The sequence below is a fragment of the Abramis brama genome, assembly GCF_963993115.1.
Source record: "Abramis brama genome assembly, chromosome: 8".
Taxonomy (NCBI): Eukaryota; Metazoa; Chordata; class Actinopteri; order Cypriniformes; family Leuciscidae; genus Abramis; species Abramis brama.
This window is the reverse complement of record NC_139970.1, coordinates 11998478-12070566: the sequence shown is the minus strand read 5'-3', so window position 1 is coordinate 12070566 and position 72089 is coordinate 11998478. Positions and strand designations below refer to the sequence as shown.

The 72089-nt window shown below is 37.7% G+C and overlaps 2 protein-coding genes across 2 annotated transcripts in view; both read right to left on the bottom strand.

Annotated features, from left to right (window-relative positions):
- dlx1a (distal-less homeobox 1a) overlaps positions 1-3395 on the bottom strand; it is an 8083-nt gene extending 4688 nt beyond the window's left edge. The window contains exon 1 of the mRNA XM_084122450.1: positions 1-3395. This exon is cut by the window's left edge and continues 85 nt beyond it. Coding sequence (XP_083978576.1) covers positions 1-228 — 228 coding nt within the window. The 5' untranslated portion in view covers positions 229-3395.
- A 45146-nt stretch (positions 3396-48541) lies between these two features.
- On the bottom strand, positions 48542-71585 carry hat1 (histone acetyltransferase 1). Its single transcript, XM_084123052.1, has 11 exons — positions 71499-71585; positions 70528-70599; positions 70116-70191; positions 69854-69974; positions 63288-63467; positions 61998-62119; positions 60589-60693; positions 58241-58347; positions 55550-55701; positions 53420-53536; positions 48542-49081 (listed from the first exon to the last, which is right to left on the bottom strand). Exons 1-11 carry the CDS (start codon positions 71503-71505, stop codon positions 48914-48916), a joined length of 1227 nt encoding a protein of 408 aa, XP_083979178.1. The 5' UTR covers positions 71506-71585; the 3' UTR covers positions 48542-48913.
- Positions 71586-72089: the final 504 nt, after the last annotated feature.

Below are 72089 nucleotides of genomic sequence, written 5' to 3'. Positions count from 1 at the left end.
ACCGACCGAGTTGACGTATGGATAAGGCAGGGATCTGGGGAAAGACGGAGCCGGGCTGTATGCGCTGTCGTGCTGCGGGTGTCCGGACGAGTGTAAACAGTGCATTGAATAATGTCCGTGGGTCATGGATGAAGGCGACATTTGCTGACTTGGTGGCCCAAATTCCATGAACACGCTCTTTCCTGAGACTGGGCTGTTTAGACTCTCTGGTATTGTAGACATGGTCATGTCTCTCGCTCTCTCTCTCTCTCTCCCTGCTTTTTTGTTTTCTTCTATGATGTGAGTGAAGGATGGATCCCAATTTAAGCTCAACGGATTTTTTCACTTTCCATTCATAAGAAAATGTAGTTTGTCTCTGTGAAAAGTCTAGGTACGATGCTGTGGATCCACACAAACTCGCTCAAAGGTTTGAATCAGGGAATCATGAATATTTATCCAAGGTGCTCTCTGATTGGTCCACTCCCTCCAAGAGCGATGCGGATTGGTAATCTGAGGGTCGGGTCCGACGGACCTGATAAACTCAAGAAATAAGACCAACCTGTGACTCTATTGTGTAATGCTAATGTAGAAATTTAGGGAATGGACCAAGACACATAGGCCGTGTGTGTCGAAGGCTCAAACCACCAAACTGAACACATGCAATGTAAAATATCATCATTTTGATATTTGGTCTTGATAACAGTTTTAGGCCTATTAGTTAACAAACAAAACAACACTACACCTTAAAACCAACCATTAACATATCTGAACAAACGTTTTCGTGTCAATAATGGAATTATTATTAGCCTATATTATTATTATCATCATCATCATCAATGCATTGACTTCATATAAACAAGTGTAAACAACAAACAAAGCGAAATGACATATAAAAAAATAATATAATAAAAAACAAATTTAACATGGCCCTAAATTTAATGCTGGTTACGGCATCGTGAACAAACCAAAAAAAATGAACACCTAACAAATATGATTAAGTACAGGTATAAATATGTGTCTCCAAAGATGAGCAAAGATGAATTACTTTGATGATTCATTTGGTTAAAATGCTATAGTCTCGAGTGCTTGAAGACACAGTTGAAACCAGCTAAATTAGCATAACACTGTTGTTTAATTTTCATACGCATAATTAGCTGTGTATTTAACACTTGCGGATTCGCATCACTCGCATGCGCGCGTGGGTTGAATTATTGCGCGCGAGGATCAGAGAAACAGGTCGATGTTGATAACAGCTCCTGTTATTTGGTGAATTCCTTTCACATCCAAATTTGGTTGATATTGCAGTGCGTTGGTTATTGTAAAAAAAAAAAAAAAAAAAAAAGAAGAAGAAGAAGAAGAAGAAGAAAAAAGAAAAAAAAAAACAGTTGAGAGATTTTTGTTTTTAGAACTGGTTGAGCCTTAACTGCGATTAATTAATCCACGTGACAGACCAAATAATGCTTAAAACAGTAAATAAATATTCAAAGCATGAAAACAAAGCAACAAATAGCACATCTACGCCAAGAAAATTACGTTTAGTAATTTATTATTATCCCCACGTTTAGTAGCCTACTATTTAAAGTTTATACTATTCTATGACGACATACAATATCACACCAACAACAACACACAATGACAGTTTAGATTAAGATAAACTCAAAATGATATCTAATTAACCGCTACAAACCCATCAAAATGGCTATTTCTAAATACAAAAAGAGCCTAAATACATTTCTTACGGTTGTGGGTATCAACTCTTTACCTGGGACTAAGGAAGCAAAAATTAAAAACCACTAACCACTAAAAATCGAATACTCATATCAATGTTAATTATTTTTGATAATTCATTATTTTACCACCTGACTAGGAAATCGGTGCGACAGTTATGCAGACCATTGCTTGAAATTGAACATGGGCCATACTCTCTTGTAACAACTTTAATTGTTAGTAAAATAATATACATTTATCCGTCAAACCTTTTCAAAGAACACGCAGCATTCTAAAGACTCACTCGAGGCACGGGTTGGATAACTGTGACATTAAAAAATTGGTGGATGCATGTAGAGAATGGAGTGACACGAACTGATTGAAACATTTCCCCACATGTGAAGCTTTTTCAGACACATTTTCTTCACGAGATCTTCATAAGCAAAAGGACACCCTTCAATAAAACAATTTAGATATTGGATAATATGGCAAGCTGAAAATATATCCGTCTTCAAGACAATGAATAAAATAGGTAACACTTTATTTTACAGTGTCATTGTTACATGCAGTTACTAATAATTATAAATTGTGCATAATTACATGCAACTATATCCCTAAATCAAGCCAGACAAAACCAAATAGTATTGTAATACCTGATATTACTTAGCCTACATGTATAATAACAGTGTAATAAAGACACGTTCAAATAAAGTGTAACTATAAAATGCAAGTAGAAAAGTGGAGAGAAAAAGCAATAGCTTATTTCCAATGAAGCAGAAGAGAACGAGACGTGCTCGTACCGTTTGTGTGCGACTCCCCGTTGAACACGGATCACACCTCCACATCCTCCTTTCATTTCTATCCCTCTTTCTCAGTCTCTGCGGTTGTCTTTCCCCCAGTCTTCATACAAATGGTCATAATCTCCACACGTATTCACTTACATTCCTGTAATGATGAACTACATTAAAAACAGAAAAGCCTCGAGCAAAAGTCCAGAACATTGGACAAAAATGTCACTGGCACCAACACGATGCCCAGATGATATGGACTGACGAGCACACTTTAACAATACCTGTTAGATATCCACCGTCCTCAAAATGGTCCAATTTAAAGCAATTTGTATTTCAAATGACATTTGCAATCTACCACGGGGATTCTTCAACAATAGCGAAAATAATGACGGTATTACAACCGATAATTATCATCATTCAGATCACGCCGGACAAGTTACACGTGTTTATTGTCTTCGATTAATCTGAATTTATGAGGGGGAAAAAAAGAAAGAAAACGTTATGGCATAAGGACAGCAAATTTCACGTAGGCTATGGGACAAACAAGACTCGCTTCAAAATTGATAATTACATAGGCTAAATTCCCAATCGTGTAGAATTACTTAATTAGAAAACTGATTTGTTCTTGTATTTGCAATGATTTATAATTATGCAATGTCACTTGCTGTTGTTTTTGTTGTTATTAATATTTTATTGAGCATGATCTTTAACATTTTTAGGATGAGCAACAGTAACACAATTCATGAGCACTAGAGATCTAAAGTAGAGACAGAATGAATCGTCGTGGGTAATCAGCAAAATGGTATATTAATAAAACTATAGAAAGAATGTTCTCTTATACAGATTATGTAATGATATTAAAAGTTCACTTAAGAAAACATTATACCTAAATGATTATTTTACACTTGATTGCCTTTAGAATATAAAATATATAAATAAATAAATACATAAATAAAGTAAAAAAACCCGATTTATTACCAAAAGGTTCTGCTATTCTAAATACTATTTAGGACCATTGTCAAGAGTGGGTTTAGTTAAATGAAAATGGCAAAGCGTCGGTCTCTTATTTATAATACATTATTGACATCACATAACAGTATCTTCCTATCCATGTGGTCAGTGCCATAATAATTACACAACACATTCCAGCTGCCCACCATGTCAGGATGAAACTACAGCAGTTTTCTGTTTAGAGCGACTCAAATAAAGCAGCGTGTGAGATGCCGAGTTATAGAGCACTTTCCAGAGAAGAGGATCATCAAGAATGAGAGTCAAACACCTGCTATGCTGCCCTGATTTAGTGCACCAGGCCAGTTCAGGCCCACTCAGTGTGTGTGTGTGTGTGTGTGTGTTTCAGATACAGACATGAGCTGACAAACTGCTTCAAAAAGAGACAATTGTGTATATGGCCTCATCCGTCCATTCAGGAGATCTGATTCTGAACTGTAAAGGGACTTGCAAGTGTGCGTCCGGAGTAAATTTAAAGCAAAGTCTCTGATTAGTTTCTGTTTTTAGTGGCATGGGATTCTTTTTTAATTGTTTCAATATGAAGCTTTCTGGTTAGTGTGACCCATTAGATGTCCTGTTGATAAAGCGTTCCTGAGAACCAAAGCCCAAATCCGGACAGATGTCTAATTATTTTAAAAATGGTTAACAGATTGTAAGACATCATCACAATGAAACCAGGAATTAATAACAATGAAATTCCTGGGTCTAATGTAATATGAAAGTTGAAAATTGATATTACTGAATATGTAACTGCACATTAATATGCATTTTAGTGTGAGAAAAGCACAGTGCTTTTTGTGCTAGTGTCTGTTAATAACATGTTCTGGTTTCCAGTGTTTTTAAACAGGGTCAATTACATTTTCAGTCAATTCAGATCCGCATATCTGAATCAAAATGTGAATTATATTTAAACTTGACACAAGGTATAGACATAAATAAGTTGTAGTGCACCACAAAAGCTGTAATTCAGCCTAGACTTCATGTGTTTGCCTCATGTGAAAGTGCTTCCTACTGACAGACCCTACATTATGATGGAGGGGTATTTCAAATGAAAGAGACAGAGCACTTATGAAATGGAATATGATCCCATTATCATATTAGTAAAACACACACATATTCACACTGAAAACTGCAGTGTAAAAAAGCCCTAGACTCAATTTAGTTTTTCTCCATCACATATTTGGACTGAACGAATCAGGTTTAAGTGGAGCGGTTTAAAGCGTTATTAAGACAGCATTAATGTTGACATCTCAACTGGATGCATCTGTGTTTGAGGATGTACATCGGTCCAGTTTTCATCCAGGGACTTACAATTACACCTTATTTACAAAGCGACACACACCCGCTAATAGGAATTCACCGCTGTTCTTTCCCACCAGCAGCAAAGACACACAGCGGCAAATTCGATCACACGTAATGATCCAATTTCAGAGTATCTGATCAATCCTGATGTTAAAACGGCTGTGGGTTTTTCTTGGTTTCTCCTGGAGGGTTTTAAGCAGCCGGCACCTTCAATTTGCTGCTCCACTGAATTCCAATGGACAAAGAGACACTGTGAGAGTATTTGTTGAGACTGAGAGCAACATGTGAGAGAGAGGACACTCTGAGGTGTAACCACAGATTACTGTGTCAATCAGCATGGAACGGTTAAGTGTGATGTTAAAATAATGCAGCTGGTGGGTTTGTAATGTTTTGTTTCCATTAGAATGTCAAAGACTGAAGACTAGAAACTTTTTGAGAGAATTAGACACAGTTTAATCACTCACACTCTTAAAAATAAAGGTTCCAAAGGGGAAGTGAAGAACATTTTGAAATTCTAAAGAACCTTTTCCACTATAAAGAACCTTCTTTCTAATGGAAAGGTTCCATTGATGTTAAAGGTTCTTTATGGAACCATCGATGCCAGTAAACCTTTCTTTTAAGAGTGCATGTCCCATTTTTTTCTTGAATTGTGATTTAATAAAATAAATAATAAATGCGCAATTCTTATATTTGTAGAATTTTACATTGCTTTAGATAGACATTCAGGTATTTTTTTTTTATCATGCGTTTTCTGTTTCATCCGAATTGTTACATTTTTGTAATGCATAATCGTTTGTGTTTTTGTGCTCGTAACAGTCAATGAACCCTCTTTGGAGATCAATTCAGAACAGAATCAGTTTTTAAAACTTAGTTTAAATATTTAGTTCAGTCATGAAACTCTAGAGGGCGCAGGCTGATCAGTTCTTTACATGCAATCTGCAAGCAATCACATCATTACCACATGGCCAACTCTCACGACCAATTTGTATGATTGAGAACGAGGTGGCTAATTCTTACAAATTCGTATGACCTCACTCGTACGAATTCGTACGATTTGTCTAAACCCCAGTGATGGGTATGTTTAGTGGCGGGGTCAGGATGAGGTCATTTGTACGAATTCATACGAATTGTGCAACTCGTAAAATATGTACGATTTAGCAAAAAAACGTACGAATTCGTACGAGTGAGGTCGTATGAATTCGTACAAATTAGCCATCTCGTAAAATACGTACGAATTGCCGTGAGATCAGGTTGACATTGCTCAAGCTGTCTGGCCTGACAATGAGCCAATGAGATTGTTTGCTCAGCATTTAAATATTTTGCTGTGAGCCAGTCTTGCAGTTCCTCTGAACCCCTCCACCTCCCCCAGCTCCACCTGCCTAGATCTGTTATGGGATTTATGTATCTATATTGTGTATTTAGTAGCGGTAGCAAGTCCATACTTGCTATAGATTATAGATTGTTCATGCATACCATATGTTTTGAGATCATGGTTTCATATTATTTTCCATCCTTTAATTTGCTGATTTTTTTTTTTTTTCAGCTTCAGCTGATAGGTCTCTTCGCCTCTTGCTCTGCATTAGGAAAACATACAAACAAAAATGTCTGCAGAGCTGGCCAGTGGTTCACACCTGTAGATGAAACACGCATATGTTCTCTCCAGCCATAAGCTCTTTCTGCAGGCCACTGCTGTTTCGGATTCCCTGTAATGTATTATTTTATTGACAGTGCAGAATTATAACACTGGATTATAATTATCAGAACAAATAATACTATGCTAAATGATATCATGTCATGTTTACTGAAAAATAAATAAATTGCAAGTGTTAAATCTGCCCACTAGTCTGGATTTCTGAGCATGCTTCATTTAATGAAAGATCAGAGCCTCCATTCATTCCCTAAAATATGAAATCTAGCCGCAAATGACAGGTGTGCGTGTCACACGATTGCCAAAACACACGGTTGTGATTCAGCAGCGGTTTTGTGGGCGATTGGATGGAATCTTCTGCTACCTGCTAATCTACACCCATCACTCACCTGGGCCGCAGGTGAGGGTGAGCGGAGACCGTACACACAGCTGCTCTGAGCACGCGAGAGAGACCAGCCAGCAACCTCCATCATTACTCCAGCAGCAGGGGTCAGAACAGTCTGCCCAGCATCCCCCCACATGCCCCAAAATTGCCCTCCAAAAATGACCAATTACCTGAGTTAGGTGCTACTGGGAGAAATAGAAAAATCCGCCCCAATAGATGGTTACTTAATGCATCAAGAGCAGAAATGGCCGTGGAATTGTCACTCGTGTTATGTGGTATGCTTTGCTTGTTGTGTCTCTCCAAGACCGAGACAGGCAGTCATCAAATCTTCAAGCTAAGCAGCAAATTAAAATCAATAAAAGTCACAGCCTGGCAAAACAGGGCCCTTCGGAGCAGCCGAGGCCTGCGGATGATCTTAAACAGCTGGATCTGCACATGCCCGTCTCTATGGCACGGCTTTATTTAGGTCGCTCTCTTATGCATATTGAAGCAAGGTTTGATTACACCATGGCAAACGCACTTCCCCATTGTCCAATTAATGTCCCCATAAAGAGGGGAAACATGCAAATTCTCTAATGAAATAATGAGGCACAGCGGAGGGGGCAGCGGACGGCTGGAGAGCCACGTTCTCCTTCTCTTTAGGGTTTTGTTCGGAGTTAAGTCCCAAACAAAGACAGGGGAGAGGTCAGTACTCCAGCACACCTGAACACGTTTCCCTCTCCCCTTGATCTACTGAGGCAGCCCGCCATTAGTCTTAATAATGGAAAATTGTCATGTTGATACAAGTCTCTCTCTCTTTGTGAATAAGTTGTAGGTAGAAGCTCCATTTATTTCAAAGTTCTTTGTGCCGAAAGGCCAGGAACAGGGGCTTTTGTGGTGGGGAAGAGAAAAAGGTGCTGGATGCTCTTTCCATAGTCAAGATAATTATCCCCACTGTGACCTTAATGATCCACCCTTCTCCCCCAGCGACTTCTCCGCCCGACCCCTCCTCCGTGCCCTGTGTCAGGGAATATGAAAACCCCTATAATGAAACCATTTTGGCTGATGGAAAAAGGGCTCCTCGAGCTGCACTTGCCACAAAGACGGCTCAATTATGTGAGTAATTGTGATAATTTTCCATCCATTCATGGCTCTTTCTGAAAGGGAAGGAAAGAGAGGAGAAAACAGAGAGAGACACTGAAAGGGAAATTACACAGACAATGTCGAGTGTGAAAATTGTTACACAAAAAAATGACTGTAAGAAAAGTGCAAGTCTATAAATAAATATGTTAATGCGGGGAGGCCGTACACGCGCGCGCGGCCCCACGTCACAAACAAAAGGCGCGCGCTCGGATAAGATGACCGCTATAGGCGAATAATGCCGAGATGAAAGTACATGTGCAGCTGTCTGAAAATTAAAGCTCTTTCGACTTCCTATTGACAAAGCTGAGCCCCTAAAAAAGCTCCCCAGTGGTTAGAGATCATTTTGAGCCCTGTGACAGGAAAAAGGATAATTACCTCTCTGAGAGAGGCAGGCGGACTGACGCGCCCTTCAGACGCGCCGCTGAATGCGCGAGCTTGATAGAAGGCAGGGGAAATAATTTTGTGCTTTGCTTTTTCTTTTATTCCACGGAACACGTTTGTTGGGTGGAAGACAAGGCGGCGAGCGGCGCTGAGTGCATTAAACCCTGGGTGTTCGCAAATATAAGGTTCCTCTGTCCATCATCTCGTACCTATAAGAGAAGAACTCTGAAATGCATTAAAATGTCTCCGCCATTCTGCCGGCAGACAGCAGAGGCACTGAGATACTGCATTAGGCTTCGGTTTCCCAGCGGGAGTCAGATTAAACATTTCCTCACAATGCTAAAGGATATTCAGGACTCTTCTCGGAGAAAAGAGCTCAGCCTGTAATTTCTCTCTATGAAGAAAAATCATTCTGCGTCACTTCACAAATGATACATGTAAATGTCGAGTTATTCATATTCATAACCTGCGATTCCAGTTTAATAGTTCTGCAATGAAATTTGCCTTTTATGGGGGGCAAAGTGGAAAGGGAGATGGTGAAAGTATTCAAATATTTACTCTTGTAAAGCGGAAGTGTACACAGACTGAGACTGAGATCTGTTGAACCCTGATATTTCAACAAATAAAGCTGTTAGGGGACCGTCGTATGTGACTAGTCCTCAAGATTTCCATCCTGGATGGTTTCCAAGCAAATCACACAATGGCATCCTCAGGTTTCTTCTTACTTCTCCCTTCATCATTTCTGTATGTACTGTTAATAATAAAAACGTGCTGATTGTGTAGGTATTCAGTCCCTGTGCTCCAGACGCTCTGTGTTTACACTGATTTATGATTTCCTTACAAATGACTTGTGAATAATTACAATAAACCAGTGCAGTTCATTGGGATCAAAGAGCATTCAAGTTAGAAATCAACTTTGATCATAAAAGGTACAAACAATACAGTATTTGATTAGACTGCAGATCTTACTGAATGCAGTATTATATGAGTTTTCACATTTGCTCAACATAATGGTGTTTACTGTAATGCCTCACTTCACGTCTTTATTACATCCAATAAGACTGAGGGTTCTGCAGGGGGTTTGTGAGTTTATGAAAAGGTAATAATGAATTCAATCATTAAAATGTAAAATTGAAACGAATAAATAATTATAAAATAAAAAACAAAATAAAACGCTACTAAATAAAAGATTAAATATTTCATTTTTTAATCTGAATGTCATGTGACCATTAACCAGCATCAGATAAACAGCATGCCAATGTGATGCAAATTGATTGAAATATTAACTTAAAATCTCAGGGGGTGCTGCAAGTAATAATGTAATTAATCCTTAATTATGTAAGACAGACATCAATGTCACTTTAATGAACAAACTATCTCCCTAAAGTGATAAATACACTGTTTTACAGTGTACCATATTAAAATAATTTGTACTGTATTCTTTAAATAAATATCACGGTAATGCCAATAAAAATGTAGTGCCGTGTCAAACAAAAACCATGCTAATGGTATGGAACGTTTTGTTAGCTAATACTTTTTAGGTTTTAGACAGCAAGGGTGGTGGTTGAAATAAGCCTGCAAAATGTAAATGTTGGTGGGGAGAGAAAAAAAAAATCAATAGGTGTGTTTTAGTTCATCTGTGTTTTGAAAAACACAGAGCTGTCAGTGTGCTGGTAAAACCCTCAGACCCCTGGAGCCCAAGTGAGGGGTTCAAGATCCAGTGGTCTGGATGCACGTGTGTGTGTGTGTGGTTATAAATGTAGAGTAAGTGTGAGGGATGAGTCGAGCTGTCTGTGTAGAGTGATGCTGACTCCACTGTAATGACAGAGAGGGTAATGACAGAGCCCCAAACAGCAGGAAGAGGAAGATCAATCTACAGCCCGAGAGAGAGAGAGATGGAAGCGAGGGGAGGGAGATTTCTATTACATTGGCTCTCTGTGTGTTAGCTTGCCCGCCTCGCTGTGGCAGTCGGCCCACGCCACACATTAAAAACACAGTGGATCAATAACTATTAACACTCCTCGGCAGAGTCACACCGCTCACATGTCCCTCTCCCTCTCACTCTCCACTCCTGCTTCTTTCTCCATTTCTCTCGGTCCACGACACTGGCCCGGCTCGCAGGCTGATGGGGGAGCGCGCATGGGGTCAGTGGGAATTGAGAAACAGAGGGAAGGAAGGACAGAATAACGAGAGGGGTGAAATGAAACGAGACGGGAGTTAGTAACCAGCTGCCTGAGCAAACAACACACATTCCTCTTTCTCAGTCTGCTGTTTTTCCTGGCACTACCGCTCATGCATAAAAACACAACATAAAACCAGGCCCATCAAAGGATATCAAAAGTCTGCATGCATGGAGGAGGGGGGGGTCTGAGACCACATTGAAAATCTGGGATTTTCCCAAAATTGTTATTATTATTATTTTTTACTGGAGTTGTGATACTGATAATTTGTAATGAAAAATTATCTTAATTTATAAATGATAATGGTGACTAAATCTAAATGAACTGGTTTGGTAACACTTTACAATAAGGTTCATTAGTTAACATTAGTTAATGTATTACATTAACAATGAGCAATACATTTGTTACTGAGTTAATACATTGAGTTAATCTTTGGTAATGTTAGTTAATAAAAATCCAGCTGTTCATTGTTTGTTCAAATACAACCTTTGATTTTAATAATGTATTAGTAAATGTTTAAATTAATATTAACTAAGATTAATAAATGCTGTAGGAGTATTGTTCATTCTTAGTTCATGTTAACTAAGATAGTTAACTAATGTTAACTAATGAACCTTATTGTAAAGTGTTAGGTTTTATCCAAATCAAAAATGTTATTTAATATTGCTAAATATATTAACTTATACAAGCAAAAGACATTTGTATGGGTTAAATTAGGTAGAAATAGAAATAACAATTGCAGGCTCCCACTTTTTTCAGTGCACTCACTCTGGCCATTGAGAACATCTCACTCACGAAGAGGAAAACTGCAGCTGGAGGCATACAACAACAACAACAACAACAACATTGTGAGTGATTGAAAAGGAAGGAGTTTCTGAGAAAGAGAGCGAAGGATAAACAGACTGAAAAAAAAGTAGAAAAACATAAAATTAGCTGCAATTTGGGAACATTTCTGGTTAATTGTCCTTTGGGACATGATTTGATCTACAGATCTAAACATTTAGCTGCATAATAAAGCCTCAGTCAGCAACAGGAAAACCAAAAACTCAATTATTTCCAGCACAAGCAGCGGATTATTTCCAGTAGCAATGATATCATATACTAAAGTGTCACCTGATCAGGAATAAAATGGTCACCTAGTGTGAGATCAGCAGGATGCCGAAAAGAAGACTTTTTAGATTTTTATCCTAATGGTCACACGGAAGCAGTTTACGCCTAAATATATCACAAAGTTTATTTTCATCATTTCATTTGAAAAGGTTATTGCTGACATTTAAACATATTGTCCTACCAAAGCACCAAAGTACTGAGAAGTCAACTTGTGCAAAACTAAGGTTTCATTCACCAGTACCAATAGTTTTTTTTTTTTTGTCTTACTTCTAACCCTATTTTATCTATCATGGCAAGTATAGAATTCACTTACATTTAATTTGAATAGATAACCGAATCCTGGTAGTATCACTTAATGCTTTAATCACACATTAGTTGGAAAAAACAATAATAACTCATGTTATTTTTATATTAAAGGTACACTACGTAACTTTTGGCCCTCTAGAGGTTAAAAGACAAAACTGCATGCATTTTGTGGAAGAACATTGTTTTGGCTCTGCTTCGGCTCTGTGTGACTGTTGAGTGATAAAAACACCATCTCTGTGTCGCTTTTACAACATTTCAAATCTCTCAATTCTCCCTGTCTCCGAAAAGCCAAGCCAGTGTTGATTCTTGTTTTATTACGAGCTCTGTCACGTTCTCTTTTTGCCAGCAGACTCTCCTCTTTTCAGTTTTTTTTTAAACGTGTGATTCCCCGGAGGTTGGAGACTGAACCTTTCTCGCTCGCGCCGCTTCAAGTCGAACACACCTACCTTTTCTCTATTTACGGATATGACGAGACATGTAAGCAATTTCCTGCCAAAACCATCCCGTCAAGTTTAAAATAGAAACGCTTATAATAGGCTTGCCATAGTGAATCGGGGTAAAAAAAAAAAAAAAAAAAAAAAACACATTTTGGGAAAAAGTATTGGTGGATGCATTGACTCATTATTTAAATTATGTTAATTTCGAACCAAAAAAGTTATATAGTGTGCATTTAAAAAAGAAAAGAAGAGAAAAATATGTCGCGTCTATAATGTATATTCAGGATTCCCTGTATTAACTAGGAAGAGAAACAAAGTGTGACTCTATTCCAGGTGGCTTCAAAGCAACTGTCTCCACAATTGGTTCACTGTAAATCACTGTGTTTGTTAAGTAATGAGGCGGCCAATTAACTGTGACCGCAGATTAATGAAGTCGTGGCCTCTATGGACAAATTTCAGAGCAACAGTTTGTGAAAATGCATCCAGCATCCAGCTGTCAAACATCTCCAGAGTGAATCAACACAAAGGACCATGTGACTTTTGGCGCTTTGAACAACAATACCTTTAATCGTCCCAGTAATATAAAACCACACTTTCCCATCTCAGACCAGTCATTACACCAGTCTGTGTGTAATTTGTCTCTTTCATTAGTGAGACGGGGCATCAATGAAGTTTTTCAGTGTTGTACAGTCTCTATACAAGACCTCCCTATCTCATGTCAACTGAGGTCTCGTAATGGCTCTGTATGTGTGTATCAGCCAAACACAGACGTCCAGTGTGTTCCCTAAACTGCGCTTCATCTGAGCCCAAACCTGGAGGATCGTAACCGTTTGGGCTGCTTGAGCTCTGGGCTTTGACTGCTCTGAATGGGTGGGTAATGGGATGGAGGGGGAGGGGGGTCCCAGCGTGATACAGGACATGAGCTGAATACCTCAATACCTGTCAGGTGTACGGTGACATTGCAACATTGTTTGGGGAGGTTCAGATTGATTTCGGATAGCCTGGCTGGAGAAGAGGCTGATGGGAACTGTGTGATTCGCCAAATAAAGCCATTGGTTTCATCTGTTGTCATGCCAACCTAGATGGGAGAGAAAAGAGGAAAATAAAGTGAAAAGTGACACACAGAACTGAAAACTGAAAAATAGGGGGGAAGTCACTACGAATGACTGATGATTGCTGATAGTGTTGTGTATTTGCTGTCTGTGTTGATGTAGAATTTTGCAAATCAGTTAATACTGCGAACACAACCCAAAAATGTGTTCTGAAGGCAATTTACTTGCAGTCTTTGTTCTGAGTGCTGGGTTACAGCAGATATCCTCAATCTGCCATACTTTACTGTGACTGGCACTGGACTGCACTGGTTATATGTTCTTCTCCATCTCTGTCTTTCAAACAAAGTATTGGTAACACTTTATTTTGATGGTTCCCTTTACACATTCTGTTTGCTATAAGTAACGTTGCACATGTCAACTAACTCTCATTAGAGTATTAGTAGACTGTCTGCTTAAAGGGGAACTTGGCAACTACTTCAACTTAATAAAAGCGTTTAGAAATCATTTGGATGGTTAAATAACCTGTTCTGGTGAGAATGGTGACTTCCCCGTTCCCCCTAGCGTTCCCCGGCGGAAAACCAACCTTGCAACATGGGGACTAACGTCCCGGTAAGTTGGAAATAGGAAGTCTTGTGAGAAGCGAGAACGAGCGAGAAACACGAACTGCTTTACGGCAATTCGGCATAAACACAATGTTTATATAATGTTTATACAATATTACCCACCTCGGTAGACATAGCTCCACATGATAAAATTGTCCGGCTCCGATAATAACAACATAACATGAGCAGCAGTAGAAAGGGTGAGGAGGGTGCCGCAAGTGATTTTTTTTTTTGCAACAGTGTTGTGAAATATACGCCCCACTGCTGTAGGGGGAGCTCAGTGAAGAAATGGCTAGAGTTGCCATGTTCCCCTTTAATATCTGCTAACACTTTATTTTGACGGCCCTAACTTGATAACCCTAACCCTAACCCTAACAGCCTACTAATACACAACTAATACTCTAAGAGTTAGTTGACATGTAGGTGAAACATTATTTATAGTGAACAGGATGTCTAAAGGTGACCATCAAATCAAAGTGTAACCGAATTCTCTAATATATAATAAATTATACATACAGCAGACTTCAATTAAACTGGTAGTTAAGAGTTTGTGTTGAACCAACTGTTTAGGGAATTTATCCCAAAATGTTTAATAGGTTCCTTATCACTAATAGGTCGCTTTTGTCTTGTACACTAGGGGACAAAATATATCATGTGTTATTTAAGTATTATGCTTAAACTTACATCCTTAAGCTGCTTTGTTATGGGTGATATGATTGATGAAATTTTAAGTCTGTCATCTATATGCATAATTTACCTGCGTGTCAGTGATACACATCAACAAATTATGCTTGTCTCTATATCAAATTGTTATAAATGGAACAAAACCTTACAGATCACACAAATTAATAACTCCAACCTACAACTACTGTAAGCCTATATCCAACATTACTCGTATATAAGCACAGTACACTCACGTAATGCGATACTATATAGTAAATCCATCTGTGTACATCATTGCAAAATGTCAACTTTATTTTGCCCTGCTCTAATCTGCTAAAGTGACATACTATTTTCACTATTAGCATACATATTACTTGGATATTGGCTGTTTATTAGTACTTATACAGCACATATTAATGCCTTATTCTGCATGACCATATTCTACATCCATTAATCTTATTCAATACCTAAACTTAACAACAACCTTACTAAAAGTCCCCCTGTGGTGAAAATCCAGTTTTTAATGTTGTTTATATGTCTATGTGGTGTTTTTAATATGCTTTAAGACAAACCATGTGTAAATTCATAAGTCGACACCATTGCTGAGTATTTTCTCCTTAAAACTGCAGTGAACCAAAGACAGTCTCAAAAACACACTTTGAAATCGCTGGTGTTTCTGACGTCACAAACTACCTTGTAAGCAATCAGGCCAACGTGTGACTTTAATAAGCAATAATTAGTAGTTTACTGAGGCAAAAGTATTGGTTAATTGTTAGTAATGAGAATTGGACCCTAATCTAAAGTGTGACCTAAGAGGCTGTAAACATTTGTATTGTGAAAAGTGCTATGCAAATAAATTGAATTAGTCTTTTCTAAGATTTTCAAAATTAGGTGTGGATTAAATAATATATGAATTTAATTAATAAACATAAATAACTTCTTTTAACTAATCTATAAAGAGAGGCAAATCTTGGCAGAGAAGTGGCAGAATCACAAGTTGAGTGTGTGTAGAACGAGGTCCATTAAACAGCCTCCATTAAGGGCCGTGGCCGTGTGTAGGACACACACACTCCCTCGCTCTAGACGTGAGGAGTGTGCTACTGATATTGAGATGCTAATGGCTTCAGTACAATTATCTCACCATTTGAGCAAATGGACTCGGCCAAGCGTGTGTGTGATCGTCTCAGAGAATGTGCTCTCCTGTACGTGTCGGAGCGAACGGCTTCCATGAATATGGAACTACATCAGAGTCTGTCTTTGTCACAGTGGGTCATTATGGAAGCAAAAGCTCCACAATTAGACTTTTTTTTATTGGGCAGCCAAAGAACAATATAGAGATGGGTCTGGTATTAACCATTCATTTTTATGAATTGTGGGTATGTGTAATGTGCATGAAAGCAGCAATCAAACATTTGGTTAAGGACAGTTCTGTTGATCTTTTGGATTCCGGATTAAAATTGCTCCTACAAAGGGAAGGGATTTGAACAAATCCATATAAAATAAGGAATCCCATGCAATGATAGCTCAAATGTGTGTGTGTGTGTGTGTGTGTGTGTGTGTGTGTGTGTGTGTGTGTGTACTTATACAACTATCTTTGTGAGGACCAGTTTGAGTTTTAGACCATTGGAGTGAGGACAAAGAGAGTAAAGTGAGGACATTTTGGCCGGTCCTCACTTTCTGAGCCCTTTAAAGGCCTGTTTGAGGGTCAAGACTTGGTTTTAGGGATAAGGTTATAATTAGGTTAGGCACTTAGTTGTGATGGGTAGGTTAGGGTAAGCGGCTAGAGATTACATTGTGTCAATGAATGTCTTCATAAAGATAGATGTACAAGAATGTGTGTGTGTGTGTGTGTGTGTGTGTGTGTGTGTGTGTGTGTGATGTGTGTGTGTGTGTGTGTGTGTGTGTGTGTGTGTGTGTGTGTGTGTGTGTGTGTGTGTGTGTGTGTGTGTGTGTGTGTGTGTGTATGCGGCAGGGGATTCCCAGGTTTTTGGACTCTGAAATCTCACTGCAGCCTCTATACTCAACATGCGTGTGTGTGTGTGTGTGTGTCGGCACGGACACAATGGTTGTCGTCACATAGTCTGGGCTAGTAATGTGCTGAGAGAGAAGGGAAAAAAAGAGATTGTACATGAAGATGAGAGCAGGTTGACTCTTACAATACTCTCATTTATTGCGCTGAGCCTCCCAGGCTCCCAGGCCGTCAGCCCCTCTGTCTGCAAGCCTCGGCCCAGGACCGGATCTCCACCCTGGGGACACACAGACCGCTGACGCCCCCTCTCCACACATCAATCACACGCTGCAATCCTCCAAAGACATGCTCAGGGCAAAGACAGTCAGATAAGAGTCGGCCTAAAATAAGAAACCCAACATACAGCATTTAATGGTCTAGTTGGTGATCTTCATCAACAACAACAACAACAAAAAAAACATTTCAAATTACTGTGGTGAATAAACTACCCAGTACTTTTCAGGTATTTTGCTTTGGACATATACTGTTTTGTTTGGACATATACTGTATAAAGAGAGACACAGGGAGTCTGCGTTTCATACAGTGCACCCATTGACCACCCATCTGAAACATACTGCACAGTCAAAATGTTTTTTCTTGGTCCAGCAAGCTCTTATCTCATTTGGGAGACTTTACACAACTCTTTTTACCAGTGTTGGATTTACAAGGTGACTGGATTTGCCAAAGTTTTCCAGATTAGACTTTTGTTAATTGGATTAAAAGTAACTAAACTACAATGCCCGATCCAAAAAGTTGCTGTTTGGATTTAAATAGGCAGATGCTTAAAAGGTCTATGATTGGATCATTATTGCAGTGATTATTATGTTTCTAGTATTTTATATGTTTGGCAACAGTTCCAGACCTTAAATTCATTGAAAGTCTTTGGGATGTGCTGGAGGAGACTTTACAGAGTGCTGGACTCTTGCATTGTCAATACAAGATCTTGACCAAAAACGTATGCACCTCTTGATGGAAATAAATGTTGTGATATTTTTCCATCCCAAAGACTTTCAATGAATTTAAGGTCTGGACTCAGAGGTGCCAATTCATGTGTGAAAATGATTCTTCATGCTCCTCCCAACCATTCTTTCACAGTTTGAGCCTGATGAATCCATGATGTGTCTTCCTACATGATTGTTTAAGAAATGAAAAGCTACATACTCCATCAATTAGGGCTAGAATAACTGTTGCCAAACATATAACATGCTAGAAACATAATACAGTTTTTCATTGATGTCATTTTTCACAACTCTAGACACAAAACTCACAACCAATGATCAAAATGCACATTTTTCAAAACTCTAACCCTTTTCTCAATTGCTTGGATACAATACACATAAAACTTAGATAATTTGTTCATTCAACAAAAATCACCTGTTCAATATGACACAACTTAACATCAAAGTACTACTATTTCAAAAGGCAATTCACACATTACATTTCAAATGAGTGTCTATTCATTTCCTTACAATGATCTAACTATCAATTGATACAACTGCTCAAAATGATAAGTAACTGTTGCATTACTCTTAATGCATAGTTGTATGGAAACAGACAAACAATCTTCCATGTTTAAATCATGAAAGTTTCAAGATAACGAGATTCATTGTCACCAATCAGCGTGGACCATGAACCATTTAGACTACAATATCCATGGATGTAGCCTAATATTTTATTAATAATAATATTTTTAATATTTTATTTTTGCTTTGATTCAAATAAACCTATGTTGTGATTGTACTGTAGTCCCTCAAGGCTCAATTCTTGCGCCACTCCTGTTCAACCTGTATATGCTCCCAATGAGCCAAATAATGAGAAAGAACCAAATTGCTTACCACAGCTATGCAGACGACACACAGATTTACTTAGCCCTATCGCCTAACGATTACAGCCCCATTGACTCCCTGTGCCAATGCATTGATGGAGTCAACAGTTGGATGTGTCAAAACTTTCTTCAGTTAAACAAAGACAAAACTGAAGTCATTGCGTTTGGAAACAAAGATGAAGTTCTCAAGGTGAACGCATACCTTCACTCTAGGGGTCAAACAACTAAAAATCAAGTTAGGAATCTTGGTGTGACACTAGAGTCAGACCTTAGTTTCAGTATCATGTCAAAGCAATAACTAAATCAGCATACTATCATCTGAAAAATTTTGCAATAATTAGATGCTTTGTTTCCAGACAAGACTTAGAGAAGCTTGTGCATGCTTTCATCACCAGCGGGGTGGATTATTGTAATGGACTCCTCACTGGCCTTCCCAAAAAGACCATAAGACAGTTGCAGCTCATACAGAACGATGCTGCCAGAAAATATGAACACATCACACCAGTCCTCAGGTCTTTACACTGGCTCCCAGTTACATTTAGGATTGATTTTAAAGTATTATTACTGGTATATAAATCATTCAGTGGCCTAGGACCTCAATACATTGCAGATTTGCTCACTGAATATAAACCCAACAGATCACTCAGATCATTAGGATCACATCATCTAGAAATACCAAGGGTTCACTCTAAGCATGGTGAGTCCGCTTTTAGCTATTATGCTGAAACCAGCTTCCAGAAGAGATCAGATGTGCTCCTACAGTAGTCACATTCAAATCCAGACTCAAAACACTTCTGTTTAGCTGTGCATTTACTGAATGAGCACTGTGCCACTGTACATCCGACTGTTTGTACTGTACTGTATTTTATTTTATTTTTCTAAACTGTTTTAATTATTCTTATTTCTTTTTATTATTTTAATTTCTTCTATGTAAAGCACTTTGAATTGCCATTGTGTATGACATGTGCTATATAAATAAACTTGCCTTGCCTTGCCCTGTAGTGTTTTGCATCAATATATTACAAACTTTGTGCAATGATTCCACTGTGTCTGTATTCTCTCTACTACTGCAGTACTTTTACAGAGATGTATTTACTGTACATGTAGTACCATAATGAAACCTGTATCACCTATTTTGTTCTACATTATTTAATAATTGTACGAACAATGACACAGTGAAACTATCGGTTGCTTGTGTGTGGGTGATCTATAGTTATGTTTCAATGGTATTTTACCGTAAATTTGTTTTTTGAACCAATGATTGTGCAAGTGCAAGATTTCTTTAAAGATGTGAATGCACAATGCAATGTTTTGAACATTAGACAGCCTGTGTTACAAGTGATAACCGTTTTGAGTTTTGTGTCTAGAGTTTTGAAAAATGACATCAAGGTTCTGAAAATAGTAGCAAAGTGATTGTAAAAAAACTGTAATAACTGCAGTAATGATCCAATCATAGACTCTTAAGCATTTGCAACGCATTCTCATCCTAGGGCGTCATATACTGACGCTTTTGACATTTCGTCTACATCGAACGCACATGGCACCCTTTAGAGTCAATATGACACGCACAGAGCTTTGTGCGGTTATGGGTAGGTTTAGGTCTGGTGTAGGGTTAGGGTTAGACTGCTAGGAGGCGCCTTCTGGCCCATATCAATCTGCTTCTCATATTGACGCTAAAGGGTGCCATGTGCGTTCGATGTAGACGAAATGTCAAAAGCGTCAGCAACTTTTTTAGGCCGGGCAGAGTAGATATTTTGCTCTTTTGAAATAATTCACTTTAATTGGTTTTGAAATAATATTTATTTTCTAAAGAAATCTAAATTTCTTATTCCAATACTTTTTTCTTTTTTACTGGTTTTTGTGGAATACTACAGCATTGATTGAATACCATGTTCTATTACGATGAACTATCTCAGATAAAATCACCCATAAACAGCACTGTATTAGATCATATTGTGACCTGTCAATTTTCATTCCAGTTAGATGGCCTTTTCCTGCCGAAGTGGGATCTTTTCGGCCTAAATAATCTACAAACCAGACCAGACCAGATAATCAAATGCCTGGTTACACGAGGCTAGCCGGACTTCAGCATGCATTGCCTTCAAGAGCTCCAAGAGCATGGCCACTGTGTCTTTAACTAAACACAACTTTAAATATCTTTTAAATTCAGAGTTTGAGTCCAGAGTCTGCTCTGATATTAGTGTGATTTCTGTGGTCAGGCATTTTGAGATTCTGTTTAATATGCTCTGTGTATGTGCGTTGATCAATGTTTACATATGAATAAAACACTAAATTAAATCTGTGGTTACACTTCATTTTAAGGTGTCTGAGTTACAGTCAAATTATATATTTAAGTACTGAGTAATAATAATTAACTACATGCACTTACTATGGGGTTAGGGTTAGAAATAGGGTTGGTTTAGGGTTAGTTGTGTGTAATTATGCACAGTTTATAGTAATTAGGCTACTATAGTAAACAAATGCAACATGTTAGATTAGGGTCCCATTCTCACTATTAACTGACTATTAACTATGACTTTTGCCTCAATAAACTCCTAATAACTGCTTATTAATAGCTAGTAAGGTAGTTGTTTAGTTTATGTATTGAATTATGGGATGTAGAATATGATCATGCAGAATAAGGCATTAATATGTGCTTTATAAGTACTAATAAACAGCCAATATGCATGCTAATAAGCAACTAGTTTTTAGTGAGAATTGGACCCTAAACTAAAGTGTTACCCAAAAATGTATATGTCATGAAGTCACCTCTGAATGCAAACTTTAAGTCTGCAAGATTGCAGTAAAGTGGGGTAAATTGCATATTTTTACATTTTGGATGTTAGATAAAAAAGACATGTGTGCTCAGAGTCTAGTGTGACCGAAGCTTAGGACTCGGACTTCAGATTCGTATTCATTACTTATTGGTGGTATTTGTGGAGCTCAGAAACAATCTGGAAACTCTACAATAAAAACATCTTCTTAAGAAAAAACATGCAGGTTTGAAACAACATGGGGGTGAGTAAATGATGACCTGCAAATTTGGGTGAGCGTTCCCTTTCAGATTTAGCAAACTTTTAAATCGTCACAATACTTAAAAATCAGACTTCTGCACGATCTGTCACGGGTGATTCATTAGACTTGAAATTGAATGGTGCATTTCTAGACGCTGAGATGGCAGTGTGGTCAACGCAATCAGGCCACCTCAAATGAAGATGCTCAGTCATGATGAGGTGGTTACATGTGTTTGACTGAAAATACTGCCTGTTTAAAATCACACGCACACGCACACACACGCACACGCACGCACACACACACACACACACACACACACACACACACACACACACACATACACACACACACACACACAGCTGGACTGGCTGGAGACCTGTTACACAGCTCCAGTAATCAACAGGGGTCTGTGGCTCCAGATTCTCTGGTGTGTGTGTGTGTGTGTGTGTGTGTGTGTGTGTGTGTGTGTGTGTGTGTGTGTGTGTGTGTGTGTGTGTGTGTGTGTGCGTGTGCGTGTGTGTGTGTGTGTGTGCGTGTGCGTGTGTGTGTGTGCAAGAGTCCCGTGATCTCATGGGCCAATCAGAGAGCCCATAAGGGTCCCGTGGAGCAGCACTGTGGGGTTCAACATTGTCCTTGTCCTCATCATCTTCATCACCCACCAATCAGAGAACAGCACTACAGCCACTCTCAACACACTGCACCCAGTGGGGAGGACACACACATACACACGCTCTTCTACACAGACATCTCCTGGCGGAGAACAGCATGTGTCCGAAAACACACTCACATGCATTTCAAAAGCCATCAGTGGGCCACTGAATATACAATCTCTCTCTCTCTCTCACACACACACACACACACACACACACACACACACACACACACACACACACACACACACACACACACACACACACACACACAGGCATACTCTTCCATGAGCCTCAGCAGGGTTTCCAATAGAGAGCCCTCTTTCTCACACACACTCACAAATTCACACAGTTCTCTGCATTCACAGTCAGATACCTGAACACACACTTTCTCTCGCACAATCTTCTGTCTTTTTTTTTCTCTTTCACAGACAAATCCTACAGTCATCATTGATCTCTCATACACAAATGCACACACACACACACACACACACACACACACACACACACAACTGCAATAACTACATCCTAAAGAAATTATGTGTGATGCTTGGCCATGCAAAACTCACCAGCACAATGTTTAAAGCTTGAATCTTTTGACTTGGAAATATGATTTAAAGAAATACTTCACCCGAAAACGAAACTTCTGTCATCATTTACTCAACATCCTGCATTCCAAACCAGAATGAGTTTCTTTCTTCTGTGGGACATAAAAGAAGATATTCTGAAGGATGTTGGCAACCAAACAACAAGTGCACTTGATTGTATTGAATGTGCACTTAAAGTGTACTTCAAATCTTTGTATTAGATTGTGAAATTATTTAACAGTGTGACTACAGAAATATACTGTATTTCTGGTTCACAGACTACTACTGTAAAGTCATTTTACAGTATGGATACCGTAAAATTACGGTATATTGCTGGTGTCTTTGCTATCAGCACTTTACTGTCAATTATAGAAATACAGAAATATACAGTTTTTCTGGTTTACAGACTACCACCGTAAAGTCATTTTACAGTATGAATACTGTAAAAATAATGGTATGCTGCTGGCGTCCGTGCTGCTAGCTCTTTACTGTTATTTTACAGGAAAATTATTTAATATATATATATTTAAAAAAACTACAATTAAACTACAATTTGTTTGCAGTTTACATGTAATTAATTGTAATTCACATGTAATTAAGTGTCCGAGAATGTTGCATTCAGCTTGCAGAGTAAATATATTCTTTTAAATGATCTTACATAAACCACAAGGCAAACAAAACACTGAGACATTCAAAATACCTTCTTTTATGTTCCACAAAATAAAGAATTTTATTTATTTTTTTGCGTGCACATACCCTTTTAAGTCTACTGAGTTTTGAAAGAGCAAACTCTGAGACAGTCCTGAATCAAAGGTAAAGGTGCCCTGAGGTCAAGAGGTCACTAGGGGTAAATCTAAAATGAATACAGTAAATCTCCTCCGTGCATCTTCACTGATTAGCAGAACATAAAAAGTGTGTGTATGCAGACCTACTGATGAGGGCACATGTATATCTAGATCTGATGTGTGTGTGTGTGCGTGTGTGTGTGTGTAGTCCTCCAGACAGTGCTGAGAGTGTCTGTTAAAACCTCTGTGATTACCAGCACCTGTGCGGCCCACCATCTCAACCAATCAGGTCACTCCGTTGTGGTTGAACACGCAACCAGCTCATCAATATCTAGAAAGACGTGATGAACCTCTTCCGTCCAGGCGGAGGAAAGACTGAATCCTTGATTGTGCAGCTGTTACTACACTGCTGACAAGGGCCATGACCCACATCTATCTAGCCAGTCTCCCTCGTTCAGTAGACCATTGTCTAGCCAAAAAAAAGCCTTACTAAACCAGTCTCATTTGCCAGTTAGCTGTGCTAGAATCAAATCAGTAAGAAAAGTTCCACCCTTACTATTGACCAAAACATGGTCAGCTTTGGGAGTGAGTGATAAACCTCATTTAAAGGGCTAGTTACCTCAAAAAGTATGTTACTTAAAGGGATAGTTCACCCAAAAGTGAAAATTCTGTCATCATATTTTGAAGAATGTCGGAAACCAAACAGTTGATGTACCCCATTGACTTCCATAGTATCCCCCCCCCCAATTGTTCAAATGCATCAAATGTTTGGTTACCCATACTCTTCAAAATGACTTCTTTTGCGTTCAGCAGAAGATAGAAACTCATACAGGGTTGGAACGGCATAACGGGAGTAAATTAAGACATCATTTCATTTTGGCATGAACTATTCCTTTAAAACCAGAAGCATTTGGTCATGTTTGTTCAGCTGAACAGGTCTGCTCATTAAAAATACTTTAATAAATCAGATCCTTAATGTCAAGCATGCCGGATAAGCCAAAGATCTATTATAAATACTGCATGTGTGCTATCAAACTCAGGAGCCTAAAGTTTCAAGTAACCATCAGTCAGCCCTAACAAAGAAAGCATTGGGAAATTATTTTTAGTGTGTGTGTGCGTGCGCATGTGTGTGTGTGTATACTGTATATATCCAGATCCAGATAGACATCGAGATAAGGAATGGTTTGTAGACCAGAACACTTGACTCATGGTTTTTACTGTAATACAGGATGCGGTAATTGCGTTACTCATATAGACGTGACTTGAAAGAGTTCAGAGTTGGTGGTGTTTAGCCTTCTACCTCACTTAACGTGAAGAACTAAGCAAGCTTTCATCTTGAAATAAGCTTCAGATAGGATGGACATTGTTAAAATAAATCTTTCTCCACATACACAAAGGCCTGGATTGAAATGGTGATTCCTCTCAGTGTGGAGTCAATCGAGAGGTTAGTAAGTGGTCTGCAAGAGTCAGCATAGAGAGAAAACCACATGTTGCTCTCTCTCGCTTCATTCTTTTGAGTGGTTTTTTTTTTCTGTTTTTGCCATGACTCCAGAACAAACATTATCTTCACAGATCATTTCATAGAGCTACACAATCAGACAGGGTGGGGTGGAGGACATGTCTACACAACACTTACACAATCACGGTCGCCTCTCCATCAACCACATGTACTGTACACACACCGCTCTGATTATATTCACACAAAGTAGTGTTTTGCTCTGATATGAAAGGATAGTGAGATTTTGTCATTTTTTTGGATGTTTATGATGTTATGGATGCTTATTATTTCTTGTGGAATGATAGAAATCACAATGTCACACTGGGAAAAAAAATCATCATGTATCAAGAACATACTTGGCCCTTTAATGGTGCCATTTGAGTCTTCATGATCCAGTACAGATGTAATTTACTGGAAAAATGCTCAGATATTAACCGTATTCACATTATTTGATGTAGATTTAACTAATACTATTATATTCTATTCATCAAGGGATCATCAAAATTATATCACAAAAATATGAAGCAGCTGTTTTCAACATTGATAATAATAAGCAGCAAATCATCATATTAGATTGATTTCTGAAGGATCATGTGACACTGAAGTCTGGAGTAATGATGCTGAAAATCACAGGAATAAATTTGAATAAAATCACACTTTGATCACAGGAATAAATTTGAATTTTATTTAGAAATAGTAGAAGGACAGTTATTTTAAATTAAAATAACATTTCACAATACAACTTTTTACCATATAATTTTATTTAATAACACCATTACATTTTATTGGGTAAAAAAAAAAAATCAAGTTCTGCAATTACTAAGTTTTGCTTCAGTTGAAATGAAAATATAAAGCTTTCACTATCCAGTTTCGTTACAATGCTTTTTGCATTTCCAGATACATTTCTGAATTTCTATTTGTTCTGCACGTAAACATGTTTACGGTCACATTTATCCCTAAAAATAATGGTTTGATCTTTCTGGCATCATGTTTGAATGGGACACATCATAAAACTAGAGTTTCTCTTACGGTCTTTCTCAGTTACACTCTTGTCAATGTCAGCATTTCATCTGTCATGGGAAATATATCTTTTTTTTTTTCTTTTTTTTTTTTTTTAAAGAACAATTATCACCGGCAGTAGTTTTCATCACCCGGGATGAAAAAAAAAGGGAGCTGGATCTAGGCAGCAGTATTTATTGATGACAAAATCAAAATTACACAAATACGGTAATATTTTACTTTAAGGTTTAATTTTAACATTTATTAACTACTTTAGTTAACATGAACTAAGAATTCTAACTTCTACAGCATTTATTAATCTTAGTTACTGTTAATTTCAGCATTTATTAATACATTATTACAATCAAATGTTATATTTGTTAACATTAGTTCATGCACTGTGAACCAACACGAACAAACAATGAACAGCTGGATTTTTATTAACCAGCATTAATAAAGATTAATAAATACTGCAACAAATGTATTGCTCATTTTTAGTTCATGTTAGTTAATTCATTATCTAATGTTAACAAATTTGACCTTATTGTAAAGTGTTACCGCAAATACTCAGGCTTATCAGCAATATCAAGCGAAACAACCACTACATAAAGACAAGATCTGACAAACAAACTGAAACAAACACAGGGCTATATGGAACACAAAGGACTAAACAAGATAATTAACTATACACAGACACATGAGGGCAAATCATGGCAACAGAAAACACAGGAAACTGAAGAACTGAACTGAAGAAAAACAAACACAGTTATTATTTAATTTATAATGTGTTATTTACAATGTGTGATCATTTACTCAGTTATATATTCAAGTTTATGAACTACAAACTTACTGTGGAGGGCTTAAATAATATAACAATTAGTAACAATAAAATGCTAATTATATATAACCTGATTACAATATAATATAGGCCTATACAAAATATTAAATTTGGGGTTTACACATCTAGTGGCTCCCCAATGTGGTAGTTGCCCCAATGCACTTATTCTTCGGGCTTGAGACTTTTTCAACAATATTTAAGAGTTAATATCAACAATTTACATTCAAATTACATGTGGCAGTTTCCTGAGAATTGGCCGCTTAAATGGGCCAACCAAACAGACCAACCATTTTCAGTCAAGCAAGCCTGTCAAATTCAAGAAAAATGGCAAAGTAGATCTAAAGAAAGGTTTCCCTGAATTTGATATTTCCAAACATTCTTGAAATAACCGCATTTCATCATAAAGCTGAAAGATTAGCATCTGAATTCTCCACATGGCTCAGGTCCGATCACGTTAAATAACTCAGACAAGTGGATTGAGATGGGCACCGCGACAGTAAAAGTAGCTGAGCTGAGAAGGTCAAAGGCTGAGGCCACTGATGAGAGAAGCTATTTAGAAAGTGCTAAGGTTTGAGCTCCCAATGCCATCAAACAATATCAGAAAAACCTCTGTGCCATGTGCAAAGCATTATTTGAGCTTATCTTTCTCAATGTTTATATGACGTGAAGATCAAGTTGTCAGGACGGCCATTTAAGTAGACAGGTATTATGTCAATGACAAACTCGTCAAAGCCTTCACTGGAACCAAACCATGATGAAGAAGATTTTTGAGGTGTTCAAAACCCCCCACCAGAGTGGTTCAAGGGCTGACCCACCCGTCCGCCAAGCAAAATACTCCAAGACGCATGCAATTACAGTCTCAGTCAAAGGGCACGCACAATTTGCAAGCCTATTTACACAGCGGAGAACGCACCTCCCACCCTGCCAGGAATAGAAGAGATCAAGATCGGACGATACAGATGCTTCCAACTGAACACAACCTCGCTTTCAGTGGAAATCAACAAAACTCGTCAAACGACAAGGGCACTGAACAGACAAGCGGGCAAAATTAGGTTGAAGAAATATTAACAGTTGAAGAACATGCAAATGATGTGGTAAAACACTTCAATTGGACGATTCCCTTTCACAGAACATGTGGTCACAGTAGGAGCGTAAATGAGCTCCTGCATGTGACTGTGCTTGAGTTGACAAACACACACGACTCGCAGGTGTCTCGGCGCATGTTCCTCCAAATGAATCCATATGAGGGCATCTAAACAGCAAACAGCCTTCTCCTGCTGCATAATATGCGTCCCACACCTGTCTGAGGTGAAGAGGAGCGCAGTCTCGAGGATTTTCAGGGGAAGGGAAATCTGCAGCACTTAAAGTTTAAGGCTTAAATCAGAGCTTTTTATCATTTCCATTCTTGACATTAACACCCATTTTTCGGTACATATTGATCCTGAAATATCGGAAAACGCTTCCAATACTCAATTTCCATAGAATAGATACACGATACCAGCAGCACTTTCTCTCTCTCTCATCTCTCCGACAGTAAGTTGGCACACAAACCCGTCTCCCCTCACTTTTCGGCATGGGATTGCACGTATTGCACATCATTTTACTCATTCCTGCAGATTTTGTGCTCACATCCAAAGTGCGGCACATAAAGCCACCTCTCAGTACTAAATTGAGATCTTTTTCGCAGCTTATTGCGCTTAAACAGTCAAATACACACAAAATAATGTCAAAATGCCGGTCTTGGCGAGTATTCATGTGAACGCAGTCAGTTATGTTTTAAGTGAACTAAAACAGTTGTGAAAGTAAACCCATGTGTAACAGTATAATGGATCCCTGTGTCATGTCTTAAAGTGACAGCGGCCTAATAATCCTGCGGCCAAATTCTGAGCATTATAAATTGCTACAATATCAAAATGGGCGTTTTCCCTCATGGTCTCTATGTCAAAATTGAGGCCAGTGAAAAGCTGAGTGGCTAGTAACTTTGGAAAACCACTAGCCACCGTGGCTGGTGAGCAAAAAAGTTAATGTCAAGCCCTGGTTCCACTGCATATGTGGAGTTTCACAACACCACATTTAAAGATGAATTCAGACAGACACCAGATGGACAAAAGAGACGGATTAAAACACCTGTATTTAGCGTCGTCCACTTGTGATCCGATCGACCAAAACGCATCTTAATACCAGCTGTAAACCGGGCCTAAGAGATACAGGACAGGAAGAACACACTGATTTAACAAAACCAGACCAATGTGTACTGTCTGTCTGTCTGTCGGTGCAGTGTGAATTGGCTTTGAAAATTACGATGATTCTTAGCTGCTAGCCAAAATAGCAACATGTGGCGAACTTTCTTTGAGCACAAAGCAGAACGAGATGTTTTAAGGATTAGGCTGCTTCCCCTCTGATTCGGTTGGAGCAGGTCTCTCCCTTGAGACGGGTGTAGAAAGGAGAAACCACCAGACCAGCACAGCTGCGCACCAGCACCGAGATCTAGCGGCCCTCTGCGTTTCCTCTCCTCCACGGGACGACAGGACGCCCGAGGGCACAGTGCACCAATAATAACAACATTCGTACAGAGAGCGGGTCAGCCTTGCCTTGACCCGCCATCAGAGCGCTGAGGTCTGGACAGAAGCCAGAGCCCGGAGAGAGAGAGAGAGAGAGAGAGAGAGAGAGAGAGAGAGAGAGGGAGAGAGAGAGAGAGAGAGAGGGAGAGAGAGAGAGAGAGAGAGAGAGAGAGAGAGAGAGAGAGAGAGAGAGAGAGAGAGAGAGAGAGAGAGAGAGAGAGAGAGAGAGTACTTCCTGTACTGTGTTGTACTTCCTGTTTTAAATAAACCGAACAAACAGCCTCAACATTGACACCTTCTAAGATGAGAGGCGCTCATTAAAGTCATTTTTAGGCAAGGTGCATCAGCTTTAATGTAGAAAATCCCATAAAAATGCATGAATCGGTCTTTGAATTATCTCATACTTTGATAACATTTTTCAAAGGAGCTTTCTCCAAACAATGCCTTAATACACAAATAAGGGTACATATCACATTTCTCTAGTGCAAAACTGATGGGATTGTTGCTAGGAGACCAAGGATACATGGTTCCCACGGCAATAACCCTCCCAACACAACTAGGATTCATGCTGATGATGTCATTTTGGAGCTCTTTAGTTGAAGGGATGTTACTCTGAAGACGCCCCATCAATCTGAAACTTATGTATTATGCAACAATAAAGGTTTCAATCAGTAATATTCTACATTGGCGTCACATGACCTTTTGTTCAATGTACAATTTATTATATTCAATATACACAAACCCAACCATTAGTTTAAATTTTTTTATTAAATTTTTAAGGTTTGGTTTAAGGTTTAAGGTTTTTAAGGTTTTAGGTTTGTCTATTTTTAACCCAAACATGGGTTGAAACAAGTGTAGTTTATATAATATTTTTAGTCTTTTATGCTCCCCAAGGCTGCATTTATTTGACCAAAAATATAGTAAAAAGAGTGCTATTGTAAAATATTGTTGGAATTTACAACAACTGTTTCTATTTGAAAATATAGTAAAATGTAATTTATTCCTATGATAAAAGTTGAATTTTCAGCATCATTACTCCAGTCTTCAGTGTCACATCACATGATCCTTCAGAAATCAGTCTAATATGATGATCTGATGCTCAAGAAACATTTCTGATTATTATCAATGTTGAAAACATTGTGCTGCTTCATATTTTTTGTGGAAAGCATGATCTTTTTTTTTCAGGATTCTTTGATGAATAGAAATTTCTAAAGAACAGCAAATAGAACTGTCACTTTTAATCAATTTAGTGCCAGTTTATCAATTTATTATTCTGTGTCATAATACACAGTTGTAGAATAGCACATTTAGGCTTGTAGGTCATCTGGATAATATATGCATTTGTATATATAAGATAGACTATATAGTCCTATAGTATTTAACATAAGATATCTTTAAAATCACTGTGTTGATGTTGTTGCTTTTCGATTAAATCGTCACGTTGAAAATGGAAGTATTCCAGGCTATTCAGGTTTTTCATGCATACAAATGCGCATCCCTGTGAACATGTGTTGAGTAGAGTACGGATGCAGGATTCAGAGGGACTGATCTCTACAGCCAAACAGCACTGGAGGGATGGAGTCTTCCATGGCCTGTAAATAAGTTTGGTTCATACTGTAGGATTTGTGTTGAACACAAAAGCCCAGCAGGGAGATTGGCAGAGGTGTGTGGGAGAGAGTGTGTATGCCAGAGCTTACAGACGTGTAATTACAGCACAGTCCCTCGGAAAAACGGCAAATGGCTGCGGGTTCGGAGAGGAAGGATGGCGGAAAAAGGCAGAAGTGGACCGAGAGAGATTTTAAAGTAACTGTAAAAAGTTAAGTTTAAAGTAACTGTAGTCTGACAAATGTCAATTAAGAAAAAACACACTCCAACATGAAACTCCCACAGAATAGACACACACACACATAGAGAACAGGTTCCCATGGCATTCATTTCACTTTTCCTTTCACGAAACATCAAAACCATCTTTCTGGAATAACCCTATTATAGCATGACAGTTTCTCACTCTCTGAAATAATTCCCTGATGGCTTGTAAAGCAAATAGCGAAGAGGTGTTTGCACTGGGAGTGTTTGCATTATGTAAACAGCAGCATATCCTAAAGGTTGAGGTGCAGGAGTGTACTAGTTTTGTACTAGTCTGGTTTCTCACACACTCGGCATCATGGGAATACTCAAGGCTAATTAGCTCTCTGCATCTGGGAAACTTCAGCTTGTCTCCTCGCGGCATTGGCAACATTCCTATTCCCTTAGTAAGATCACGCTGCCTAAAACCCCAAAACTTCTCTGTGGATGACTAAAAAATACCCAATAAACAATGCTCCAAAACCTATAATTAGTCTAGAAAATAATGAATTAAGAAAGGAAACATCAGAAATTGCTACATGATGTGATTATTGGTTTTCACAAACATCCTGCAGGGTGACAGTATAAAATATACATGCTGTTGGCAACTCAAGTTGATGAATATCCAGACCAAAAAATAACTGTAAACCAAAAACCAATGGGATTTTGTAGTTGAAGTGTAAATACAACTACCGGTCAAAGGTTTGGACACACCTACTCATTCTTTATTATGAAATAATGGTCGTCAAAACCATGAAATAACATATTTAGAATTATGTAAATAATATAGTGACCAAACAAAGTTTACCAAATCAAAACAATCTTGGGCTTGGCCTGGATCTCAGCTCTGCACACTTTATCAGCTTCAACCTGGGGTGCTTTTCAAATAATATTGAATAATGAAAAATGAAGATCCGCACACATCAAGATATAGGGCAAAAACCTCACATACATTTATTATCCAGATGCCACAAATAAAGTGCAAAAGGTGCAATGTGAAGCAAACCATCCAGCCGTTCAAACCGTTCAACCCTTATCAGTGCCATGTTTCAAATAATATTGTGCATGCATTATGGAGCTTTTCCTTCACTGTCTTTTCCAGCGAACCCATTTAAAATAATAGATTAATTCATTCATATATATATATAAAAGAACAAAAGAACAAAAACCCACAGCGACACTGATCCAGCAAATAAATATAATGAACAAGGATAAAAACGACAAATTATTTCCATGTTTTTTGCCACAAAATTACGTTTTATTATGTTTGTAAAGCACATGCTCTCTTTCTCCCACTCACACATACAGTACGGACCAGAGGTGGGACCAAGTCATTGTTTTGCAAGTCACAAGTAAGTCTCGAGTCTTTGCATTCAAGTCCCGAGTCAAGTCCCGAGTCAAGACAGGCAAGTCCAAGTCAAGTTGCAAGTCCTCGAGTTTAAGGTTCAAGTCATAAACAAGTCATTATTGCTTTTTGCACAAATTAGTGTCTCAGTGTTAATTACTATATGAAATGTATAGCCTACTAATTTATATCAGGAAGGCTTTTAAAATATGTTCATGATGTGCAATATGTGTATATTTATTGCGATAAAATTTTCACTAAGAGTCCCTGGTTAAATTATTTTGTTAACGCGACAGTAATTGTAGAACATTCCTATTTCCATGGCGACGTATCAAGCGTCACGTGACACTTTTTGGGGCTACGTGCCTGTCATTTACAAAACGTAAATCCATCCATTTCTCCCGAAAGACATGAAAGTGAGTGGCTGGTGAACAGGGAGAAGACGTTATAGTTACCTATAGGCTAAAATGTGCGTTTGTTGTGGGAAAAAAAAACATGTCTCAAAATTGTATTTGAAAGGTTTATTATTTCCGCTTACTTAGACATCAGTGTGTTTTTTTTTTTCTCAAATTATAAATGGTTCGCTAGTACTTGTGTATTTAAATGCCTGAAAAAGAAAAAAGGACATTATTTGGTTGAAAACTGTCTGAACGTGTGATAAATGACAACTGACACGCGCTGCTGAATGCACTCTATCAAGCGCTCTCTGGCTCAGTGCCAAACGTGCGAAAGTCAATGATACAGTGCTATACTACAGTGATTATTACAACTCTGATCTGCGGTTTTAGAAGGTAGGTCAAGTCTTTCCAAGTCACAGGGCTCAAGTCCGAGTCAAGTCGCGAGTCATTGTTGTCAAAGTCTAAGTCGAGTCGCAAGTCTTTGATTATGTCAAGTCGAGTCGCAAGTCATCAAATTTGGGACTCTAGTCCAAATCAAGTCCAAGTCATGCGACTCGAGTCCACAACCCTGGTACGGACACACACTCGCACAGAAACGTGTTGTCAGCGCTGCTCTAACAATTTTATCAGTAAAATAGTTTAGCAACTTAAAAGCTACATGACATTTCTCACTAGCGAGGTAATAACACCGCTGTTCTTGAAGCAGATAAACTTACAGATTCGTTATTAGTAGTAGGGGTGTAAATCGGACAGTTAATCACGATACGATACGATATCGATTCTCTCAGGCAGCGATACGATTTTTGCCGATACCTCAAAAAATTCTGCGATACGATTACGATTCGATTCAATTCAGGGCTATATCGATTGATTAATTGATATTTAGATATTATGTGCCAAGTGTACACAACCAGTTACGTTTTTATTAACTCACACTAATACATGCAAAAATATATAACATGAAAGTTTAATTAAACTCTTTGAAAATTGCACACCCTCTCCCAATTGGGACATTTACAAGTTGTTTGTTACAAGTTTAAAAAAAACAAACATGATATATGAAAATGAACAAGAACGGAGTTATCTGTTTTTGCAAATGAACTCTATTACGGAAGAGTTCATTTGCAAAAACAGATAACTCCGTTCTTGTTCATTTTCATATATCATGTTTGTTTTATTTATATTGTGCATTTGAATATCAATCAAACTGCAGCTGGGTTGTTTTAAGTAATAATAACAACAACAAAATATACTGGTAACTTATAAAATTAAAGTTCATTGAAAGTATTTTTTATATCTATTTTGTTTTTGTGGCAAAAGCAGATAACTCCACATTTCATGTTTCATTTCAAGTTAAATAAAGCCAAATAATTGCTATGATACATAATAAAACACTTGGTTAATCTTTGTAACGTTAATCTTCTCAGCTGACAGACGCCTGTCAAACTTTGTTGTTGTGATTAACATACACGCAATACAGAGAGCTTTTCCCTCACCACTAACGTGCTGTTTAATCAAGATTCCGTGAAAAAGTTTCAGCTTTTATTTTCCTTTTACGCCCCGAAGAAGATATCACGGGTTTATCAAGTTCGCTGAAATCCATCCTCGATCACTTTTAGTCAGCTTTGACGAAACTCCTCTCAGCTAGCGCGTCTTTTCAAAGTGACAAGCAAGCAGCCTTGTCACCTGACCTGAATACTGCGCACTGATTCGCTAAAACTGACTTTTCGGGGCTTGACGTTTCTGCTGTAAAACATGAACTCGCAATGCCTTAACCTGTTAAGCTGCAACCCCACTTTTGAAAAATCCCAAGAAATGACATACCCAAACTGAAACAGATACAGTTCATGAACCCTTTGTACTAAAAGCACAAGTATGATCTCATTTGAAAGCTGACACCTGGCAGTTTATTGTAAATGTAGAATTAATTATTGTCATAATGACAAAAATTGTTATAAATAGCTTCAAAGTTTTGTAAAGTTATTAGAAATTATTTTTTATGAAACATCCTCATGAAAAAAAAATTGAAGTTGGCACTGGAGCAATCTAGAAATGCACTACAGCTAATGCCACATGTCTAAACATTTTATGTTTAAAATCTTAAGATAATAAGTCCAAAACTCTGTATTTAGTGAAATGTTTTTCAAGACCGTGTCATGTGACTTTATTTTGATTTGACGCTAAAATGCTACTGATGTTTATTGTCATCTTCTAACCATCTATCCAGTATATTGTCTTTATTGTTTTGTGGTGCAAACGAGCCCCATTCAGTCTCAGTCTCCCCCTGCACACATTCACACCTCTCCAGCCCGGTTATGGCTCTAAATATGTATTTCTTTTGTCTGCATTATAGTTACTAACGACTGGCTATTCACAGGCTATTCATATGGTTTCAGTCACTAATTTCTTTTCTTAAAGTTCACCCTTACATTTTAAACTGTATCAAATGCATTTCTTGAATAAAGAAACATTTCAGTAAGCATTCAAAAAATAATAAAAATATAACTTCTAGGTGGCAGGTGCACCTAGGGCTAGCTAGCATGTTAGCTTAGCACACCATCAATACACGACAATTTATGAGATTAAAACCATGTTTGTGCTTATAAACTTACTTTATAAAGCAAATCGAGTATTTTAAATAATTTTTTGTGATCTAATTTGGCTTCAGATAAAAAATCAGACAGAAAATATACTATTGGATAGTGTTCTGCACAACGATTCTATATAGATTAGCATTACATTATAAATATAATCTATTATTATGGAAATACCTGGCATGGATTGAAAAACACAGGTAACTCAAATATCATAGCAAACATGTTTATTGTCTTCAAAACTGCATGTTACAGCCATAGTTACAGCGCGATCTCGTTAGCTTTGTGTGTGTTCGAGGCTTCCTGGATTGTCACATGATTATGGCACTTCTTCATGTTCTAATACTGTGCACAGGGCGGCGAGGGCGCCCTCAGGCTATTGGTATGAATTGAAAACACAGTATCAGAGTTATGCAAACGCTCATAATGATTACATCGACGCATTTGGGTATAAATTCAATAAATATTATTCCTGTCTATAGAAATCTGATGTAAACCTATGAGAATATATCAATATTTCTCCAAATCTGCACATTTTTGAGCTAAAGCCCTGAGGCACGTTGTTTTGTGTATCGCTGTCATGACGACGGCACGGGAGTTTTTTTATGAATGAAAGCGGCTGACGCGCATAATTCATATCAAAGGTATCGACTAATTTTTTCATTTCATAACTCCTGACACAAATTAAGAAATAACTGTCGCTATAAGTTTCTCAGAATACAATAGTGGTCAAATTCTGAAACTTGAGTCTTATATCTTTTTAATGATGTATAGTTTGTCAAGGTATAACATTAAATCTGATAGTAACTTTGAACTATATATAAATAAAACCGCTTCAGTGCGTCCGCGCTCTGGCAACGGTTAACAGGTTGGAAAATACCGGCTTTTGTGAAAAAGGGTTCAGTCAATCTTGTCAGGCGTCTATTTCAGCGGAGAAAAGTTACGTGAGGATGTGGAGTGTATCAAAATAAAGGTACCGTATATCGATATTTTATGTGTGGTATCGATGCATCGTATCGTTAGACGTTTGATCGATGCATCGATCCATATCGATGTATTGTTACACCCCTAATTAGTAGAGACGCTGCTGCCGAACACAGACACACAGACTCAGGTAATTCACACACGCTTAATCTCTCTCTTTCCCCCTCTATCTCTCTCTCTTTCCCGTCTGCTATAGCTCTAAAATGAGGATTTGGAATTAGCAACGGGGGCGTGGGATGAGATGCATAGGAAATTAGTCCTACACACAGGAGCTTTTTAAGGACAAAAAACCTGACAAATGCCTTGAAATACAACATCTGAACAATGTCTTAAGGTGTGGTAACCGTAGTATAAGCGGAATTTCCTCAGAAATCAATGTGTAATCAGGGTCGTGACCCACAGGCTTGAGTCAGGATAACCTCCACCACAGCATGACTTCACAGAGAGGGGAAACAGAAATGTTCAAGCCTGATCCTGGATTAGCAGCTACTTACTGGGAGACGTTCACTCTTTATTTATTTATTTGTTAATGTATATATGATTATTTATGATTTAGAGGTAAATCAATAGCTATAAATCCAAAACTATTATTTGTGGGGATTTTCTGTAACTACCCCAGACAGCAACATAGCGTCGGCCCAGATCCGGCCCACATCTGGTACACGCTGATTCCACACGGCCCAGATGTGTGCCGGATCTGGGACACAATGTTGCTGTCTGGGACAAATGCAGTCAACAAAGGTTTAACGCTGTCTGGAGAAAATGTGCTTGCCTGTGCAAAAACTGCCACTCAGATGCAGTTTTGTGTTTGGTTGCCAGGGCAACGCTATGTGGGTGCGCTATGATATTATGGCTTGTAGATATGACTATTTCAGTGTAAGTATATGGACCTTCACTCATTTTTCTGTTTGTCTTGCAATAGGGAAAAAATGTTCTGAATTTTCTGAGAAAGGTATATCTGACTCGACACTAATTTTAAATTTGGGAATTTTGGAAAAATGCATGTAGAAATTATTTTCAGGTTATCATAATAGTATACTCTTAGTGTTGGTGTTTCAACAGCATCTCACATGGATTTACAAAATAGCTAGTCAAGCAATATACTGTAGGCTTGACTTTATTTTCTAAAGGTTGTTGTTGTTGTTTTACTGTATTTTGGTTTTAATATTTAATTCAAATCCCTCTTAAATTCAAATATTGTTTGCGAATTCTGTCCTCTACACTGAAAATTACGATTATCATATTTTTTTAATAGCCTAGCTCTTGGCCAACAAGTGAACACAATAAAACCACAAACATTCAAACTAGAGTCAACTATGATGAAAATGGATTTTAACACGATGAACGTGTTATAGGAACTTTTTATTATTGACAAAATTCTGTTTAAAGTCGTCATGAAACGGAAGTTGCGATCATCTTCTCTTCCCTATTGTGACATAATCCAAGTGAAATGGCTTCTTAATAAGAAAAAACTGTAGGGCGGGACTTGATTTTGTATATGGGGAATTGATTGGATGGTGAGATGATTGTGGTTTGCTATTGGTGGATCTCATGTGAGTGACAGGTTGCCCCGCCCTCGTGTCAGTAAACACATCATCAGAGCAAGAGGAGAGGGAGAAGTTTTGATTAAAAATGACAAAGGCACATGGAAAAAAAAATGTCACAGATAAATCATTTATAATAAATGCTGCAATATTCATTAAAAAAAAAAAAAAAAAAATTGTCAAATTTGATTTTGTGGTGACTAAGCAAACAATGTTTTTTTTTTGTTGTATGGTACCTTTTCCCATTTTATGAATGGATTTTTTTGTTTTATAGTTGTTTCACATAGTTGTTGAAGAGCCTAAATATAGGCTAATTAATGGAAGGTTTCATTATGACAAATATCAAGTGACAACATGCCCAGCTAATGGGTCAAGATGTGCTCACACACACACTCATATCTTGATATCTATTTATCACTCAGTGAGTTTATATCTATATCTTTTTTTCCCCCACAACATCACCAATATATAATCAATAATGTTGTTATATCACACTGGAATAACCTATTCATTAAACGTATTACTGTACCTGTATCCACTACTATATCTACACATCTATATATTTTGCTGTTTTTTATTTTTGCTTGTTTTTTTCTCTTTTTGTTGTTTTTTTTCTTTCCCCCTTTATGTGTACCTGTGTGTACATGGCATTGATCTCAAAAGAAAAAAATTAACTTTTTGCAGTCATGTAGCAGCACTGTAGGCCTACTGCCACAGTGAATGATAACATGATTAATTCAATTAGGGTTCGCCGGTACTCGCAGAACAGCATGAGAGTATTTCAGTCGTGTGTTGCAGGTTTAAACTGAATTAGCGTAAGAGTCGGACTCAGAATAGATCCATCACCTCAGAACATCACAGACTTCCTGTCTGCCTGCCCTGATGCAATCTCTCTCTCTCTCTCTCTCTCTCTCTCTCTCTCTCTCTCCCTCCATCTTCATTTGACTGTACCACATTTGTCCAATCCATGTGTGTGTGTGTGTGTGTGTGTTTGGTCACACTCCTGGGGTCAGTTGCATAAACTGCTTAGAATAGTCTTAAAAGTTAGTCATCGATTTATTTCTTCTTCGAGACGGGTCCTAACTTTTTAAAGTCAGTTACATAAAAAGGTAGGTTGGTTTAACTTGAATCAGAAAGGTAAGACTGATGACCTCTTGACTAACCGCTAGTTGGTCAAACTAGTTCTTAACACACAGTCTTAACATTGTGGCTAAGTTTCTGCAACCGGCCCCTGATCTTCTCTGCTAATTGCAGAACGCCAGACGTCCTCCACACCCGCCGCTAGTTAGATTCAAGAGATTAATGTCTCCTCTCTGGACCGCAAAGAGACCTGATTTATTCCTTTACGCCAGTTACAAACAATCTCTCCAAGCAGCTCCAGTTTCCCTCAAACGTTTCCTTTTTCTTTTCAGAAAGAAAGCCACTTGTTTAAAAATTATGCAAATGTAGATTTGCTGCATGGTGAGTGAATCTAAGCTATGATTTTATAGTTTTAAAAAAAATTTAATTGGTGTTAAAGGGAAACTGGTTTTGTTTCAGCACATGGGCATTGTGCTGCTGTTTGAATTGTGCTGTGTGAAGCGAGACAGCCCCCTCCTGAGGAGCTCAAATAGAAATCTTTCTCTCTTCCACTTTCTGACTGTCTGAACCAAGAAAGTGCGACATGTTCAGTTTCTGTGAAGGAGAAACAAAAGGCCTCAGTCGCCATGAGCGAAGGTCACTCAGCACGGCTCGTTCAGCCTAATGACATCTGCCCATTAGCATTTGTTAGAATCAATTAAAAAAACTAAACGTTAAACAAGCGAATGAGCGAGGGGGGTGTAACAAATGAGCTCATCAGACGAGGGCGACAAAAAAGTTGAAATGTTTTGCTACGCCGCTCTGGCAGGAAGAGGCTTTGGGGCATCAGACCCGAGCGTTATCGAGCGCGATTCAGGATGGACTGTTTATGGTCTCAGCTTTACCTACATACATCACGAGTGACTAAAAATAACAAGCAGAGGACTGGAACTGTTCAATCAACGTCAATCATTATAACCAGATGCACAGCCAACAAGTACTTTCTTACAGTTTTACTGCTGTACCAGTCTGTTTCAATATATATTAGGCTAATTGTTAAAACCAAACGAATCAAAATCACACGTAGTATTCCAGTTCTGCATGACTTTGCCCCAGCTACACAATTAGATATTAGGATAAGTGAAACCTTCTCAAAATTATTAAAAATTTTAACACTTTAAAAACTTCTAATAATATGCAGAACCACCATGTAAACAAATCTTTCAAAAAAAACAATATATTCATTTTTAAAGAAAAATATGTTTTGTAAAGGCATGTTGTAGATCTTGTTATGAACGATTCATCTATACGTTTAATTTTTTAAAATCCAGTGAAAATAACAGACTTGGTTACTTAGTCGGTATGAAACGCAACTTGCGATAGTCTTTTCTTCCCTTGTGGCGTACATCTGAGTGAAATAGTTTCACGAACAAGAAAAAAATTTGACTTGATTTTGTCTATCGGAATTAATTGGATCATTGTCCTTTGCTATTGGTGGATCTCATGTGAGTGACAGGTTGCCCCGCCCTCGTGCCAGTAAACACATTATCAGAGGAGAGATGCCGCTGCGAGAGGGACGGGAAGTTGTCTGTGCATGGATAAATCATTTATAATAAACACAAAATTCCATTAAAAAATGAGAATTGTCCATTTTGATTTCGTGGTTAAAGTGCAATAGTTACATCTCAAAATCCAATCAACAACCGATGCATAGACCCTTTTTCTATACATCACGGAAGAAACCATCTTTCTAGTGTATGTACTGTATTATAACTACATTTCTGTTACTAAAGACTAAAATACACTACATGATTTTTTAAATCTTAAAATATTTTGAAATACTAGGCCTCATTCACCTGCCGAAATGGTTACAAAGAAAAACTAGGCATCATGCACTAAATGACTGAGGATTGTCGTTTGTACACTATGCAGTTTTCTGTGAGATCTGTCAACTGCCAAAAATCTGCAGACAGACTATGACTATGACTCCTCCAGACTGCAATTTGGGGCAAAAATCTGGGCAAAAGTCTTAAGTGTTTTTTCGTCCATTGCTAGGCCTTTGCAAGGGTGTCCTAGGGAGCAGAGGCCTTTGCAATTCGGAGGCCCGATTCAAAGAAACAGTTGGAGGCCCCCAATCATTCAGTCAAACGATTTGTTAAAAACGCGTAACAAAATTCATTTTAGATCACTGTGTTGCTCAGAGATGCGCAACGGTTCTGTGGATTTTACTAAAATGAAAGTCACCTAACATTAAGTCCTTGTTTATTGAACTGTTGTATGAAATCAATAGGCTATCACATTTGCAATCGTGCTGATAATCGGGAAAACAGCACGGCCTGTTATAAATACTAAAAACGAGCTCACAATGACATTTGTGACCCATATATTTTGAATTTTGGGGGAATTTTTATTAATTTTGGTGGCAATAATGCCCCTAGCCCCAATTCATTTCCGTGATGATGGGAGGCAGTGTAAGTGGAAGCTCCTTCTGTTGTGAGGCCCGTTTCAAGTAAAATTTGTGAAACATAGCAAAGGCCTGCTACTGCTAGGGAGTTGCTTCCTCTTACCAGTCAAAACAGCTTAACATCAAGTCCCACTAGATATGGCTAAGGCCCCTCCTTCAATGTAAGTCTATCGGATTTCTCTCACCCAACTTATCGTCCGCCAGGCAAAAAGACTTTGAAAGTAGATTGCTTAGAAAAGTCACACAAAGTTTGATTAATGTATTGAAAGGTTAGTAGGATTATAGGGGGTTGCTCAAATCTGCAAACAACAAGGATGCTTGTTAATATAATTGAAATATTTTGATATGCTTTAATAAAAACCCTTCTGACATTGATCCTGTGTGAGGTTACGTATAAATCATTTCAAGGGACATTTAATATTCAACAATATTATTGATCTGCCTTACCTAAGGTGGACGATGACGCAATTTTCTTCTAGAAACAAACTTTGTTGTATTATTTTCATGTTATCACTGTGAAGCTGCTTTGACACAATCTGTATTGTAAAAAGCGTTACATAAATAATGGTGACTTGACTTTTGAAATTCCAGCTATATTAAAACCGTAGGGATCTAAAGGGAATCTCAAGCAGGAGAAACACCTGTACGAGGCTGAGTGAGGTGCGTGTGTTTGTGTGTGTTTACACAGCGGGACACTTTGCCACGAGCCCCTAGAGATCCTTGCTCTGTTACACACACACACACACACACACATCAGAGCTCTCAGGTTTACAACCCAACCTGCCCACCTGATCCCCCCCACAGTAATCAGTCTTCTGTTGGCACACGCAATTAAAAGATGTCAAACCTGGTTTCTTTAACCGTGTTTGGGTTTGGCTTGTCAGCACGTCAAAGGGTATCTAAAGAAGGACTCAATTAAGGCAGAAAAAGAGCGGTCTGGAAAAGTGAGTTTGAGGAGAACTGCTGTCCCTCAGGCATGAGAAGGCGCTCAGGGAGACAATGGTCCGGGAACACGATAAGGAAGGGGGGGATACGGCGTGTCTGTCTCTCCCGCCCCCTGGGAATTCTGGGACTGAGACGCTGGGATCCTGAAGGAAAGGTATCAGGTTTGTAAGGCTGACGACTGCGGACGACTGGGATGAGATCCAACTGCTCCTCGCTGTCTCAGGCCAGGGATACGGAGGCGCCACCAGGTAACGAGAGGCGCGGGGTTTACATGCCAACGAGCGTAACCAGAGATCCGAAAACCCAGATTGAAACTTTCAGTCCATCATAATTACAGAGGGAAACACTGCTGTCACTGGAATATACTACAGTAATCCAGCCGCACAAAACACCTTCCTATACAGGAATATTCCGGATCTATATTCACACATAAATTAAATGGAAACATTGTACTACTTTTACAACGAAAACCTAGAAGCCAAGCGTCCCAGAGTGTTTAGAGGTTGTTGTTTTTTTGTAAAACACTTACATGAGTACTTCATTAAAACCGTTTAAACTGTCTAAATCCTCAGTTGGAAGCAGAACTACTTGTCGAGGTGTTGGAGTGTTACCAGTGTAATTGGTGGAAGTCACTCCATATAAACAGCACTGTAAGGAAAAGTCAAGTCACATCCTCGCCATGTCTCTTCCTGGTGTGATGACACAAAATGAAAGTAACTGGAAAATGAAGGAAGCATGAAGTGCTCTGGAAATGTCCTGGTAGACGGCTGCGTTGACTCTGGATTTAATAAAGCACAGTGGACCAAAGTCCTCTTTTCTGATGAGAGCAAATTTTGCATCTCATTTGGAAACCAAGGTCCCAGAGTCTGGAGGAAGAATGGAGAGGCACACAATCCAAGATGCTTGAAGTCCAGTGTGAAGTTTCCACAGTCTGTGTTGGTTTGGGGAGCCATGTCATCGGCTGGTGTTGGTCCACTGTGCTGTCCACTCAACGCAGCCGTCTACCAGGACATTTTCAGAGCACTTCATGCTTCCTTCATTTTCCAGCAGGATTTGCACCTGCCCACACTGCCAAAAGAACCTAAACCTGGTTCAATGACCATGGTATCACTGTGTAATTACTGTGTGATTTCATGTAATATTCAAATTTTTTGAAATCCTGTTTTCGTGGGTTTTATGAGCTGGAAGCCCAAATTATGTAGAAATAAACAACTAAATACTTGAAATCGTTTAAGTTGTGGGCCCTGAATCTATAATCTATGGAAGTTTAACGCTTTGAATGGAATTATGGAAATAAATAAACTTTTCCATGATATTCTAATTTTTTGGAAAGGGTCTGTAGGTATACATGACAAGACTGGTAAGCTGTGTCACAACATCTCATGGTAGCACATGCAATGTTTAATACTTCTGAAACAATGTAATTGTAAGTAAATTATGTGATTTTTGTTGATTTTACAAACTGAGGAACAATTTGAAATGATTTCCTGTGTTAATCGACAGCATGAAAATGAAAATTCTGTCAGATTTGCTCACCCTCATGTTGTTCCAAACCCATAAGACTTCCTCTCATATTCAAAACACACACACAAAAAAAAAACATATTTTTAAAGAAACAAGTCTCTTCATTAAAAGTCCATTCACCCAAAACTTTCACACTTCAAAAAGTTCATGAAGACGTTGTAAAAGCAATCCAAATAAACTGAGTGGTTTACTACAAGTCTCATGAAGAGGCATGATCACTTTATATGATGAACAGTTTTAATTTAGGATTTTCATCACATATAAACATTGATCAATGCACATGCATTAAATATGGTAACAGAAGCTTGAGCGTGCTTGCTTGATGCAAAAGAACCAATGAGGCTTGTCCTCAAGCAAGTTTGGATTTATTCATTTAGATTTAGTTTACAATATTTGATGTGCTCAATGTAGGTGCGCTGATCAATTGTTTGTATGTGAATCAAAGCCTAGCTCAATCTGTTCATAATATATAAAGCAGTCATGTTTATCCAGAAGACTTGGATTGAAATACTTTCACAATGTCTTTATGATGTCAAAGTTTTGGGCGAATGGATTTTCAATGGAGGGACAGAAACTTCTCACTTCATACTTCTAAAATCAGACATTTAGCTCACACTCTTAAAAATAAAAGATCCATTTCTTTTCTTTTTTTTTTCAGCAATGCCATAGAAGAAACATTTTGGTTCCCCAAAGAACCTTTCAGTGAACAGTTCTTAAAAGAACCATGTTTTCCTTAGAGTAAAGAAAAACATTTTTCAGTATATAGAACCTTTTCTGCAATGGAAAGTTCCCATGTATGTTAAAAGTTCTTCACGGATATAAGAATCCAATAAAAACCTATATGAAAAAAAAAACAGTGCTCAAGATACATCTGCAAATATACATCATGGATCCTCACCATGAATGTTTACAATCAGACTTATGAAAGCATTTATATCCGTCTCAGTTTAGGGAAGCAGGGATCAGGACCAGCTAAAGCCAGCTAATCTCAAAAAAGAGGCGCAGACAGTCAGATTCCTGTAATCTAACCTTCTCTACACCCAGCGCTGAACTCGGATCACTGACTGACGGTGATGATGATGGATCCTCTACTGTAAAACACAAAAGCCTCTGTCTGTAGTGTGCGTTAACTCTGATGTCTGTGTTCGTTCTCAGCGGTTTGAGTGACTGCAGTCGGGGAAACCCTGCAATACAAGCACACATTACGGTTTACACAGCTCTCACAGTGATGCCTCCAAGAATACAGTTATTTTCCCTAAAACACACATACATAGACCATCAGACGCTTTAAGACATTTCACCTGTGAGAGTTACGGACTGTGTTCTAATCCAAGAACTCTAGTGGTGTATTTTAGCTCACACGCTTGAAATATGACAAGCAAGACTGGCGGAAATAAATATCTGTGGGTTAATACAAAGTATCAAGTACAAGTAAGAGGAACAAATAAATTGTTGTGGATCCGAGATTACATTCCTACAGAAAAACCTGTTTAGATCAGCTTGGACCAGTTTAAAGTCCAAGAGGGTCTTAACTGGTTTATACGGGCAATGCTGACCTTCATCTACCCACTAAATTTTGCTCCAAAAACACCCAAATATTCTGGTCAGTTAAATCATATTTCACCATCTGAAAATCCCAAAACAATTATCTTCAGAAGACTTGTTTTAAGCTCCTCAGGGGTTAGCAGTTATCTGGGATGAATCTTTCACAAAATCCAGTTCCACCATAAATATCTACTGTCAAAATCTTCAGTGGAAATCCTCTTTAACACTCCAGATACTCCAGCCACATTAATTATTCGTCTCTATTTGGATTTAGACGAGAGGCCTTGATATGAACTCAGGAGCCAGAGGAACATGAGAGGATACAATTAATATCTGACATGGTCAAGAGTTCTGGGCTCAACTTCTCACATTTGAAGAGGATGACAAATGAAAATTAACCTCCAGACCTTAATTTTTTAACTGCATGCGTCGAGTAAAAGGCAAGAGATGGTAATTCATCCATGGAATCAGCATGAGTGGTCCGTGTGGCGACAGGAAGGGTTTCAGCGTAACGGTCATTAGCGAAGCACTCAATGCTAAATGCAATCAGAAGATGCATTAGCTACAAAAGGGAGGGAGCACATTTTTGCTTGTAAATTGATTTGACTTGAAATGAGTGAATGATCAGAGGCTTAAATTCTTTATCAGTGTGTAGTAATTCCAGCTAAAACTAGCTAAATCACTAGCTAATCTTCAGTATGTCAGAATTTTTGAGTTGCAGGTTTACCTTGACCCAGGAAATCATTTGGTTTACCGTTCACAAATGTGAGACCATCATTTGGAATTAAAATGTAAAATAAACAAACGAATCACATTAATAGGGATATTTTTACACAATAGTTAGTTTTGATCATCTAGCCTAATGCGATTCATCAAGAAGTGATCGGCAGTTTAACACTCCACTGTTTACCTGTCGTTGAAGATCCAGAACTGTTGTTTTAACAGCCGGGTTTTTACAGATATTAGTTTGATTCAATTGAAATTCATAAGCTCTTTATTTGATTTGAATCTTGATTAAATTGATTCAATATTGGTTCCTTTGGAAATATTTCAGGTTCATGTAAATTTTTCTTTCAGAGAGTCTTCATTTAGCAGTCACACTCAGTGCCTTCCCGGTCAGAAGTGACCGGACACCTAAAAATGAAACTTCCTCCATCCCAGTAAAAAACAATGCAATTTATTTTTGTTCTATAATATTTATTCTTTTTAATTTAGTATTTTGAGACAATTTGATTGAACTTATTAATATTTATGCAATATTTATAGTCCATTTTTTGCCATTGAAAATAATGTTTTTTTTTTTTAATTATTATTATTTTTTATTTATTTTTTTCTATGCGGTATTTTCGGTTAAAATAGAGACTAGGCTTTCAGAAAAAAAATAAAAATAAAAAAAATAAATCAATTTATTAAACATAAAATTAAATAAATCATGTTATTGCATGGGTTTACCACTAGATGCCTGTAATAGCTCTAAATGGAGATGCTTGTGTATTCTAGTTGTTTTTGGACCAAATTACTTACTTTTAAGATGTGGATTGATTGTATTTTTTTAGAAATTCTCAAATAATACTTTTTGCCAAGGTTTATAACATTTTATTAATTATTATTTTAATAATTTTAATAATTATTATATTAATTATATATTTATATATTAATTATAATTATTAATTATGTTATGTTTTTCACTCTTGATGTTTTAGAGTTTCACCCCTTCATTGCTGAGCACTTTTTTTCTGCATCGTGGCCGATTTGTAGCGAATTTTTGTGTTTTTGTCAATTTCCCATTCATTTCCTATGGGGACATTTTTGACCGAAGACCATGAGTGTGACTATTTTTTTTACGACCACTTAGCATGCTCGGATCATGACCTCAATTTTTTTCTGTGTTCACATACCTAATGCCAGAAAAGTCACCAAGTTTCGTAACATTCCAATGAAGCTGTGATTTTTAAAAATTCAAAACAGATTTTTTGTAATCTGAATTTATTGGTGTGTATGTGTATAAAAGTGTGTTTCTATGTGTGTGTGTGGGGGTGGGGGTGAATTTTTTGCACTCTTGATGTTGTAGAGTGTCACCCCTTTACTGCGGTGTACTTTTTTTTAGAATCGTGGCCGATTTGTAGATTGTACAGACAAAAATTCAGAGAATTTTTGTGTTTTTGTAAATTTCCCATTCATTTCCTATGGGTCGGTCATTTTTGACCGAAGGCACTGAGTGTGACTATTTTTTTTACGACCACTTAGCATGCTCGGATCATGACCTCAATTTTTTTTTGCATACATATACCTAATGCCATAAAAGTCACCAAGTATCATAACCTTCCGATGAAGCTGTGATTTTTTAAAATTCAAAACAGAAAATTTTTCGGTCAGAAGTGACCGAAGACTCTCTGAGGGTTAAAAAAAACCCATAAATGCTCACCATAAAAACAGTGATATTGTTAAATTATTACAATATAAAACTGTTTTCTATTTAAATATATATTGTAAAATGTCAGCATCACCCTACTCCAGTCTTCAGTGTCACATGATCCTTCAGAAATCATTCCGATATGATGATTTGCTGCTCAAGAAACATGATTATTATCAGTGTTGAAAACAGCTGTGCTGTTTCACGTGATACATTTTCTTTCAGGATTTTGTAATTAATAGAAAGCTCGATGTTTATTTGGAACAATTCAAGCCTTTACTGTAACTTTTGATCCATTTAATGCATCCTTGCTAAATAAGTGTATTGCCTATACATTTTTTTAAAACTTTTTTTTAACTTTTGTACAATAACACACTTCAAACACATACTGTATTATGCAAGTGTTACTATAATACATCAAACAATGCAGGGTTTAAGCCTGTTAAGTAAAATCTTTTTATTTTAGACACATCAGCAAAGAGATGGAAAGTCATACATTTGAGCAATATACAAAACATTTTATTTGTTCAAGGAAGTGCTTCAAAATCTACATTTTTTACATTAAGGAAAATATTTGATGGAAAAAACACCAACTGAAAAATTCATCTCCACAGTAGACCAATGCACTCATCTCTTATTATGTGAATAACAAAAGTAACTGTAAAATTGTAACTGTCTATCACAAAAGTAACAAATGCAGATGTTTCATGTTTAATCCCTCATTAACATTGTGTACAATGCAACAGAACAGTGTGTGTGTGTGTGTGTGTGTGTGGGCCAGTCTTTCCAGGGCGATGCAGAAGTCTTGCGTAGCTCACGCCTGAGCCAGTCGCTCCAGGACTCGCCGATAATCTGCAAGCACGTCCTGGTAGCTTTTCTCCAGTTCCTCGTGTTGCAGACTCGTGTCCATCTGGCTGATGTGGGACGCCAACTCCTCTGGCCTCAAACATTTCCGCATCTTAGTCAGCTCACGCTGGTTTTTCTACACACATGGTAAAAGCGTTGGGAGAAAATACACAGGTGTCAGCACAGCGCAAGAGAAAATAAGATGCAAACCAGCTCACCCGATCCCATCCAAAAACTGCCATTGAATAGAAACCCCCAGGGCAAATGTGATTTCATCACAGCTAAACTTCATGTATAAAAACAAAGCGAGAGAAAGAGGGGGGAAATAAAAGAGCCGTGAACAAAAATCGAGTCTGTAAGGTTGTTGAGAGAGGCTTTGGCACTGAATCAAGACACTCAAAACATGAATTCAGAAGAAAGCGCACAGACACACACAGGCACAACATATATAGATTGAGATCCCATCACAGCTTCATTCGCAGTAACATCTTTAAGAAAGATATCCGACCGTTGATTGCCCTGTAATTCTACTTCGTTTTTTTTTAATAAAAGTTGCTAACAGAAGCACAACTTCCACAAGGATCTGAGTTTACATGACGGACAAATCAGACAATCACTGCAGTCTTTATATAGCAACTTACATTTAAAAAAAAACAGCAGAAATTAAATTTACAAAATGAACATTTGAGGTATAATTGTGTGTAATTTATGCTACACAAAACATCAAACGGTGATGTCACCACAGACCTTATTTTATTCATGAATCAAAAAAGCACTATTGAAAACCCATGGGAAATTCCAGAGAGAAGCCATGGTGAATTAGCCTTCCGGGTTGAGATCGCGACTGAACAACTCTATTGTGTGATTCCTCTAGTAAGCGCTAAAGCAGTGCAGACAGTGTGTGGATGTGGATGTCACATGTTCCAGTGAAAAACGTCAAGTTTCATAAAACATGCTTAAGAAAAATAATAATTCTCAGTTCTTCTTATTTTCAAACTATGAAATATGAACTGTGGAATATTTGGTATTCCCAAGAACATTTCTCAACAATGTTCCTATCTTTGTTCTAAACAATCTCTTAAAGTTAGGATAATCTCCAACTTGTTTTAAATACCCAAAGGTAAGATGTTAAATTAATTTATTGGGTTGTTGCAAATATTAAGCATTGCAATATAACACTACCTATCTACAGTATATGACTTTCAACCAGCATTACAAAAAATGTTTCTGGATCAAATCACCTACCCTGCCTTTAAATGTTCTTCTTGGTCAAAATGCCAGTGTTGATGAGATATTAACATCTAAAGTGAATGTAAACAGGCAAAATATTGGATTAGATATATTTAAATTGTCAATCCAATGTCAAAGTGTCAATCCAACGTATGTCATTCAAATTAATCAGATAATTTATGTTGTTAGGCCTAAAAAAAAAAAAAATCAGGTAAGCGTGTACTGAAATGTTGGGCAAAGTTCATTATAAGCGAGTTATCCCATAAATCCCTATACACACACGCGATGTTGCAAGGACAGGAAAATCTGCAACATATTCCAAGTAAAGAGACCTCCAGAAGAGAGAGAGAGGCATATGGTCTGCAGATCCAAAGCCTCATGTTTTTCCCTCTTTCTTTGGCTCGGTCTCTTTACTGCTGTCAGAGTTTTCTGTCCTGGACTGTGTCATGATGAGAGCGGTTCTGGTCCAACACATTACCAGTGCTGGGGCTTCAGCACCAAAGCATATATCAGATCAACTCACATTATCTGCAGAACATCAACTAATATCCCCACAACCTCCAAGAGGAATCAGGACACATGCGGTGACAAGAAACAGCTAATCGAGTACAATCCAAGTGAGATGAAAAGATAAAGACCACTGCACGGAATCTGCAGTCACAGAACTCTGCTAAATCCTCCTGAGAATTGGAAAGTTCCAAACCGTCTGACATTCTTTCTACTGTGGAACACAAAACAATTCAGTAGAATGTTCACGTTGCTCTTTTTCGTATTATGAATACATACAGCAACCGGAACATGTTAAGCTCAGAAAAAAGGAGAAATAAAAACTCATATACTATATTCCAAGACTCCTGAAGACATGATAGTTTTGCGTGAGAATCAGGACAAAATGTTAATTTACATTCACTAAAAACACTGCTCCAATCTCTTTTGTGGTTGCATAATGTATGCACTTTCATGGTAAAAACATTTCCTTTTGTGTTCCACAGAAGAAAGAAATATTAACTTGGAACAAAATTATATTGATTGTATGATATTTAAAATGCAATAATCATTTTTTTTTAACTACATAATTGGCGAGATATTCCTTATTGTTATCACAGTGGAAAACGGTTGTGCTTTTTTCACGATTGTTTGATGCAAAGTAAGTTCAAAAGAACAGCATTTAGCATATTTAAAATATAATCTTTTGTAACATTATAAATGTCTTTACTGTCACTTTTGATCAATCGAATGCATCCTTGCTAAATAAAACGTAAATTAAACCCCACCATTGGAACGTTTGTGCATTTCTTTAAATATTTTGGACAATTTGATAATAATGCATATATTTTTTTCTCCCATAATCAGTGCAAAAAGTGCAATACAATTGCACAGAGGTTATGAAGTCCCCCTGTGGTCAATTTTATCCATTAAAACTCATCTTTGATCACCAAAATGGCATTTAAACCTTTTTTTTTTGGTGAAAAAATTCTTCATGAATGCAAATCTACACCCTTGCCTCATTTAGTACACGCGGTTCTATGGATATGCAAATGAGCCCCGCCTCCACTCACTCACACTCAGAGTTCAACTCGCTAAACTTTACTGTAGTAAACGCTGCACGATGGCAAGTGTAAATACTGGTTTAATTCAGCCATATATGTTTGAACCAGAAACTGATTCAGAAGAAGAGGAAGAGTGAATTATACAGGGTCGTATACAAAGTCAATGTATCAGAATGGTCATGCGTTTTATGTATCGCTCTCTACTATGTCGGACACATAACGGTAATTAATATGATTAGCCTTTGGCTTGACTACGTTATCAAACAGCTAATAATGTGTTGCTAATGTTACAAAAACCATGTTCCCGTTCGCATCCCAGATTCAGACAGCTGGCTTCTAACAGGCGGCAGTGGCTCAGTGGTTCATGTAGGTTGTCTACAAACCGAAAGGTTGGTGGTTCAATCCCCGGTTCCACTTGACCAAGTGTCGAGGTGTCCATGAGCAAGACACCTAACCCCAGCTGCTCCCGATGAGCTGGATGGCGCCTTGCATGGCTGACACCGCCGTCGGTGTATGAATGAGTGAGTGAATGGGTGAATGTGAGGCAATGTAAAGCGCTTTGGTGGCCATAGGTCTGTGAAAGCGCTATATAAATGCAGTCCATTTACCATTTAACAATCAGCATCCGCAGAAACACTCTGAACAACTCAAAACATCAGAGGAGAAAAGCATATAGTTCATCACAATATAAATCATACACACAACTCACTCTATATTGCTATATTGCTAAATGTAAAAACACTAAATAGACACATAAACAACTTGATTTTCACCACAGGTGGTCTTTAAGACATTAAAATTCTGCATCACATGCTCCAAATCATAACTATAACATACAAAAGCCTGCAGACAGATAACCATTGGGGTCAAACTAATTTAGTGATATCGCACAGATGCTCAGCTCCAATCCTGAGACACACACACACAACTGCAGCGTGTCTTCATGCAGAGAGATGGGATTAGAGAGAGACCGTGTGCAGGTGACTGGGTGCTGCATTCTCCCTGCTAAATGGCTCCGCTTAAATCAGATGCAAATCTGTAATAATGACACTTGTTGTGAATGGAGCTCGTGGTGTGGATGTGGAGACTGCGGCTGCCGCCCGGTGTGAGCCATTATACCCTCAAACAAACCCAGAGCGAGGCCTCGGGTCCCTCTCGCTCTTAACACCGCGTGAGAGGATCACACAGGAAACGGCAAAAACTATTCACACCACTCAATGAATAAATTATGCCAGACAAAGACTGCAGAATATCAGAACAGCAGCGCTGAAAGAGTTTTGTTTCTGTTCATTTTTACACAGCACACTAATATAAACGGGGCTAGAAATGTGCAGCTCTCTTTGAAGTCAAGAAATGCTTCATTTCACATGTTGTAGTTGGAGCTGCGTGGTTTGGAGAACGTTACACAAGCGGGCCAATCTTGGCAGTCGGGGTTTGTTTTGGCAAGACTTCACTTGTTTTGTTGTTTCTTGAACCCCGCCTTCAGTACATGAAGTCCAGGCTCCTTTCTCTGCAACTTTATGACTGACTAATCATTGCATGGGTGTTGTTGCAGTTACGCCTAATGGGTAATGTACTCTGTGTACCAAGTCAGATTGCAGTCAATCTGCTCCTGAAATGCAGTCCATCAGCACTGACGGAGACAGAAGCACCTACAGCCGACATGAGCAGATAAAACACACACAAGCACTTACTCTGTATGGTCCAAAGAGTCGTTTTTTCACCTCCAAGCGAAATTCTCTGGCTTTCTCTTCGTCGCTCATGTCTGTGTTTCTGAGACGCAGAATTTCATAAACACGCCGTGCATGTTTCTGAAAGTAGACAAAAGGCATATTGTAAAGGTTATGTTTCATTTAACACACATTCTAGCTTATTTTCAACTTAAAGTTTGGGCAGCACCTGTGGCAATAATCAAGTCCTGGGCATTTAAAAGCAGAATATGCGAGCTTCAGATTTTCTTTAAAGCTCTTCCATGAGTTCTTTAGTAAAATTGATTTATTTAAGCTGTAACTGCTGTAAATATAGTACTTTAGAGGTGGAACTACTATGAAAGTTTAGTTATGCCATACCGATACAATTATAGTTGTGTTATACCAATGTAATTCCTGTGGGTAGAGTTCAGTCAGCCCATCATTTTTGCAAAATAAACAGATAGGGTGATTAGGATACAAAGCTGAGGGGTCGTGTATCACCCTAAAGAGGTTTATTTTGATAATTACCAACTGACTGTGCAATAATCATCCAACTACATTGTTTTCACCAATGAATAAATAAAACATGGACCTGAAATACTGATTTAATTAGAGATGATTTATGTGAAACGAGAGAAGATCTAGCACAGCTATAAAAGAAATGTGTAAAAACTGTCAGTGTGCCACAGATGCTTTCCATATAGCCTAAGCAGTGACATACGCAAATGCAAAAGACAAAACCTGAATAAAAGGAAGAACGTCATGCATTTTAGAAAAATGGCATAGAACCATCAGAGTTATCATGTTTACTGTGCTATGTGGGTATCTTCCATAAGTTTAGCTAGTCTTTTTTGTACTAATGAAGGCAAAGACCATAGATGACCAGATTATTTGTTTCTAATCAATTAAACATGTAAAGGAAGCTTCCATTGCATGTCACATTACAATAAGATGTAATGTCCATATCCTCGCTGTCACTGATGAATAGTTTTGTAACAGTGAAGAGCAGAAACCCTAAATACGTTGTGCAAAATGTACCAGTCACAGCAATTATGGACTGAATCTTTAATGGTGTCCACTTCTCTGGGTTAAAAGCATCTCGCTCTGGGATTCCCGAGCTACTCTGACTCCTCCTGTAACTATGACTCCGAGAGGTCCACCATACCTCACGCAGTTCCCACTAGGGTAGTATGGAGAGATACGCATTTTGCCTGGCCATGCCACAGGCACCACCCTGAGATAATCACTCACAAACAACACGAACAGAGGGGATTGTGGGGCATAAAAGGAGATGCTGGGTCATAATTGGAGCAGTTAAAGAGTGACCGGAGTGGCGAGAGAGAGAGGAGTCCCACAGGGGTCACTGTTAGGCCCACTCCCTCTCTCTACCTGCTAATGGCCCTCAGAGGAAACGGATGTTCACTCCTACCTTTAGGGGCATTGCAAGTTGAAAACCCATCAGGACAAAGCCATCATCTCAGTATATAAATGCACAAACTCTTTGTAGAATTATTTGTATCTTTGTAGAATTAATTGTATAATTACTTGGCCTTATTTGCTACACTATACAGCACCAGTAAAGTTTTAAAGGAAGGGCTGCGAAACAAGCAAAAAATAGGGCTGGTGATGTTGTTAAAACAATATACAGTATCTTGAAGTTTGCTCTGAAATTACTTTTTTTTATTTTTTTTATTGTGGGGTGGTTCAACCACACAGCTACTGCTGGCAAGTGGATTCAAAATACAAGAAGTAAAATGAAGTAAAAAAGTTTAATTTATCTGATATACACCATAGTGGTATCTACTTAGATATATATTTTACTAAAACATTTTAAAGTAGATAAAATGCCACACAGGAACTGTTGGGAACAATTTTAGTGATGATCGCAAACCACTAATTGGATTTACTGAAACAAAAAACATTCATTGAAACTAATCAAACTATCTAATCAGGTTTGAAAATGGAGATGCTATTGAAACATGTGTGTGTGAAGCAGGTTTGAATCCATCTTGTGGCTTTTCAATCCTATTACAATCTATTTCCACCTCTTCTCATGTCTTTTCTGGACTATCGATATCAATAAAAAGGCTAAATTATTAAAAGTAAAATAAAAAAACCTGCAAGGGACGTTACCTTGTTGATCTTGAGTTTTTCTCTGGCCTCAGACGCCATTTCTTCACTGAAGCCCAGAGAGAGTTTCTCATTGGAGAAGGACGACAGAGTCAAGCACAGCTTCACCAGCACAAAATCTCTCAGCTTCACATAACTTTCAGAAGGATCTTCCGCTGCAGAGAAGACAGTTGTGAAATGTCAGCCCACAGGTCTTGAAAGTTTTCATTTGGCAAAATACAGTATTGAGATACTGACGCCAGACAAACACAGCACAACCTTCACGAAAACACTCATTACATATGCTGAATACATCATTGGAGAAAATGAAGATAAATGCATGTTTACTCTGGTAATCAGGAGAAACAAAGACTTTTACTAAATAAAAAAAGAGATGGGAGACAAAATACAGTAATACAATGTAAATTAGGACTGGGCAATACATTGAATGTTTACAATATATAGCAGATGCTGGCAATTAAAAATAAAATCAGGAATAAGATAATATCATGATTTTAATGTACTTAATACAAACCGCAGCATTAGACTTCAGTTCCTGTCACTGCCTCGCAAATACGGGGGCATTAAAAATGTCTTATATTAAACTTTAGTTGCAAAAAGTTTAAGTTTGACTCATTTCATCGAATCAGTTGACTTTCAATGAATTGATTCAAACTGCTGATAAAATTTAATTTGTGCAGCATCATAAAAAAAAAAACGTGTCCAAATGGCCTTTTATGGGATAAAATGTAAAATAGTAAAAATATATGAGGGTAAATATTGCTGTTTATTATTGTGTACAGTATGCATTTGTTATATTAGCGTATGATTGATATAAACAATGTAATATTATTAAATATTAATATTATATTAAATATTAATTTAATATTAATTTAATATTATTCAGTGTGTTCATTTAGCGCAAATACAGTCTAGAAAAAATATCCTAGATATTTAATTAACTATTATAATCTAGACTAAGAAGTCTAGATTATTATTAACTACATTTTTACTATATTTTACTTCTTGAAATACACACTTTATGGAAAAAAAAAAGTAACTTCAAGCAACTATTTCTATATTATTTTATATAATGCTATACTACACAGCCCTTGTTATCTGGTCCTCTCTCTATATAGAGAGAGAGAAATGAACAAACATGGTAAAATAGTGTGAGCTGGGTAGAGACCTGGTAGAGTGTGGTCCTCTCTCTCTCTCTCTCTGAATAATTGTGTCTTTGTTGAGGGGGTGAGTGAGTGGCAGCATGTGGCCAGCACATTTCAGCAGCAAACTGCCGGCAATTAACATCACATCCCTTCACCTCCCCAAAACTGAAGGCAGAGCAGCTCAGCAGCAACAACTGCCTTATGAAAGGACATTCACAATACTTTGCCCTCGCTCCCGTCCAAACACACAGAATATCATTAGAATGGCTGTGATCATACATGTCAGCTTTCTTGAACACATGCTCTAATGTTACTAGGCTTTACATTCATTTTATTTAATTAGATAAAGCCATTTGCAAAGGATTTCCAAGATCAAAATGAAGAAAACAACATGACAAATTATAATCGACTGAAGTGGAACTTTCATGCTGCCATTATTGACTGCATTAATGCATGTAAAAGTTGGTCAACCAATACGGATTTCTCATGTCAGCTGTTCATTATTGCAAAATAAACCCAAAAGTGTGTAGAGAACCCTGACGCAAAATGGAGACTGACTTTATATTATTCCACGTAATAATAAATTAATATACATGAAATATTGATTTGAGAAGAAATTATTTGTGAATAAAGAGGCTGTAGAGTGATTTTAAATAAATGAACCTATCATAGCTATATAAAACAATATATGTATGCTTCTACAACGGTCAGCAATGGGTCAGTGAGACGTGTAATAATGTAATGTATATTATATATATAATATGGATACTTAAATTATGTTATGGACAAAAACTGATATGATAGCTGATATTATAAATCTATACTATACAGTTATGCTATACTGTTTGCACCACTCACATTTTCTGTCACACTGTATCGTCTTCCAGCCAGGTTAGCATTATGTGGGCAAGTTACTATCTAAAAGATAATACTTAGCATAAGTCTTTTGTTCAAATGTTTGGTTAAGTACACACTGCAGCTAAATTTGGTTGTCAATTCAGCTTTTAGTGCTTAATCCAGTCCTGTACACACAGAGTTCAGTAGTCTAAGAGAGTGACGGCCACATTCTACAACCAAATGAACTCGTGAAAAAATAGTGGATAAGAAAAACGACACTGTGTCCTCCTAACCAGACGCGATGTGATAAGATTCCAGCGACAAGCAATTTGCCCGTCCAAAATCAATCAAAAATCACAGCCAATCAGAGGAGTCTCTCTGCAAACGCACGGCACTTGCAATGAAATGGATACCCACAATCTAATTAATAAATATTACACCATTTTAACATGATTAAAAACACATACTGGGTGACTGAAGCAATCTTTGCTTCACAATTTTGGGAGTGAGTCGTGTTCTGTACATGCATGAAATTATAATGTAATTATTATTCACTCCCGCTTTTAAATGCGGTTGGCACTCCTGAATCTTTACCGTGTGTATGTGGCCTTAAGTATGAGAAGAAATAATAGCGATCATTTTCTCTGGCAATAAACACTAGTAATAAAAGAACTCATGAATGTTTAATCCAGGCCTCGGTGTGCGCTCATACCTGTGATGTCCTGTACTTTAGCAAGCGTGCAGTAGTATCGGTGGACTGTCTCTAAGAGCTGAGCCCCGTGGCCTTCTCCCTGGAACGGTGGTAAGATCAGCATCTGGCTACACACACACACACACACACAACACACACAGCTTCAGTGATGCTGCACAGAAGAGCACGATGATTAGACACAATACCAATTTAAGGTTAGAGCTCTTGAGCCTTTTGAGCAACTGTTCTGCAAACACAGACCCTGTTACAACTCTAGCACCCTTCAGACACACACTACACTACGGACTTTACAGAATCTACTGAAACTGAAAGGTTTTGCTTCAGGATCATCACTTTACATTCAACAACATCAAGTTACTGACACAACACAGAAACAAAATTGTTAATCACACCAAAAGTACCAAAAATTCTCTTTAAAAGTATCAAAATACCAAATAAAAAAAAAAATCTTAGTAGCACAAATGTCCTAAGAAAACCATGAGATGTTTTAAAATTAGGGTTGGGTATCGTTTGGGTTATTTTTTCACGATACCGGTGCCAAATCGATACTTTTAAAACGGTATTGGTGCCTAAACTGATCCTTAAAAAAAAAAAAAAAAATGACAATGGATGACATTAAAGAACGGCTTTTTGTTTAAAAAAATATATATATTTAAATTGACAATATATTAAAAGTTTAAAGTATGCTTAAATAAATACAAAACACAAATAATTTACATAACAAATATACACAATAAAACGTAAACCACCTAACCCAACTACAATACTTTAACATTAAATAACAGTTAGAGTACTACTAACAGCCATGAGTGGAGGAATGCAAGCAACCACGATATTCACGTTTTTTCTTTTTCTTCCCATAAGCCTATGCCCTTCTTGATTTGCATTTTGTGCCTGTGTATGGAATGTTAAATAAGTTAATAATGATAACATGACTGTGTTTTAGGGCTGGGCGGTACATTGAGTTTATTTTCAATATCGTTTCGATACGAGCACATCTGAGAAATAGCAGAGGACGCAGTGTGAGCTCCTGCAGTGAGTACAATAGAAGTACATAGTACGATTTGTCCTAAACATGACACAAGCTTATATTAAGGGCTTCAAAATAAGTGGAAAGATATAGTTAACAAGTTTAAAGTAGCTTGCCCTGTCAGATACTGTTGCTGACTGACAGATAAATACTTGCGCTGTTTAAAGCGTTTGAGATGTGGTGCTTCCCTCAGTGCTTAAACTTACATTTCACAGGTTTATTCTCCATATGTAAATGTTAGAAAGTCAAACACGTCCATTTCACTGTCAGGAGAGGACGAGCTTCTGCAAGTGAATCTCCGCTAAAATTCAAATAATTTTATTATATTTTATCCATGTCCAAGGAAAGCAAAATCTTTGTCGTAAACATCCTTTTAACGTTTAAGGGTATTTCCCATTTCCACCAGCGCTTTTTAATGCATTAAATCAATGCCACTGATCTCCATGAAGTGAAGCATCAGCTTCAGCATTACCTATGCGACGTATTGCTGGTCAGCCGAGCCTTTTAAAGTGGTGCTAAAAGGTAAAAAAAATTAACTCCTTGTTTCATTACATGTATCTTTGAATGAATCTGTGTTTTTGAACGTGTTAGTTGAATGAACAGTTTAATGACTCAATCAAATGTAGTCCCTTGCCACCACCTCCACAGCTCAGGCATTAAAGTGACATACCGGTGGGTTTCGGTACACAACCCTAATTAATATGCAATGAAAAACAACTGCAGAAGTGTGATATGATAACACTGAGCTAAATATCACATTATATTTGCCATATTGCCAAGGGAAAGAGTAATGGTACACATGACCTGTGAAATCAACATCAAAAGAAACAGGAAGCATTTCAAAAGCCTATTATTTCGACTATTCGTTTTCTATGCGGGACTATAAGGTTCGCTGCAATTTATCATTTGCATTTTGTATGGTTGATCCTATCAGAACTCATTTTGGGTCGCGACCCAGCGGTTGCGAATTACTGATAAAGACTGCCTCAATTTAGCTGCTGAAAATGTTCTCAAATACAGTAAGCAATGATATCATCAGTCTCCCAAAGGTTATATCTGTTCATTCATCAGTGGCCGATGTAATGAAACGTTAGCACGTCTTGCCAATCAATACATTAGACTCGTTTTCAAAACGAGCTTTTGGGTGGGTGATGCTGAATTGGTCGGTCTTATAATACCCGGTGAGGGGCTGGCACACGAGACGCAAGATGGTAATTTGGGAGTTTTAGGGACAAGGGAGAGAGAAAGATGTGTAATTTTCTTTTCCTTTTTTCACAGAATAAAGCAGATAGTGGGCACGTGCTTCCTCAGTAATTACCTGACACGTGGTCTGGTTTTGTCTGGGTATACGTAGTAATTATACACTGTCATGTAGCCAACCGTCGCGTAAAGGGTCTCTCCATCCTTATTGTACTTCTCGAATCTGCAAGAAAGACAGAGAGATAGAGAGAGATGACAAAGGCAGGCAGGTCAATCGTAGGCACGCTCCCATGCACCGAACCCCCGTCCCGTCAGCGCGAGTGGCCCGTCGCTGCACCTGCTGGAGACACTGAATGCATTATGCACTTAATTGGTGCACTGCAACTTTGAGCAGAGAGGCAGGCATCTAGCCTCTTCACATCACTCCAGTCCATTTGCCCATTGTCTGTTTTAATAGGTGCCAAAGCAAAGAAAACACAGGCAGAGTCCCCTTCACTACCGCTGGAGACTTCATTCAGCGTTTCAAAAGACAACAACATTCAATTCAGCCTCTTGGCCTGACTCAAGAAAGAAAGAAACACAAGAGCAAAGAAACCAGACATACAACACAAAGGAAACTCTTGCCAGATCAACTATTTGCTTCAATGCAGGAGAAAATATAATTAAAGCAGTCTGATAATTGGCCCCACGGGCCCCACAAAGGCAGGAGAGACGTAACTGGGCCCGTTCGGACGCTTTAGACGTGTGCGCGTGTGAGAAAGACTCAGGAAATTAGGGTTTAGAAAGTTACTGTTCACTATTAATTGACACTACATTCGTATCGGCACTCGCTGACTTTGTGAGAGCACTTGATTTAGATTTTTTGCCTGCCAAAGTTATCAACACTAATCACAAGTTTTTGCCGACAACTTAAATTTGTTCTTTACCCACCCTCAATGTCCTTCCAAATGATTTTGGTTACCTCTGACTTCTGAACACTGAGACATTTCTCCAATTATCTTCTTTTATGTAAGTCGACATAGTAAATGGGTAGAGAGTAAATGATGACAGATTTTACATTTTTGGGTGAACAATAGCTTTAAGTCCTAATGTCAGTATTTGTGACATAATTTAGAGTTTTGTTGATTGTAAAAACAAAAACTGCACTTACCGTAATGGTTATACAACGGAAGTCTATGGGGCGAGACATTCAAAACAGAAATGCGAAGTTTGTTTTATTACCGGTAATACTATATATATATATTTTTTTATATAAATTATTCTTTACACAAATGTATGTTATATGACCCATATAGTCTAAATCATCCTGTTGGTGGTGGGATTACAGTTCTACAGATCTATGAACTTCACAGCTGATTGTGAGTTGCCAATGTAATTTTAGTGAGCAGATGTAAACACATTCTTGCCTGTTAGACTGAAGATCATTACAATAAAAGCAATATTTTCAAGTGTTTTCAAACTGAGGAATGAGTGATTATACTTTAATGCTGATACACCATAAAGAATATTTGAATCTTAGACACTCACACTAGGAAGAAATCCCAGCGGTCATCATCCACATCGATGAAACTGGCCGTCTCAATGAACCACATGAGAAACGTCTGCAAGCGCTCGTGGTACTCCCTGAACCCTGCACACGAGATATCCACCTGAAATCATGAAGAGCAGATGAAACTTTACAATTAGGTCTTATTTATTACCATTACTTAATGCATTAACTAACAATGAACAATATATTTGGTACAGTATTTAATAATCTTTGTTAATGGTAGTTAATACAAATCCAGCTGTTCATTGATTGTTCATGTTAGTTCACAGTGCATTAACTAATGTTAACAAATACAACATTTGATGTTAATAATGTAAACCTTGAAATTAGCATTAACCAAGATTAATATTTGCTGTAGAAGTATTGTTAATTCTTAGTTCATATTAACCATGTTAACTAAAGTAGTTAACTAATGTTAACTAATGAAACCTTATTGTAAAGTGGTACCGATAAAATCCATAGTGGGTTCACAAGGAATTGTGCAAGAACTTAATTAAAAGTTCGTCATTCTTTAAAATGGGCAGTGGGAAAGTCAACATTTTTGCACGTTTGCAAAATATGAATTATTGCACTTTTGCACAGAATTAATATTTTGGAAGTGAAATCTGAAAGGTGAATACGGATCATTTAATTTTTATTAATGAAAATGTTTGTGAAATGTTTTGAATTTACATATTCACAGCTTAAATATACAACCATGTTGAATTTCAGCCCATAAAAATGCAACCCCTAAAAATTCATTTAAAACATTATTATTATTATTTTAATTCATATCATTATTATTTACCTAAAAACATTTGTCATTATTTTACTTCCATAAACTTTCATTTTCCGATTTTATTGTCTGTGTTTTGGTAAAAATCATCAAATTAATTAAAATGTCTAATATTAATATAATAATACTAAATATATACTTTAAAATAAAGTTAATGAAAAATATTTTCGGTTTTAAGCCAAGTGCACCCTGAGTTTTTGGTTTCGGTCCAGAATTTTAATTTCGGTGCATCACTAGACTAGGTAGTAATACAGTTACAAACACAACAATAATCCTTCATTCGAGTGTAATAACTTTCTCCACTTCTGAAACTTTTCTGTTGACGTAAAAAAAGTGAGCAAGAACTATAAAATCATAGCGTAACACATTTCACTATTCATGATCCACACTGCCAAACTGTTACAATGGCCTGAAACTCATATTCCAGTCTGAATGCTGAATGACGTTGCCAGTAGTCAAAGCAGTGACTCAAATGCAGTGGGAAACTCTGTACCTTGTGTATATGGTAGGTGAGATCCTCTCCTGCCTCCACATTGTGAACTTTGTAAGTGTGTTGCAGGCTGCCGAAGGGTCTGAAGTTGGCCTCTTTCTCCAAGAGAGAGATGAAGTCATCTGTGTTACAGCAGAAACCAGCAGGAATGATCTCTCTGACCTTTCCCTCCACATCATCTGGCTGAGGACAAACAGAGAAAGAGAGAGCAGGCTTTATATGACTAACTACCAACATTTCAACAAATGAAAAACTACCAACATTTGCAGTGGGAGAACAACATTTATGTAAGAGAGACCAGTGTATATTACAATTCAAACAATAGAAACAAAGCAATCTTCAAAGTCAATATTTAAACCTCCAAGAATCACAAGTAAAGAACCGAACTACAGTGCAAAAACATATATATTCTGTACCCACTGATAGATGCTGCTTTCAAATGCTCACATTTGTGTTTGTTTGAACTCACTCTCAGCATCAAAGGTTTCTATTTACAGTGTGTGTTTAAAAGCATTGAGCAATGCAGCCAATCACATTCAAATCTGTTGAGTGCGTGAATGCACTGGCCTATCAGAGTTAAGTAGGAATCCGCTAAACACCGCTGAAAACGCACAATATTTTGTTCCGTTCAATCCCAGCCGCACACTCGCAAATCCTTTTATTATAACCAACAAAGCGTAAACACGATGTAAATAAGAGATTTGTTGTTCAATCAAGACTGTTTTTTAATAACAGGAGTTTTCGCAGGAATGCAGAATTCAGTGAGTTTGTCTTTAGAGATTGACAGTCTTTGTGATTATAAAGGGAGGCTCTTCTCTTGCTTTCTGTTTATTACCCATTCACCTATTTTATTTCATGCTGCTAAGCACACTGCAAAGTTTCTGGATTGACAATCGTATTTAAATGCACGCATTAAGCCAGGAAAGAGACGCTGTTCGCTAGGTGGCCTCCTGTGAGCGCGCTCCGAGACGGGCCGGAACGGGCATCAGCAAAGCATACATGGGCTTCACATGGGCCTAAACGCTCAACTGGACCACAAACAAACTTGGTAAGTTTCCTTGTAAACACAGTCGGTTATATCTTAGGTGATTGCAAACATTAAATAAAGCGTGTTGTAACAGTATATTGGATCTATGCAGCTCTTAAAGTGACAGGAGCCTAATAAATCAGCTGCGGTCATTAATGTGAATCAAACGACAAAAGATGAAGATAAAATCACTCACTGCTCTTGAATGAATAACCTTTGTAGTTTTAATGAGGATTAGTCTATATTTAATGTATACAGCAGTGTTATTTTACATTTGATTACTTTATTCAATTTCTGTTGAAGGCTTTTACTTATCTGAATACCACTGTTAGTACCTCTTCCTGAAAAACCTAAGCATTATTTATTTCATTTGTATTTTTGTTCTGTTAGGGTTAGTTTTTGTCGGTTTTGTGTGTAATTTGTTTCTTTGTTCTTATTTTATTGCTGACTGTTTACTTGTCTTCTGTAACTGTTTTGAGGACTGTAACTTACATTAATTAACCCAGTATTAGAATCGATAATTGTGAAATTTCACTGACATTTAAAATGACTCATATCATGAAATAAGACTTTGATCAAATCACCCACCGATAATCATGTTAAATAATCGTGATTTCACCATTGACGAAAATAATCGTGATTATGACTTTCTGCCATGATCGGGCACCCCAAGTGGAAACCATGAAATATATACTTTCACTGTAAGTCTTTGGGATGTGCTGGAGGAGACTTTACAGAGTGCTGGACTCTTGCATTGTCAATACAAGATCTTGATCAAAAATTGATGCACCTCTTGATGGAAATAAATGTTGTGATGTTATTTCCATCAAGAGGTGCATCAATTTTGGTCAGATCTTGTATTGACAATGCAAGAGTCCAGCACTCTGTAAAGTCTCCTCCAGCACATCCCAAAGACTTACAATGAATTTAAGGTCTGGACTCAGAGGAGACGATTCATGTGTGAAAATGATTCTTCATGATCCTCACAACCATTCTTTCACAATCTGAGCCTGATCAATCCTGACTTGGTCATCCTGGAATATGGCCATGATGTGTCTTCCTACATGATTGTTTAAGAAATGAAAAGCTACACACTCCATCAATTAGGGCTAGAAGAACTGTTGCCAAACATATAACATGTTAGAAACTTAATATTCACTGCAATAATGATCCAGTCATAGACTCCTAAGCATTTGCTTATTTAAATCCAAACAGCAAATCTGGCCAGGACAGTGTACGTATGCATGTATGTGTATATATATGTGTGTATACATATGTTTACATCTATATATGGGGAATAATGTGTTAACAGATTTTCAGTGAATCATGACTTAAATTGAGTCTAATCATCACAGAAAGCTATTGTATAATTACAGAAGACTTACATGGCTTCAGAAGAACATGACGGCACGAGTCATACGTTCAACTTAAATTGTGTTTTTTGCCCTTTTAGGAGCTGGACAGCCACTGGCCACTTTCGGTTTTCACTGTGAACTTTACACTTTTGTAACTTGGAACAACTTGTTTTTTTTGTCTGTGAATGATAACAGAATATTGTGCTGAACATCCCAAAGATCAGCAATGACTGTGTGCATCTCTATAGAGGTAACGCACATTCATCTTAATCTAAAGCACGTTTCAAACTCCCACAGAGTGAGAGCGGTTAACTCAGCTGTGTCTAGTATACAGTGAGAACAGCTGAATCTAATCATATAAACTGAAGTGGCACATTTACGAGTTATGTGTCTATTCCCCCGGTGCTCGGCCTTTACATATAATCACAAAAGAGCCCTAACAGAGTAATTCCCTATTGTTCTGTCATTAAGCTATACTTCAGCGGTGATTGGCATGCCACAAAAAGGAATTAAAGGAAAAAAATACATATTTTTGTGGCACAAAAAGGAGACCCATTAGGCAATTAGCAATGTCAGCTGAGGAGTTTCCAGCCCCCCCTCCCTCCTCTTTCTGTGCCTCCTCTGAAAGACCACTTAATTGAATACATTTACTACTTATCTTAAACCATGAATATGAGATGAAGTTCCCCCCACCGTAATGTGTCCCAGCTTCTCACCGGGCAATAAAATTTAATGAATTGATCTCGACTTAACAAAAAAAAATAAACCTGGATATGTATAATAGGTTCCTGTGTTCTGAGGCTGGTGAGCGAACTCAATCAAACGAGTTTGCCCTCTCCATTCACGGGCTACGAACCGGACAATAGCGACACCCCCCCCCCTCCTCCACCCGCTCTGAGATTTTTTTACCCAGCAGAATGTGCACCCATGTTTGCATTGTATCCATTTCTAGCGGGCCTGACATGAGAACACTTTGTATTAAGTTGCTAAGCAGGGCCCTTTGGCCGCATGATGGGCTGCACTTGTGTCGCGGGACTCTTCATTCACAACGGCCACAAAACACACGACAAAAGGCTAATGCAACACGCCGCTAATTCCTGCTCATTCAGACATCAGCTAATATCAGAAGGGGATCGGTGCACCTGCAGCTCAGTAACACTCACTATTGTCCTGCTGCATTATGGGAGCGAAGAGAGGACGACAAAAACAGAGCAGACAGAAAATTGTAAAAAATAGTTTCTCGGGCAAATTGCTCGATCGCACAAATAAAAGCGTGGCATTGTGGCGTTCCTGTATTAACTAATGGCGCTTAAGGATGCAAGACTCTTCAGAGACTTGAGGTTCGTTTTGAGAATATGTCTTCTTTATACGATGGGGTTCAATAAAGGCATTGAATCCAATTACACTGGGGGAAAAAACCCTTCTAATCAAAGACTTCATCTATGAGGAAATAAGATGAAAAAAAGAACCCAATATGAGCAACGGTGGAGCCCTGTAAAAGACACAATAAAATAAACATCTTAAGAATGTTTAGCGACAATAATTACACGCTATGCGTAAAGGTGAAAGATATTCAGAAATGGCACTAAAAACGGCAGTCACATGGTGTCAACACACAGTAAATAATCATGTCTAATAAAAAAATAAAAATAAAAAAACAGCTCAGGTCTGATCTTATCGAACCTCAACTGCCTGATTCAATCACATGTACAAGCAAGCTTGTTCAATCACTGTAGAAAGTGAATAGGCCTGTAAAGAGTGTGTGCGCAGTGGTAGAATCGAATACAGAATATCTCCTTAAATACAAATTCTGTCATCAATTACTCGCCCTAATGTCACTCCCAAAACTGTATGACTTCCACACAAAAGGTATATTCTGACTCTACTCTTCTTGATAATAAAGTGAGACTGTTTTGCCTATACTCTGTGCCCTCTAAAGCGTTGGCTCTCGATCAGAGGGCCTCAAGGAGACTCAAATGGCTTAAAAACAAAACAAGCATTAAAATACGTTAATAAAGCAAATTACAACTTTTTTCTTATTTAAATTCCCTCCCTTATGAGCTACTAGCCTTTTAAAAGTGTTATTTCTAAGACTGAAATATTTATAATAAAGAAATAACTTTTTCTTAATCCTTTCCCAGTAAATCACGAATGACTGGAACAGTCTTTTACCAATGAAGGGTTAAAAACAACCTAACCTGAATATTCAACATCTGTAATCCTGAAATTTAATTTGCTGAAAGTGGGAGTGTCGGGCTTTCAAATATTGTTGTGGACAGTGGGGATCCTTGGAGTCAAAACGAGTCAGAGAACCACTGCTCAAGTGATATGAAACTTGTGAAGAACAGACTGAAACTGAAGTCATTATTTATTGAAAATGTCCTATTATGTTGTAGTGCTGAAATCAAATAAGGCAGAACTGACTTCTGGTCACAATACATGTGAGAACCAATGATGTTTGCAATAAGCAACAACGTGCCACAGCTTAAATTTTGTTCTGTTCCTCACAAAAGCTATCGTAAGTTAGAAGACCCACAATAAAGTGAATGAGTTGCTGAAAAATGTCCTGACTGCTCTTGTCCAAATTTATCCTTTTGTGTTTGACCAGCGCTCCAGACTAACATCTGTGAGCAGTGGCACCAGCACCTGATTTGCTAGCACCAAAAATAATTAGTGATTATTAATAATATTGTGTTTTTGTCTCTTGGAAATGCACATTTGAAACTAGCTTGAGTTGACAGTAGTAGCTTGAGTTGGGATGTGGATAGATGTAAATATATTTTAATGAACAAAAACAATAATATCTGTAAAAACAACCTCATTTGTATAGCCTAACTGACTGACTCAGGACTATACTCTTATAAAATTAACTAATACATTTGTAGATCATGATACCCACAGGTACCTTGCTGCCATGGTAAAATGTGACTGTTTTCTTATGAAAAACTATTTCCTAAACACATTTAGTATAAATGCAAATGCACAAAAACGGCAATAGCTTAAAGAAATATACTGTTGGCAAATTATATTACATTATTCCTTTGATAAATTGAAAAACATTATAATTGCGTATTTAACAGACGCTCTGTCACTAGTTATGTGCATCTTGTCACTGTAAACTGGCCTGTCAATCATCTTGTCACAGTTAACATCCTCCACATTTCATTTAAATGAATGTCCTTCTGTATTGGAGAGAAAAGAAAGAGCACGCTGATCTGCCAGTCGTGGGTCTTTCATCAGAGATGAGATGATGTTGCAGATGAAATATAACACGGATAACATTAAATAAATATTTTTCACGAGGTTAAATGTTGATTATTATTAGTCACTCAAACGCCTTTATCTAAACCTCTCTACTTAACCGTCGGTCGCGCCAGGGCTCCAGACAGCCACCAAATGCTTGCATTTGTTTGTTTAGTTTTAGTTTTTATATTTTCCCTTTTCATTTTCATTTTAGTAGTTTATTATTTTTTATTTTTTTTTATATGTCTATATATTTTTTTATTAATTTTTATTTCAGTTTTAGTTATTGTAGTACATCAAGTTAAACTATATTAAATTGAGAAATATTGCCTTGGAATCTAAATGAAAAAATATATATATTATAGTTTATTTTAATGCAAGTGACAACATTTTTTATGTTTTTAGATTAATTATAATAAACCTGATGTGCATCCAGATAAAGAAGTAAAAGAGCTGTCGCTACTTCCGTTATACTGCTACTTTAAACAGTTAAATATAAGTTACAAATGCACTCACGTTAAAAATAAGGTGGATAAATTCCTAAATATGCTTTTCCTGGAAAACAGTGTCATGCGATGCAAAACATTATTGATTGGCTTAATATTAATTAGTTATCATTAATTCAAGACTACCACAAATCATTCTCAGTATTTTGACAATAATTCACCTATATTAGTCAGCTGGATAACTTTTTAGTCTCAACATATTTAAAATAGTAGAATTTGCAACAACAATGTTGAATACGTGACAAAACACCAAATATTTAAGTTTGCATAGACTAGAACAAGCACATGCTTACTGTTGAGTCCTGGATGTGTTGGAAAGGCACATGGTGTGCATGCTTTGTTCAGAATGTGGTGCATATGTAAATGGATATTTTCATTAGATTGTATGAATATAAAAACTGTTCATGTCGGCACAGTGAGTGGTATGAGAAGCTGTACCTCCACACAGTCAAACTTGTCTGTGACCCTGGAAGTGTACTTGACTTTGAACAGGGTGTTTAGGTTCCCTGCACTGTAGTACAGCTGGATCTGAAGACCTTTGTAGCCAAACGCCACTTCACTGTGCAGAAACAAAGCACAAACATTAGAGAAACAGGGAAACACACACACACACACTGATTACATATTCGTAAATTAATACATAAATAATAATAAATGTATAACAGTGATTGATATGCAATGGAAGGTTTGTTATACATACTCGTCTCCATAGAGCTGATGACTGAACTCCGGGTGAAATGTTGTGCTTTCATCCTCTACATCCTCTGGGAACCGCACTACGTCACACAAAAAACTGACTTTATCCATTGGGAATTGAATGGAAGGTGAGCATTACACATCAGAATGGAGTCAAATTAAATAAAAGTGCTTAAATTGCTGTTTAACATTATCATCGTCCAAACAAATCCAAAGCAAAAAGGAAAGTTGCTTCAAGATGAAGAACATGTTAAATCTTGAATAACATCTTCTTATGAATCATGCAAAACTAGGAAAAGTAAATATGGTCAATTTCATGTCGACTTCTAGAATACTGCTGGACAAATGTATTCTGAATACAAAACATGATTGTACAACAACAGATTCAGTTTTTATAGTGATGATTATTGATTTACCTAATTTCAGGCATATAGCTTCGTTAGTGTCGCATTTGTACTCCGCAAGTTTCTTCTCCATGTCATTCACAGCTGTAGGAAAGAAAGAGAAACATGTTCATCATAATATAACGCTCAAAATATCATTTCTGTCATCAGCTAAACAACTCAGTTTCATACAATTCAATAATCAATTCAATGAAATATGACACAATACAATAATGCGTCTGTCATTGCACTAACATACCTCACAGATTAATAAAATATGTATAAGTTCACTAATCAAATAAAACAAATTTGGCATATTGACCACGTGCGCTTCATTGTGCACACAATCAGACTTTCTTAATATTCCTCTTTGGAACATCTCAGCTCAACTCATACTGGACAACAAGATCAAGTCCTTGTCCTTGAGTGCTTTGAACTATTGACTTGTTATACTGATGTAATTTGTAATGACAAAAATGTACAAAAATACCAAATAGAAGCATTTGCATTACTGGTCTTATAATTCTGGACTCAAGAGTATACATTTATATAACTAACTATCCGTCATAGTATATATTTATCTATATATATCTATCTATCTTATATGTGTATCTTTCTTGCTCTCTGTGAGAAATATACTTGATCTCAGACATACAGACATGAACACATCTAATGCACGTTACACTGACAGCTCACAGAGAGTTCATTTGCTGCAGCCACCCGTGTGCACTGCTTAATCTGTGTGATATTGTGAGTTCGTGTGTTTGTTGGTATATCTGACATTTAAAAACGAATAGAAACCTATGAAAACAAACATGTGCTGCTCTTCTCTGTGATGATTAGCATTTAGCCGCAGCTAAAACTCAGTTTCTCTATTCTATCTGCTCCCGCACATATCAGCACACAGCACCGCTCGAGCTCTAGCATCACACACACACACACACATGCTTCATGACAGCATCAGTAATAAAACACGGACGCTATAAAAGGGTTTTTACACTCACCCGCCATTTTTGCGCGTCTTCTCCGTTCAACCCGCCAAATGCCAAAACTACTTCCTGTTTACCCACGTGCTTCCGCTCGCTAAAGCCATTGGATAACGTCTCGCGTTGTTTTTCTCATCGCAGCAGAATCCGATTTGTCAACGCTTTTTCAACAGCGCCGCATGACAGAGCGAGCACGGGTCCTGGCATTACTGTCGTCAACACAACAGTTATTATTTGGGTCTGAACTGTAAAAAAGGTCTGAACGGCTATTGGACGGCTATTAGACGTCTTTTAGACGTCTTTTAGACGCAAAATTGCTTGCTGGTAGGCTATATATGCAAGGAATATGGTTTAAATGCAGGTAACATCTTAATTACATAAGGCTGCAAGAACCAATGGTTACATTGGTTCTGCAAGAACCAATGAGGTTCATTCTCGTGTTACGCAGCACGTTTGAGCTTCTGCAAGACCCAATGAGGTTCATTCTCGTGTTACGCAGCACGTTTGAGCTTCTGCAAGACCCAATGAGGTTCATTCTCGTGTTACGCAGCACGTTTGAGCTTCTGCAAGAACCAATGAGGTTCATTTTCGTGTTACGCAGCACGTTTG

Bases quoted from the DNA above. Each gene is read 5' to 3' on its own strand.
- hat1 (XM_084123052.1), bottom strand. The intron at 63,468-69,853 runs GTACAGCTTCTC...GTTTGTCCTCAG, and splicing joins ACAAGTTTGACTGTGTGGAG to CCAGATGATGTGGAGGGAAA. The intron at 49,082-53,419 runs GTAAGTGCTTGT...CCATGTGTGTAG, and splicing joins GACTCTTTGGACCATACAGA to AAAAACCAGCGTGAGCTGAC.